The sequence below is a fragment of the Eurypyga helias genome, unplaced genomic scaffold (genome assembly GCF_000690775.1).
Source record: "Eurypyga helias isolate BGI_N326 unplaced genomic scaffold, ASM69077v1 scaffold506, whole genome shotgun sequence".
Lineage (NCBI taxonomy): Eukaryota > Metazoa > Chordata > Aves > Eurypygiformes > Eurypygidae > Eurypyga > Eurypyga helias.
In genome coordinates, this window is record NW_010256973.1 from 1 (window position 1) to 72,089 (window position 72,089).

The following is a 72,089-nucleotide window of genomic DNA, read 5'->3' on the forward strand; positions in this document are numbered from 1 at the left end:
GGGCTCGTTGATCCTGATGGTGTTGACTGTTGAGTAATGGTGCCTATAGTAGACACTGTACTTTCCATTTCTGTTGTTCCAGTTGTTGGCTCTGGAGTCGGTGAAGGAATAAGTGTAGGATTTGTGTTTGTCGGTGTTTCTGATTCAGGTGTTGTGCCTTCTTTAATACAGGGACAAAACAGAATATTTTTCTTAAGTAGGAAAATCGCACTTATTAACTTCATTACATTTTTTAATACGCAAATAAAATTCAAGATTGGATAAATTTTTGTCTTATTTAGATATGAATAAAGCACAAACTCTTTTATTTATACTTTTGCATAAAAGAGGGATTATTGAAAAACTTTCCTACATCCTGTATGGTAGATGTTGATGTAAACACTTTATCAATGATCAGTTTTGCATGGAACAGCTTTCTAGGGTTAAAACTTTATGTCAGAGAGGAGTTCAGCAGTTTTAAATCCAGGGGAATTCATTGAGTTGATCAGTGAATTCTTTGGTCAACTCTGTATTGCTGCCATGCTATATTCTATCGATATACCACTGTTCCCTGTGTTTCCTCATGTGGCATGTTCATGCCAGCATTGATTTTACTCAGAGTCATTTGATGCTACTGAAACTGAACAGTCACTGGATCAATATGTGTTCCAATGTCTAAACTGGAATGGCTTTTAAGACTAATCACCCACATGATATTTTGACACTATCCCAGGGAGAAATCAGGCACCTCCCTGATGGGACTGGGAGGAACTGAGGGCTGGAACACCTCCCCTGTGAAGGAAGGCTGAGACAGTTGGCATTGTTCAGCCAGGAGAAGAGAAGGCTCCTGGGAGACCTTACAGCAGCCTTTCAACACAAATAGGGGCTTGTAAGAAAGACAGGGAGAGACTGTTTACCAAGGCCTGTAGTTACTGGACAAGGTGCAATGGCTTTAAACTGAAAGAGAGTAGAGTTAGTTTGGACATAAGGAAGAAATTCTTTATCATGAAGGTGGCAAGACGCTGAAACAGAGAAGTTGTGGCTGCTCAATCATCAGAAGCGTTCAAGCTCAGGTTGAATAGGGCCTTGAACAACTGGACGTAGTAGAAGATGTCTCTGCCCATAGCAGGGGGATTGGACCAAATGATCTTTACAAAGGTCCCTTCTAACCCGAACCATTCTATGATTTTTTAATTTTTTTTTTTAAATCTATGTCACCTCCACTCCACTCCCTCAAAGAATAAAAATTAAGACAGAGGTTAAGCTGGCAATAAACCTTAATTTCCCCCACAGCAAGGCAACAAATGACAACACAGACAGATAATTACTTATTTCTTCTGAAGTCGGAAGCAGCGGGTGTTTCGTGATTATTACTGGTGTTGGGAACGTACTTGCAGTAGCTGGGGTGGGCACTGGTGTGCCAGGAACAGTCGCTGTTGTCTCCAAAGTGCTGCTGGGGGGCACCGTGGTGGTGGCGGTGCTACTGGGAAGCTCTGATGGCGTTGGCACGGGAGTGGTTATCGATATGGGTGGAAGGGACACTGTGGTCGTTGTGGACGAAGGAGGGGCTGTCGTGGTGCTCGTGGTGGTAACTGTAGTACACCCTGGTATGTCAGGGACGCAGCAGACACTGATCTGGTAATTGAGGCAGACCGGCATCGGCATTATACCTCCTATGTGCTGATCTCTATTGTTACAGATGAGTCCTGTGGTAATACTGCATTCCACCTCCTGGCCTAAATTTTCAATGGGGATATCAGGGAATTTCTCTGCTCTGCATGAAATATTCTCAACTTTTGCACAGTCCCAGGAGGGGTCATTCTTCTGAATATTCTCAAAGGTTTCATAGTCACCACTGTTTCTGTCAGAACTGTCAGGGTAACTCACATCAATCCAGTCTGTCCAGATGCAGCTACAGTCTGAGGGAGAAAAACAAGATCAATTACAAACAGCTGGAATAGACACTGCAAGCCGGGGCACAAGCACATGAATGGGTGGTGCTCTGGGCGTCCACTACACACATCATGCCCCTCATGCACTGCTGCACCACTCAGCCAACCCTGGCCACAACAAAGCTCACTTGTGTGGGCAGGTCTCCCTTTCCTGACCCCTACCAAGCACAGTAAGGCCAAGTCAGGACACAGGTACTGCCAAGCCTCATGTGTCTCCCTCTCACAGCTAGGGCACATTGCTCTATTGGGCTTCTCATGTGCAAAAACCACCCATGTAAGGGCAACACAGAAGCTGGAACAAGACTAAGCAGGGACTCCCACCATTCTATCACCTTCTCATGCCACTCACACCACCTCACTATCCCAGGGAGAAATCAGGCACCAGGGAGGGTCATGACCACAGAAGAAGCAGGAACAGGAAACACTCAGCTGCCAAAACCTCAGCTTGCTTCCCAGCAGCACATGGAAAGCTGGAGAACAGCATTCATGAGAAAGCTGGAAGAACCCAACTGCCCAGGGCTTTGGTTTGTAGCAAGGGACAACCGATGGACTGAAACCTTTCTCCAAACCCCAATGGGATAAAGCTTCAAAGATTCCTACAGCCAGATCTGCAGGTGAGTGGCAGCAATGGCCATGGAGCCAACACAAGAGAGGAAAGGGAAGAAAATCTGCACAGTTGTGTCCAAACAGCACCAGAAACTACCAAGCCCCACTCCCACTGCACACCACGGGTCCCACAGAGCACATTCTCTCCGGCTGAAACACAAGTTCGAACAGCAGCAAAAGAAAGACTTTCTGTCAGTTCATTTTCTGTCTAAGCTGAGCAGAGGCACAAGGATGAAAAAACCCCTAATATTCCCAATAACCAAACGAATTGAACCAAGAATCAGAAACATGTTGTGCAACATGCACAATATGCACTCTGCTGAAGTTCCCTGTTAGCAAGCTGCCAGAAACCCATACTGGTCAGCCCAGTCTTACCACAGTAAATACTTTTATCACTAGGCCTTAATTTCTGACCCCCAACAGCAGACTGGTTCCAAGTCAGTGTCTTGACAGAGTCATTATAATCCTTTCCTTGCAAAGAGACTATGAATCATTCTGAAATGTGCTTCTCACTACATTAAAAATACCTACCAATAGGTAAGACATGAGGAGGAGTAAGGATCTGTGAGGCTTTCTACCTCTGCCTTATTACTTCAAACACCTCACCATCTCATGGAGTAAGAACTAAGAAGGAAGGCAGTGGTCTGGGAATGAGGTATGCACAGGATATGTTTCTGTCTGATTGTCATGTGATTTCCCTGTGGTGCAATGTCATTTGAAGAAAATGTTTACAGAGTATTAGTGGATCTCAGCAGCCAAAAAACACAGTTCACAGCAAGTAGCAGCCTGCAGAATGAAATATTTCCCAAAAGCCTTGCAGGGGAATCCTTCCTTCCTAGATCTATAACCAGAGGAAAACTTTAGCACTGACAGAGTGAAAGCAGGAGGAGAAAGGGAAGGAATTATGCACAGCCCCACCCAGACAATGCCTAAAATATATTACTCTAAATCAAGGCCTTGCCTAATTTCACACAATGGAACCTTCTGGGAATCTTCTTTCCAGCAGAAGTATAGAGCTCCAATACCAGTATGTAAGACCCTGCCAGATGATAGCCCTTTATTTCTCCTATGGCAAAGAAAGAGCAGAGAGTAGGTCTGCTAAATACCTGGAGGGGATATTGTGGTGGTGGTAGTTGGTGTGAATCCACTTGTGATTGTTGGGGTGGGTATGGGTGTGGTGGTAATTGTTGTTGGTTTCCTGGTTGGAGTGGTGCTGGATACTGTTGTGCTGGTGGTGATCAAAGTTGTAGTTGATGCTGGACTCGGTGTACTTGTAGTCTCACAAGGAATTTCATGCCACTGACAACAGCTTACACTGATTTCATAATTAAAGCAAAGTGGCCCCAGAGTTGGATCTTGCTCCTCATTTTTACAGATTAGTCCATATGTAACATTACATTCTACTTTCTGGCCAAGTTCCTCTAAGCTCACATCAGGATTATTTTTAGCCCTGCATTCAATATTTTCAGGAGCTTCACATATTTTGTCTCCATGTTCTTTTCTTATTGCCTCATAGGTTTCATAGTCACCACCATCTTCTTCAGGTTTACTCACATCAAACCACTCAGTCCAATTACAGATTAATCCAAAGCATGGTGCTGCAAGAAAAGACAGAAATTCAAGCATCTGAGCTTACAGAGAACAATATGAGAAGATTAATTTTGTGTTCTATTCTGCTAAGGACATTGCAACTCGTCATTTTTTGAAGAGAAAAGAGTTCTAAAACTGGTTCTGTATTATCAGGTTTTTCAACAAGAAGTTTCACATCAAAATAAAATCACCAAGCTGAAGCCTGTAAAAGGACTTCCTTCTCTCTATACTTCTCACATTTTTGCATTTTTTTAAAAAAATTTTTTTTTTGTTTAAATATAATATTCTGTAATGGCCATCTGTTAATGGCTATTAATCATTAATCTGTTTAATTTACTGTACTTTTACATGTTCCTTTGACATATTTTAACAATTTAGTTTTCTATTTCAAACTTACTTGTAGCTACTGAAGAGCTTGTAGTGATAACTGAAATAGAAAAAAAAAGAGATTACTCCATCATCTGCAAGCTTTAGGAAACAAATATAATCATAGTTTTAAATGTCCTAATTATACTTTTTTGCTGAGACTACTGAAACAATTTCTACTACCCTCAGCAGGATATTGAGATGCTAACATGTTTTTCAGAATGAGGAAGGCACCCTGTAGAATTTATAGTTAAAATTTCTTCCATGAAAATAAATCAACTCCAAGTACTAAAAATCTGTTTTAGTGTAGTGTGATAAAACTATTATTAAGTATCACTCTAGCTGTGTCAACTATAAGCCCATATACTTGTACATTCTATCTTTAAAGCATTTTCCTTAAATAAAATAATTTTTAAATGTGCATCCTTCTTGAAGGTTTACCTGTGGTGGTAAGAGTAACGACAGGAAAGGGGGTTGAAATGGTTGTAGGTGAAGTAGGTGTTGGACAAGGATATGTAGTTTCAGTAACTACAGATCCATTTTCTGCACAAATGTATGTTATACATATGCTGCCATCCTGTATTTGTCCTACAATTTCACCCACTTCATAACTCGTTCCATTGATAATACAAGGACACCCTGCAAGAAAAAGCATTTTTTCTACTACCAGTTAAGAGACAAAGGCAAAATCGTTATGGACAAATAAGCATTTACATGAGTCATGCATGCTCCTTTCAGAGCTATACCTAGAGCTTAGATCAAATACATTGCACTAATTTATCTTTACAGGAACATTAAAACATATTTAATAAAGTCCTTCATAAAACACTTGGAAGACCAGACTTACAAATCAGGTTTTAAAATGTTCGGAGAGAAATAACAACTGCAGTTTACTATCTGACACTTTTATATAATGCTACATGTTCTGGGAGCACAAAACCTTGCAGTGTAATCCGTTAGTTTGGATATGGGACATGGGGAGAAAGAATAAAGGCACATGAGAGAAAGGGTTGAATACAAAGTACTAACAGCAAGCTTCAACTAAAGTGCTGCCCAATTTTCTTTGGCCACAACTTTCACTTGCACTGGAAATGGTACTGGTTGCAAATCAGTACCAAGTCTTTTGTAGGGATAGACATAGTAGTTCTATGCATTTTTTTTTCTTTTTATTTGTAGAAAAACCCAAACATTTTTTACCTGGGATTGGTGTACACTGTATGGATCCTGAGGGGCCACAGACACTAAAAGAAAATTTTCAAAAATTAAAATCTTGCAGATGTTTTATGGCACCTTCTAGCAAAGCCAGGAACACAGAAACATAGACATTTGTCATTTGATCTTCATTCATACTACTGGATATTTTTCTGGGTTTAATATCTTCTGATATTGCCTATTAACATTTCATTCAAACTAAGTCATCACCTTCATATTCCAAGTACAATATCTTAAAACTGTACTGAACGGCTTTCTGTTGCAAGTTGCAATACTGCAATATTAACAACTGTTTTTCAAAGTGGTGAATTTATAGCTGGATCAGGGGTTTTTTTGTCTCCTATCATCATGTGGAGTCATAGATGTTACCACTATTAGTAAGATTTGAGGAATGAGCAGTTAGGACTCAATTATCTCTTTCAAGTTTAGTACAGATAAATCAGATTACAGTGATTTTTAGATCCCAGTTTTAAGTGAGAATTCAAGGCAGAGTTGCCCATCTCTTTCCAAAGAGCCATAAGAATGAAAAGGTTGTTCTAGAAACACTGCCAGCTTTCATGCCATTACATAATTTATGACACGTTGAAGAGCATATTTAATGAATTTGCTAATACACTTCTTGTAACAACACAATCAATCTGAAATGTGGATTTTTATGAGTTTGGGAAATTATGAATGGAAAGTTTAGAATCTATATATTTTGCAAGGACTGCATTTTTTGATTCTACATCTCAATTGGAATAAACGGCATTTTTCCTCTTATTTGTATACTTAAATGCTAGAATATACTGGTTCTTCAGTTGAAGTTGCATGTCTATTTTCCCAAGGCCCAGTAAAGTAAATGAGGTGCTCAGCATACATAAATTATTTCCTGAATTACTGCAAATGCTTTTGCATTTTTTATATACCATTTTGTACAGTTCTTATCTGTGGGTATTTCACTCCCAGGGGGAACATGAGTTCCATTAATGTAACACCAACATTGATCTTCAGGCACACATTCTTTTGTCTCTTCATTATAAATAGGTTTATCCTTAGGGCATCTGGGGTAGCAACCTGTTGATGACAAGTAGAACAGTATACAGGAAGAATAAAAATTATAAAGCATTAACTGAATGATAGGATACTTTCTGAAGGTAAATGATTCTCACTGAATCAAGCATAGTGAAAGAAATAAAAATTTTCCAATTCAAATTCATCGTTGGACCATTTGCCTTTCCAAAAGACTAATAATACTGGGGTGAGAAGGATTAAATTACTTTAGTCATGAGAACTAGGGAAGTTGCTTTTTCCTAGTTGAAGATCTTGGAGAAACCCCTAATTTATATTAATTTCTATGGGCAGCCAGTAATTTTAAGACAAAGAAACATCCCAATTTTTCCTACAGATATTGAAATGTGATCATAATATCAGTAATACTTTTGTGAAGAATATGGAAGTAGATTCATTAACTAACAGGTTTTTCACTACATTTATTGGAACACTAGACCTTGTTTATGTGGCTTTAATAGACCAGATATCTCCACCCCAAACAAATAAATTATCTGCATTTTTCTGTACCCTTGGCCAGTCACCCAAACTCCACCTGCAAGGGATTGTCTGTCAATCCTCACTGCATTTTTCATGTAAATACACTTTTTAAAAATTATTGTGTCCTGCTTCTAAATAAACTCTTATAAAATCCAATTCTTAAATACGTAAAGTCCTCTATCCTGTACTGGAGTTCTACATAGCCTACAAACTGAATGACCATGTAATTAACCAGTACTCAAAAGTCACTTCACACTGCCAGCCTGTAGTAAAGATGTATTAACAAAACAAAGTGTGCTTTATTTTTCCACTGAAGATAGAAACCAAAAATAATTTTGAAAGATAATTGGATATATAATAATCTGCCTTCTGACACTTTTAAAATCTTTCTAATAACCTAAGACAATCTATTTCAATACATAGGGTTAACGGAGCGTTTTGTTTGGTTGGGTTTTTAAAAATATTTTGGTTAGGTTTTGTGTGGCCATAAACATGGATGTTTTCTCCAACTTTATTATGTGGTAAAACAAGGTATTTGTAAAGACAGTCACATTCTTGGATCATTGCAGTCCCTTAACATGGAATTTATTTTCAGTTATCAAGCACAAGGACATTCACCTACTAATATCATGTCTCTACATACTTTGAGGGGTTCAATGGGATTTAAATGGCTTGTGCATCCTCTAAGTGCGATGAAATGCACAATAACCTGTTTTAGACGCACTTTTTAGTCTTAAAGCCTAAAAAAAAAAAAAAAACCAAAACCAAACACAAATGAAATATACTGAAAATGGAAGTAGCCCCCAGTAGCCCTCTGACAACACTTTCTGGGATCTGTTAAGAATCCAACATATAGCAGCACCAGTGTGTCTGATATCAAAGATATTTTTCCATTTTAAAAATAGGAGGCTACATAGTAATGCAATAAAACAAAGATGGACCTGATGCATAAAGAATAAGGTTAAAAATGCCCAAATATCAGTAACTTGCTGCTTTGCCATGTAAAAGTTTTTCTTTCTCTCAAAATGCTCTTAGGATGGGATGCAAATAACAATGGTGTAATAATCTTGCATGGTTCAGGGTATCATCCAAGCAGAAACCCAATTTTATGGCTGGGAGCAATGTAGTTATCACCCACTGATGTTAATAAAAAATAAATTACATAATAGGAAACCTTTGTGTAAGACTGAAGTAAAATTCAACATAACAGATTTAGGAACATCTTGTCTAGCTGACTGACTATTCTGTATTCATTAAATGATACCTGCGCAAAGTTATATGAAATAAAATACAAAAATGGCAAGGATTTTATTACCTTCCAGGTACGGCACTGAAAAGTTGGTGCTGACATTATTAATCATCCTGCACGTTGTGATATTACTGCCACAAGGCTCATAGTGCCATTCACACTCATTACGAGGGTTGTAGTAGTCACAAAATATCGCTGATGAGAAAAAAAGAAAAGTTGATTAAAAAAATGGTTGCCAGAATGCAGCTCTGATCAGGTTTTTAAAGGAACATTGCTAAAAGAATCTTCGTGTTAAGCCAGCAAAATTTCACTTGAGGTATAGGATCTGGACTTACTACTACACTTAAACATAGGGTACATCAAAATTTGGGGTCAAAACTCTGGGGCCCAAGATTTTCATATTAAACACTCAAGCCCCAGGATGAAAATGTTTGATTCAAAACACAAAATAATTTTAAAAATTAGTGTAGATTTTAATGTAAAAGTAAGGGTAGATTTCCAAGAGCCTTTTTCTTCCCCAGCTACTACCAAACTCCTCCTAAAAACTCTTGCAGTATATTAAAAATCGTTCTATTTTGCTGTATCACATGGGCTGAGAGACATTCCCAGCAGGACAAGAGCTGGATGTGAGACACTATGGATGCAACTTAAAACAGAATTCAGCTTAGATGACTATGGGCAGAGGAAGGAGCTTTTATAAAATTATATATCAAAGCTGACTGAAACTTATGACTTCTGTTTCACTAATTCTCACGCTTAAAAACTACAACTATCCTTAATCCTGAATTAGAATGAATTTTTCACTTAAAAAACCAATTCTGCCACTTAGAATCTCAGAAATTTTTTGTAGTACTTTTTGGGGAAATATTAATTTCAATATTATTTTATGATTTACTGGTATGAGCCTTAGCACCGTTAATGGACACTGCTTAATATAGTCAGTACTGATTCAGTTCACCTACACAGAAATACTTCTATATACGTTTGTTAAAATCAAATTTTCAATAATTTGAAAATATGAGAGAAGAGAAAGATAACAGGAGTTGAAGTTTACTAATTATCAAGCAAAATGAAAGGATGACTTTAAACATAATGGGAAGGGGGAAAGAGACAGAAAAGCCAGGCTGAATAAAAGAGTTGAAATACACAAATTCACTATTTCTGTTTGTTCCCAGATGCGCTGCAAAAATAAATTGCATTGCATAGCCAGCATGACCTTGCAGAGATAGTATTAATGATTTATTTGATAGGCTTTCTGACAGCAGCCAGAAAAAGACAATCTCGTTTAACTGTTACTCACGGCATATATCAGGAGTTCTCCAGAAAACACAGGCCTCAGCCTTGGTACATTCGTGAGCATATGCAGCAACTGCAGAGCAGAAGCACTCACAATCTCCACCACTGTCACAAGAGCAGGCGTCATGAACACAGGCTTCATAGAAAGGCATCGGGTCCACCTATTGAGGAAAAAAAATGATGTCCTGGTTCACGTCCAAATTAGTTTTAAAATTAGTAAGCTTGAGAGATCTTTTGAGATATGGGAATTGAGCTGGGCAAGAATGAGGCTGTTTCTAAGAATTACCAAATTACAAACAAACATCATAAGCTTGAAGAAGCTTAATGTAATTTGGATAATAATAGATTTAAGTAGCATAGTCCCTTCATAATTTGCTATGATTGAAAAAAATACCAGTCCTTGGCAGTGCCCACATTTTTCAGGTTCCATTTACTGCTCTCAAAACCAAGGTGGACTGAGGCTAATGAAGCCTTATCTTCCCACAAGCTTTGTCAACCAAGTGGTGATATCAGAAAGGCTGCACTTCACAGCAAATATGAAGCAGAGAATTCTGTGCTTGCCAGTTTTTGGAGTTTATCCAATGACACATTAGCAAAACATCTCCACTTTTTTGCTTGGGACTGCAAGAGGAGAAGCTTAGGCTGGATTTTATAGGCTGAAGGAATCAACATAGACACACATATTAAGTTAATTAAATTGGTAGTTCTTTGTGACATTTCCACTGTGAGTTAAGAACAGACTTGTTGATATTAGCACACTTCAGGAAAGAGACAAGAAACAGGGAGGAGTGCTCTATGTGCACTGGGCTCTGGAAGCTCTGGGGCTGACACAGTGCATGCTATGACAATTTAGAGGCACGGTACTAGCAGCTAAGCCTGTCTGAACTGCACGATGTCAGTGGTTTCCAAGAAGATCCCTTCTGTGGGTTGAATATTACAAGGAGCAGTGGTCTCTTCAACAGCCACAGTATGCATTTTGGTTAGGAGAATCTGGTGATCACAAGGCCTTTCAGAACTTACAGTATCAACAGTCTCTCAACCGACCCATTCAGGCTAGATTCTGAAACTAGCTTGCACAGCAGTAGGAGTGAAAATGTGATGAAACTTGAACAGCAGGGGCTGGCACCACTACTGACACAGTCCCATTACCACAAATAAACTATGTTGACTAAGGCCAGCTGACATATGTTGACACCTATAGCTGTACTGAAGTTCAATTGAAGATCACTATTTACCCATCTCTTCATTCATTTCCAATGATCTCTCTGCTTCTGCAGTTACAGAAATGGTCTGTGCTGTCCCATCACCTACTGCTCTCTACAAACCTTGGAGTGACAAATTCCAAAGACATCGCTCCGGATGATGTAGCATTCTTTCTCTGCCCAGGATTTCCGATGTGGTTTCATATCACAGGGCTTAATTTCTTCTGTGACATCTGGGCATGTGGAAGACTGTTTCCAGGAATTCCCAAACTTCAGAGCATTAGTCTCCTGCAACCCACTCCTTGTTGTAAAGTCATTGTTAGACTTGTCATCAAAATTGCCACACAGACCACACACTTTGCCCTGGAAAAGAAAATTAGCATATCCACAGCTTTTAAATATACTATGGAAGTGAGAAACAGAGTCTAGTACAGTAAGAGCAAAACATTGGTATTAAGAAGGACAACTGACTTTCTGTGTAAATGACATATTTTCATCTTTATTTCCAAATCCTTTTTACAGAAACTAAACCTTTATTCATCTGTGTACCCAGCAAACTACTCAGATGCCATGTCTTCCCTCCTTGAAACCAATTATATCTAGTGTATTTCTATGCCTCTGTGGTGGCCCTTCATCCAACTTATAACACTAAACAATGCCTAAACCTCTTTCAGCTGAAAAGAATTTATTTATTTTCTATTCTTTATCATCACGGCTATTAATATAAGCCTGATGGAATTTCATTTTGCTCAAAATTGTTTTTCTTAAAATCTTCTAACATAATAAGTGCCACTTCTTCATCCATGGAAAAAAGAATGACATGTACTCATTTTTCTTAAAAGAACAAATTTAGCAACTTACCCACAATAGTGAACTTTTGGTAGTGTTATTTAAGGTACATCGGCCCCCTCAGGGAACAGTATGTCCCTGTTTATACAACCTCATACTTCCTCATTCAACCCAATGTATTCAGCATGCTGATTTTCAGAAATCAGAACAATCTCCATATATTGCAAAGAGAATTTGATTGTAACTCAAAGCTGAGATTCCATGCAGGTTTCCAAGTTTGCATCCCCTAAACTACTTTGGATGCTTGGCTATTAATATTCAAAATTTAGAATTTCTTAGACATTTAGCTTTATTACAGCCATATGCTATGCATCCTCTGCAATATAATCTGTAAGGAACTTCAGTAGCGCCTCTACAAGCTGTGATAGTAATAATGCAAACTAATCATCAGTGTGCAGAATATATAGGAGTTAAACACAGACAGAATATAAGAAGATTTATGCTTCCTTATCTCATTTATCTATTCATACTACTACTTCAGAAAAAGACAGACAGGTCCTAACTTTGTAATCAGCGGTCAGCTTGATGAAAACAGTAGTCTTCTTATCCCAGATAAGCATCACTCCATTGCTAGCCTCAATAACAAGGTAGAGGCCTACTGTCCTATTCCAATAATGCACATCATCACCAATATCTCTCTGAAGTTCTTTATATTCTTTGTCCTCCAATTTCAGTTCAGTTTTCTGAAAGATAAGAAGAGAAATTTTATAAAACTTACTTTTATGATGAGATAAAATATTAGACACCTGTAACATTACAACTCATTCTGAAACCAATAGCTCAAAGCCTGGGATGACTTTCCAAGATGACAGAAAGTGGAGTTGCACCTTTGCTTGAGAGAGGTTTCAGTACCTGAGCATCTACACCTTTACAGATATATTTGATTGAATCCCTAAACTTTAATTGTTATAGCTGCTTTAGGGACGTGGCTTGGGAGCATTACTTTTTTTGAAATACTTGAATACTGACATATAATGAGTATCACTACTCACCCCTAGAAAAATTTTAATAGCCTTTGAGCAGGTGACTCCAGTAGTTCCACAAGGGACATTCTCTGTGATGACACTGAACGAGCCGCTGGAATTTTTGTCACCACAAAAATCCTATTGAAAAAGGAAAATATGAGCATAAGAAAATGAGGTAGAATATTTATTTTTTAGTTCAATCTCCTAATAATTACAATAATTTAAATCTCCACAATGCATAAATCATTATTGCCGCTTCATGTGTGAAATCCTACATACATATACTTTTTACAGACACACAAATACATACACATACATCTCTGCATACATATAAACGGTTAACACAGTCTCCATGTGTGGCAAAACCTGGGAAACAAGTGGGTCAATAACACAAAATGAGGAATATATATCTTTAAATATAAATATCTCTGTTTTCTAAACTTAGAATTTAGATTTAATTCACAACTGATAATGAGCTGTTAACTCTCACTGTAAGATAGTCCTGTTATGACCACTGTATCAGAAAAAACACCCCACATTTACACAGCTTGCCTGCACTGAAAATACAGAATTTATCTTGGCAGAACCTGCAAACACCTCAGGAACAGTGATGGCAGGAAATGAGGAATCACAAAACCAAAGAGGAAAGTAGATCTTCAGGGCAACCGGATGCCATTTCAGCCCTCCTGATGAACATTACCTGAGTAGCCACATATTCACACCTCCCATCAAAGTCATAGAATTTATCATCAAAGGTGATATAATGGCCACTTCCATATATCGTGCAAGTCCCATAGCAAACATATTCAGTGCAGCTCCAGACCCCTTTTTGGCAGGTACTGCAAGAGAACAGAAAAGTTGAATTTTCAGATCTCACCAAGAGTGTGATGTTTGGAAAACTGCAGAACAAACCAAGCAGCTACCTGATACAAGATAATGTGCACAATACCCATTTCAGTGTTACGGAGTGCCTCAAGTCTCAACTTCAGTAGTTTAGCCTGGTTTTAATCCTACAACATGATTTTTAAACCTGTAACATGATTTTTAACTTTGGCCAGCTACATTTTTTAGATCTGGCAGCATTTATATTTTAAAAATGAGTGCACTTTCCAATAAGAGATGCCTACTAACAATAGATGTAGCTACTATCCTAATATTTTCAGAACAATCCGTATTTCCTCAGATAGCAAAAAGTATCTCTGAAAATAAAGTTTTATACTTGCAGCTGTCATAGCCACTGTAGTACATAAGCCTAGACATGTCTAGAATATATTCTATGCAGTAAATTAATAGAGTACAAAATGATAACTTACCAGGTGTTGCAGTCCACTGTTATCTTCTGTCCAGGAGAATACCACTGGTTGTTATGAGTGCATGGGCAGTCCTTCTTCTCAACGCAGCCCCCTTTCCCATCATCAAATAGACCTTCAGGACACACACAGCCTGAGACACACTCTGCCTGGTACTAAAGAATATAAGGAGAAATTGTTACTTCATGAAAAAGCACTGTATTTTTCCTCAACTTCTTCATAAGCACTCGAGTAAAAATTGCATTTACAACCAAACAGCCTAATACTGATTAGTTTTATAAGGTCTTTCTTTCTATGTTTCTAATGTTTTTCTTCTCTTTTGGATTATCTAAGAACAAAATCATATTTCACTTGGGAGATATGACTCTGCTGAAGACACAGTAAAAAGAAAAAGGGGGAGGAAAATCGTAAGGGGAATCATCATTAAATTAGCAACACAGTAATATCATTGGGAGAAAAGAAAGGAAGCTAAAACAGAGAGAAATAAACTGTTATTATAACTGCATTTTCTGTGTTGCACAGTGTCATTTAAAACATGGAATAAAGGAAACATGACATGGAGAAAAATTGAATGCATACATAATCAGTTTGAGGACTATGACAGCTGAGTTGTACAGGCGTTTGCGAAGTCCAGTCTGGGGATGCATTGCAGTCAAAGTATGTCTTGTTAGAAGAACATTCTGTTACACCTGAAAGGTACATTATTGGCTTAGATGAATCAAGAGAAGGCAAAATAAATGTGTGCGAAAGGTGGAAGTTACTAAGGCAGAAATTTCAGTGTATGTCTATCCTTATAAAAAAAGAAAAAGGCTTTGTGAAGACAGAAGAAAGTGAAAATGCATAAAGGTTTCACAAAAATAAAAAACAAATAAGTGGAGAATTCAACTGAAAACTGTAGGTATGAGTTTGGAGGTTGGGTTATGGTTTTTATTTTCTTTTACTTAATAGAATGCCACTTACTTTTCATTCTTATTGTCACTGAAGTACACTGGACCTTTGCATTTCGGCAAACACTAGAAAAGAAGTGAAGTAAGTAGAATTTTTTTAAAAAGTAAGTTCAGTGTCTTCAATTTAAACCTAAGGAGTTGTTTATATAAATTTGAGAACATTTACTAGAGACGTCCTGCACAATTTCTATTGATATTTCACAGCGAACTCTGTTGAAGTGTTGAAGAATTTTCACTTGGAGAACAAATGTAGCAAGATTTTAGGTATAATGCACAAAAAGGTTATGTTTTAAGGAATGACGGTTTTTCTATTAATCTTTAATAATATGCTGTTCGATGGCTCAGGACACAGATAATAATGATAATATAAATCAAGGCCTTCATTTGGAGTCACAGGATATTTTCGTGCCTATTCAACTCTTAAGCTGCGAATTTGTCAGTCTTTATGCTCCATCTGCCAGATGAGAGAAGCAAGCAATTCACCGTTTGCACTGATGATTCATGCAGCAAACAGCTGTCAGTTCATGATAAAAGAAACCAAAATCATGAAAGTTGCTTTCAAAAGCCTATGCTAGAGTAAATACATATCAAATGGATCCTCCTCCGGTGGAACACAAGGAAATCTGTCTCTGACAGGAAAGGAAACACCAGCGTAACATTATAGCTGGCCGTTTATCTTCCTTCTAGCCCTATGCTCAACAAGGCCTTATGAACAACACAGCTTCAGACTAACATTTATCTGTGAATACTCACATGTCCAAGCAAAGCTGCATCTCTCAATTATTAATAAATTACATTGCGACGGGATGATGCTTCCCTCAGCATGAGGATAGTGATAAACATATTACAAACGTTCACTAAAGCACCCAAAAAAGCTAAGCAGCTTACACCTAATAAGAAAAAAAGGATTTCACCCCCAAGAACAAGAAGCCACAATAAAACATACCAACGTTCTCCATCTTTTGTGACATATTCCCCTGGTTCCAGGTATGATCCCTTGTAATAACACTGGCACTTGGAGATGGGCACACAGGCATCCTGGTTATCCAAGTACGTATTATATGGGCAGCCACAGCCATCCATAGGAGCAAAGTCTTGCAAGCAATGCTTTTCACCATCAGTAAGGGATCGACAGGTTTGCTGGCACGTTGTAAGATTGTAAAGGAAGATTTGATTTCCTGGGCAGGCAGACACTTCACTAGCTAAAGGGAAAATAAACAAACTGATAAATAAGGGATGCAGGATGGACAATTTAACCTTGACATTTCCATTTTGGTTTCTTTGTCTATGCAGCATGTAATAGTAAAAATACTCCTAGATTTTATTAAAGTACAAAAATATCATAAGTTACAAGTAATGCTAGCCTAACTTTGTTTACCAGTTGAAGACTTCTTTTTAACTGCTACTGATAGTCTTTACTTTCATACCCATATTTGTTATGGGTATGATATCACCATACTGATCATCAGAGAGAGAGCACAATATAATAAACTCCTAGTCTTAACAACACTGTACTGTTGATGGAAAACAAACATAGTGATAAACAGGGACACTGATAAGCAAAGACAATGTAAAAGCCATGATAGCTAGGATTCCATTAGTCAAAGATAGAAACAGAATTATTTTTTAAACTGGAGAAAAAGGTGAAAGTGAAAAATACTGCTTTCTACTTTTAAATATGTCATGAACAAATGATGGCTAAAGACCAGAACATGAATAAGTAAACATTATCAGCATTGTCTCTTTTAAGTCAATTAGACATTTCTAAGATACTTCAAATACTTTAACACTGAGATCACTGATAACCAAATTTAGAGAAAACCTGCTTATTTCTGGTGGCCAATTAATTCCACGGGGATCACAGTTCCACTACTTACTGCAGACACTTTTTCTCCAGCCTCCCAGTATGATCCCTTTGAAAGCACAGGCTCTTGAGTAAGAGGACAAGGCAGCACACAAGCATTCTTCATTGTCTTCGCAGAGGCAGGTGTCATATTTACATTTCTGAAAAAAGAATGAAAAGGTCAGTTAGCCCACAGGAAACCAATAGGCAATTGCAATTCAGTTGCTATGAAATATCCTGTGTCCTTTTTCTGATGCTTTTATTAATTGCTACAACCAGGTAACAATAAAAGGAATGGACAATTACCAGAGATTGAAAGTACAGCTTCATTTCATACACAGTTAAAATGTTCAGATCCTTATCCTAACCTAAGACAAGCCTCTTGAACTTTTTTAAAGTAGCCAGCCTCCTAACAACACCTTTCTTAAGGGATTTTGATATCATTCTTTCTCAATTACAACTTAGCATAGCATATATCCCTAGAAATTAAAAATCATGAAGATAAAATATTAGCCAGATCTATGAAGATCTTCACAAAATTTGAGTTCAGACAGAGTTCCAGGTATGAGCAAAGACTTCAACCTTTTTTTATTCAGGTAAGCCCCCATTACTGCTCAACAGTGATGAGCACAGAGGAAAAAGAAACCATGGAGATTCTGGCATGAAAATTATTTGATGTTACATTCCAACAAGTACAGAAAACTTAATAGATGTTTACCTTTTTATTTTTCCTGACTTATTAGCAACTGATGTGTAAGGGTAGAGTTAAACTTCCTGTGAACACCTGCATCTCTTGAATCTTCTTTCCAGTTCAAATATCCAATCCAATAAAAATGTACATTAAATACAAAACATCAGAAACCAGAACAAATTTACCTTTTTCTTCAGCAGCACTCCACAAGAATCTCATCACAGGAGATACTTCGGACGTATATTATGCTGCCTTAGTTAATCACTGCTAACAGTTCACCAGCTCTTACGGGCAAGCTACTTTGTAATATCTCAAATGTTTCAACAATAATAAATTTCTACTGTCATCTGTCTGAAACAAAGCAGTACTAAAGATTGCAAGATTAGAATACCTTATAGTATTCTGAAGGATCAATGGTGGAGTGACATCTTGCAAAAGGACCCTTTGAGTTTGTCAAGAGAGAACACCAATGCTCAGCATAATTCGCTGCAAAAGAGGAGAAAAATGAAATTATATCATTATATTAATTGCATTCACTTATCTTCCTTGTGCCATGTCTAGTTGTGTTGTATGAATAAAGGCAATGCAACAATATATATGAGAGAAACGTGTGCACTTTGGGGAGTGGAGAAACTACATGCAACCACTGTACATATATTTCCATTCTCTGATTCGCTTTTTTAGTAGTAGACACAATCATAAAATCAAAAATCATATCTGACTGTTGCAACTCATCCACATGAAATTGTGACAGCCTTTTCCATTTGGGGACCATAAAAATAAGTTAAGCACAGGGATAGATAATATCAGGAAATACAAGATGCCTTTACAGATAATATAAATTAATATCCTTGCTTGCCTATCTTCCAGCTCAGGATTCCTCTACAAGCACCCCCTGATCCGTCACTTCAGTTTGATGGGAAGTCAGTGCTTGTGTGCATACATATTTGCAGAAATTAATTATTAATTTGACATTCTTCTAAAAAAACTTTAATACCACACTACAACTCTGAAACACCCGTTGCAGTAATATACAGCAAATGCTGTTCATTCTGGCAGAAGTCAACCATCTGACTTATTAGTGTGCTTACCACTTTCAATGCTGAGACTGCAGGGGTCTTCCAGCTTTTCTACCTGGTCTGGACAGGTGGACTGAGCTTTCCATGTGTTAGCAAAGGCAGATCCTGTAGCTTCTACCAGCCCACTGGTTGTTCTAAAGTCATCACCTTCCATTCCATTAAAATTTCCACAAAGACCTATTGAAAAAAGAACGTAAAATGAAGGTAAACATTTTACCTAATTATTACTCATTCTCATTCTAAAATATCACAGGGAAAGGGATAACTGATCACAAACATTAGAAACAGAAGCTCATACAGCTGATTATTCTACCCCAATATGAATGCATACTGTAAATCCTGAAGATTTTGGAGCCCTGTTTAAAAAATGTAACTTCTTGAGAAGAAGAGTCTTCATGAAGGTATCTCTGCCTCAGGAGATCACCACCTTAACCTGTATTTTTTGTGCTTTCTGATTATATTAAAACTGCAAAATGCACCAAAAGCCTGGGGGTGTGTGGATAGTTTAAAATTGAACTGAATGCAAATAAGGAATATTCTAAGAAACATTCATGTATTGGCACTGGAATTGTAACATCACCTTAATATGAAAAATAAAAATGCATTTCTAGTTTTCTTGAGTCAATTCTCTTCCAATGTTTTGGTTTCTGCTTTCAATTTCCTCCTCTTCAATCAGTAAGTAGCACAAATTATCATTCACATAAAGAATACATGACTTCATCTGTAGTAGGAAAAACATCACTTTGCTTCCCATTTAAACAGACACTTGCCTTGAAGTTTTCCTTGAACAGATTGATCCACTATCATAAAAAGCTGCATGACTGGAAGCAACTGGATCTGCAGATGGAGCCCAAAAGAAGTTTGTACAACAAGGTAGTAGGAAGATGGCTTGAATACTGAGAAGCTGGCTGAAAAACAAAACATGAAAAACAAATCTGTAAACACACACATGGTTTGCCAAAACAAACACTTCTTATTAGATTCAAAGGTATCACCTGCCATGAAAACTCTGAGATCAGGATCAAAATAAGCTTTTTTTTACTCTAAAAATCACTGGCTAGCTAGATACAATGCTGGTCCCCACTAATTTGACTACCTATAATGACTCATCCCTGGGATCAGAACCAAATTCAGATTTTCTGTATTACAGCTTCAGTGCTAACTCATTAATACTGAGCAACCCAAAGACCAAGAGGTTTTCTGAGAAAGCATTATCCCAGCACTGTTGCATACAATATGTAATAGTCATATCTCTACAAGCCCATACGTAGCTAAATACTTCTAACAGTAAAGTATTAGATGCTTATATGTAAGTTAATCAAGCCATTACAGAAAAATAAATAAAACTGACATACAGAGTCAGCGTAGTGGAGGAACCAGACTTCCTAATTAGAAACATAGACTTATAGAATATAATGAGTTGGAAAGGACCTGTAAAGATCATTGTATTCAACTCCCTGCTCCTCAGGACTACCTGAAATTAAACCATATGATTAACACCAACATCCAGACACTCCTTGAATTCTGACAGGCTTGGTGCCATGACCACTTCCCTTGGGAGACTGTTCAGGTTTCTGACCACCCTTTCTGTGAAGAACTTTTTTCTAATGTTCAGTTTGAACTTCCCCTGATGCAGCTTCATACCGTTTTCCCCTTTCCTATCGCTGATAATCAGAAAGAGGAGATCAGCACCTCCCCCTCTGCTGCCCACCTGAGAAGTGAGGTGTGTAACACATCACACACAAGGCTACGTCCCTTACCTGACACATGAGGCACATTCACTGTCATCTCATTCAGTAACACACTGCCATCTGATCTGAAAACCACCACCTGTATAATAGCAAAGAGAAACAATGAGGTTCCAGGTACTGAGAGGAAAAGGAACTAATTAAAAAAAAAAAAAAAAAGAGAGAGAGATTTTGTATATTTAGTGTTTGACTAGAATTTTAAATCTTTGAAAGGAAGAATCATTCTGAAAATTGAATGTGGCAGCAGACCTGTAAGATACAAGTACGGTTTCATTTTGCTGTTCAATGTTTCACTTACACCTGCTTACAAAAATTTATAGTAGTAACAAAATGCAAAGCTCGTTCGTACTGAGCGCCTTGGTTTCAGCAAGTAAAAGAAAATATTGGGCCTTCAGGTTCTCTAGCAAGTTCCTATTCCCTATAATAGCATGTGCCACACTTTCAGCACAATAGTTTAGTATGATTCTGGCATGGTAAAAAAGCTGTTTGTTAAACTTCCTCATACAATGCTACTCTGTACAAGCAGAAACATAAATTGATGTGTTTCTGATTTGGTTTGGTTTTGTTCTAGTTATGCTGGCAAGGACATTGAAGACCAGAAACACAGGAGCAAAATTATGTGTACAAGTATGGAAAATTATGTATAAATATAGTCTAGATATCCCCATAACCAAACAGAATACTAAAGTGAATAAAAATATAAATATTTAATAAGGTTGGATTATATAAACATTAAAAGATGGAATCCCTTCTGAAAAAAAAATAATTAAACCTATAAAATTATATCTGAATAAAGCAAAATATTGTGAGGGGAGGAATAATGGTACTCTTAATTTCACCCAGCCTGGAATACAGTGAGAATAATCATATAGCACAGAGGAGAAAAGGTAAGAGTGAAAATGTCAGCTTATTTGAATCTTTCACTCAGTTTAGGTCCACTTTGAGTTCTTGAGGCAGAAGCCTGAGCTGTTTTTAAGACTGTCTGAGGTGCCTTATTTATTCACAGTAGCGACTCCAGAAGAATTAGTTATTGCTCCAAAGTAGAGGAAATATGCTAATTTTCAATATATCTAGCAGAACCCACAGAACACTTACATTTTTTTTGTGATCTACTAACAGCACAACAGTCTTCAAACAGGTCTGCCTGTCTGTGGAGCCACAGGGAGCCAGCTCTGCCAGGAGAGCATGACTGTCATTTACAGTACCCTACAATCACAAGGAAATAGATGTCCATTAGTCAAATCAAAAATCTCGCAAGATGATTTCCAAAAGAAAACCTCAAGTCATCCATTACAACAATTTCTACAGAACTTAGCTATTAAGAACACCACTTCAGCACTGGCTCCAGAAGCTGAACTGTCTTTCAAACAAATTCAGTGATATAGTTTCTAACTCAAGAAGATCTTTGTCATTATCTAGAAGAACACACACCAGATATTTTAGGGACAAATGAATGAAATAGCTGCCTAACTCCTTTCCCTAGATGACTTTGACACTCAGACACAAAAAAAGCTCTTACAGATCTGGCTGAGAGTTTCTAATCCTGAGAACTGCCAATTTTTGCAGTCTACCTATCCAGGCAGCGGGAGTGATCTTTTGATTTCTTACGCATGAAGGACTCCATTGGATGACAGCACACATAGTTACTATCTGACTAAGTTAACCACCCATTGTAGTAGGTGCCCATCTCCCCCCTAGGGCTATTACAGCCCATCCTGAATTTTCCAGTACAATTTTTAGCATTTCTCTTTCCCAGAATAAATCAACAATTCATAGCTGCTGCATATCAGCGCATAGCCACCTGTATTTAGACTGCAAGAGAAAAGCCCTACAGTACACAGTACCTTGGCCAACACATAGTAACAGTTCCCATGGAAGGTGTATTTCTTCCCATCAAAGGTGGTAATATGGGAACCTCCTACCACTGAACATCTGCCTGGACAGGGTAAATCTTTGCACGTCCATCTGCCTGAACTACAGGTGCTATAAACAGAAAAATAATTAAAACAATGGTTGCAGATATTACAGGAGCTGAGAGCACTGAAAGCATCTGTACACCTAGCAAACAGCACCATATCCCCAGATGTTTTAAAACTGTATTTTTGATCATTTCCTTTAGATTTCCCCTCTTCCACATACCACAGACATGAGAAACTTTTCAGATAATTGGTTGTGTAGATGTGCAACATAAATGTTAAGTTCAGAACGTTTTCAGGAATTCTCCATGACAAAGTGGAAGATTGAAAAATGCAGATCTATTTACAATCATTCAAAGAAAGGTGTATAACAACCATGAACATTACCATTCTTCACATTCATTGGTGATGCTTTCCCCAGGTGAATACTTCTTTCCATGGAGTTTGCAGTGGCACTGGCTAGCAGGTATGCAGCCTTTTTCCATAATGTCATCATACACAGTTCCTGTAAAGCACAACAGTAAACTATTCCAGCTCTTTCTGAAATAAGCAATTTTCACAAAGGAGAAACTCAGAGGAGGCATGCTCTCAACTAGACACAGAAAGCAGAGGCAGATTATCAAAACTGTGAAGAATACGTTTTGCAATATAAGATGCACGGAAAACATTTTTATCCAGCTTTGAAAACCCAAGTATCCATGAATATATATATTATACAGTGATGAAAAGTTTAATGTAAGTATTCAAGAAAAATCTCAGAATTTTATATGTTGAGATTTTTCAATCCTTCTGGCATACTCTGTAGATTATCATTGTAGACTTTTTTCCAAAGCTTGACAGTACATCTGAGAGTTGCACTCACTGCCCATTATTATCACTCTCTGGACAAATGATGTGATTGTCTCACAATTATTAAACAAAGCCCCATGATTTTCTATATATTAGCAGAAGTCCATTTGTTGAGATTTATTACCTGTCATTGTGTTAATATGATTGAAATATAAAACCATTGATTACCTAGTCAGTTATGACCTCCTCCTTTAAAAACCTTAGAATTATTTTCCCCAGAGGGCAAATAATGAGTACCAGTACTAATTTTTAAGAGCTAAAATATTACATGTAGTCAAATTATATATGACCTCCTTTGCCAGAACTCCTGGTTTTGTTCCATATACAATAGCTAGAATAACACTTGCCTTCAGGGCAGAAACAACCATCCATGTAGTGTTCCTCACAAAGGCTGCTGGTCTCCAATTGTGAGCAAGTATCCATGCAGGGTGAGCTGCTTTCTCTATAGACCATGGTATCAGGACAGGTCTTGGCTGAAAGAATCAGAAAGACACCACCAGTCTAGAAACCACAGATCATATCTCCTACTCTCCTCAAGTCAGAGGTGTCCAAGCCAGCCTCCATCTGGCAAAGCATGTTTGTCTGTTTCTGAACTGCTTTCTCTGTTTTTATATTTTCTTCTTTTGATCTCAAACAGACCAAATTATTGCAGTCATCTGCACCATCAGACCCCACTTTTTTAATGGGAACAGGCTTTCTACTTGCTGAAAAAATATTTCTTAATAACAAAAGTAATAGAAGAAAAAAACCAGGAAGAACATAGTGCATAGATTATTGCACTACTGGTATGAAATTTATAACAGATACCTATAGTTCTGTAAAGAAGGAATGAATTTAAATGTTTCACAGTGCTACATCCATTAGATGTTTGTTGCTTTGTAGAATTTAAATAGCTGCTTACGGCAAAAGTACTGCGTCCTCCATTCACCCGGCCGGCCACCCGCATGTGAACACTGTCGAGAATACTCAGAGATGGTGCTACAGAGGCAGAAGGAATCTTCATTTCCATCACATGCACACTTGTCCTGCATGCAGGCTTGGATGTACATTTCCAGATTAAGACGTAACCAACAATCAGCAAATGCAAAGGAAGTCAGCAACCTCTCACACTCATCACGCTAAGGGAGAGTAATAATATTAAAGAGATTTGTAAGCAACTGAGCTTCTAGAAACTTCCTAACTTGTCCAAAACTGTTGTCTTCTGAACAGCAAGTTATTTAAGAAGGGAAGAAGAAACCATTTTCCCTGGAAGGGACAAAGTCTTCCCAGCTCCTCACACACTAACTCTTCATAACACAAGGATGTCTCCATGTGAAGTTCACCACCAGGAATACTCACATGCCTATTACAGCTTGGAATAGCCTGAGTTTCATCAGGATCTTCACATTTGGCATTGGGTTTGTTGATCTTCTGTAAATTCCCATACGTAATTGAATTGTAGCTTGTATCTATGAGGAAAAATTACAAAGAGGACTTGCTGAGCCCAAAAATTGACAACAAGGAATATCCGATTCATGTGACTCCACTGATTAAGAAAAATAGTTACCATGGTGTCAAATACACCTGTCAGACAGAGGTCACTGCTTTGAAATATGTCTACAATGTCTAAATGTGCTTCAAAATGTAAAATGGTAACCAGAAAAGAAAGCCAGTAGAGAAAAGAACAAGGTGAAAACAAGGTGAAACTGGAATAAAATAACTTTAGAACAGGAATGCAACACTAGAACATGATGTTTATTCTTGGGCAGTCACAGAATTCTCTCAGGTGAAATGTGCTCTCCTGTGATGCTCCTGTGCATAGTGTTTATCAACCTATCTTCAGTGATAACTGTCAATATAGTAGGATGACTAACCTCCATTGATAAACTCATTGTAGATTGGAATTCCATTGTAATCCCCACAGAGACCACATGTATGGTTATTAAATTTGCTGTCCAGCTCCACCTAAGTAATGAAAAGAAGAAGAAAAAAAAAAAAAACCACACCAAAACAATTATCTAGAGCATGAAGACATTCCAAAGAAAACATGTTTAAATCAAAAGAGAAGTTGCTAAATGACAGAAATGACGGTGAACCCAAAACTCCCAGAGAAGTAGCTTTTGAAAATTAATTTTTAATACAGGTAATAAATGTACAGTTAGATGCAAAAAAGTAACACAGAAAACAAAGTGACTGAAGCTCCAGTATTTCAATAACGGCAGTAACCACCATGGTGATAAAGATGAAGAGGAAAGCATTTCTAAAATCACAGGACTTCTTCTCTCCCTTTTGCCCCTTGTGGGATAAAACTTAAGTCTTGCTATAAATCAGGAAATTCAATTATGTCCTTTAAAAGAAAAATGAAGGAAAATGCAGATTAGATTGTGGGGATGTTATAGCAAAAACATTAGCTATTTCTCAGAAAGCTCCTTCTCTTTTTCTTGCAACTAGTAAGATCATCCTCATGCCATACTGCTACCTCTGTCACACTGCAGAGAAAGGAGTTTTATGTTATTAAAATTAAGGTACGAGTGTCAGATGGATGTCACCCTAATAACCTAGCTCTGTTCAGTTTGTGAGATTCGACTTATGTTCAGTATACAGTAGTCTGTCTGAGTCAAGAAATACCAATTAAAAAAAGACTTGCATCATACATACCATCAGTGCATCTTCCTGATTCCATATCAGAATGAGGCCTAATTTGGCATAAACCTTGGTGTAAATGTCATTGATCTCAATGAGCATTCCAGAGCTGTAGTAAGGCGTCCTCACACTAGGAAGAAAATTGGAGACTTTGCATTAGTACGGAAACATAAGCAGTGTCATGAATGCCTGTAATAAGCCAAATACCCTAAGGAATAGAGAAAGCAGTCTTGGTGTACCTGAACCTAGTTGCACAGGATGCCTTTTTTTAATGAGATGTAAAATCCTCTCTAACACTTCATGCAATAACTCATTGCCTTTAAAAGGCAAAGCAATTTCAGAGGGAAATCTCCCTTGAGAGTACAGGTTCTTTAAGAAAAAAAGGCAAAATGTCAGATGTCCTCAACATAATAAAGGAAAATCCATTATCATTGTGTTATTAACGGAAGATATTCAAACACTTGCTAATAATTTACTTAAATGAAGTAAGTAACATCATAAATGGAAGATTTTCTTTACCAAAAGATCTGACAACCATTTCTGAGAGTATGAATGTTCCTTTGCAATTATCTTCTTCCTCAAGAGGGAATTCAAAAAGCACAAGCAGGTGGTGACAGCATTCTTTATTCTGACTTTTTATGCTGGATTTCCATGGGCTTTGTTTCAGTCGAGGAAAGGCTTGTAGCAGTTACCTTAATGGTATACAGACTGCTGTGTAAAGAATCAATCCCGGTTTTTCATTCCCAGCATATTTCTCTGAAATACTATTATATTAAAGGAACTTACACCCGCCCATCCACCACAGCCAGTTTTGGTCTAAGATACACAGCCAAGTCCTTGATTGTTATCAGAATGTACTGGATCTTAGGATGGTTATTGCTGTCCAGAGCACGCTGAATGTGGACAGAGAACTCCTTGTAAGACTCCCGGCAGTCTGAAGCAAAATTATACTCGCAAACGCCAGGGAATTGATAGATGTCTCCATCAAAAGTTTTGAAATGGTTGTTTCCCCAAGTGCTGCAGACATAGTGGCCATGGTTTCTTGTCCTTCCTGTTAAGTGATGAAAAAGAAATAGGCATTAAATAATTAAACGAATAAGCTAGCACCAAGAAAAGCTACGTGTTGCATTTTACAGTTGAAACCACTTGCACTTATGTGCAGAGTGATTCCACAGATCTCAAGCCTGGTCAAGTATCTGCCTATTAAGCAGAAGACATGTGAATCTCCAGTGGAAAATAAGACATGAACAAATATTGCTGAGACCTGGGTATATCTTCTAATCCTCACAGAGGTGAAGTAACTTGTCTGTGTGAGGTGGGAAAACTTAACCTGACCACTAACAAGTTGGTGCATCATTGCAGTGGAGCTGTTTTGCCAAAGATACGAATTTATTCTGAATCACAGTATTATTTTCAGCAATAATAAATATTTCTAAGAGCTATTTTCTTCCCTGATGTAACATGTGCTAGAAAGGAAACAGAGTTAGGAAACCAAGGAACTACCACTCCCACTTCAGAAAGCAAATAGGTTAAATGTTATGAAGGGACTTGTGCACAACAGGAGTTTTAAAAGAATTTCTTCTTTTCCTAACAGAACAAGTCCCTTGATTCACAGAATCATATGATTCTATAATTCTAACAGAAGTAGTGATTTCTGTTACTACAGAATACAAATGTTTCAGAAGATAGGTCAGAAAATAACCAGGGGGGGGAAAAAACAAAACAAAAAAAACCCAACAGGCCAAGACCAATACCCCAAACCTGACCACTGCACAAAATTATCACCCATTCCTCCAAAAATATGGATTTTCACTATGAGAGCTCCATTTCAACATTTCAAACAAAGTTGCTAACAAATAGAGAAAATTAGAGCTTTTAAAGAAGAATTATTAATGTCCTGAAAGACATTAATGTCCTGGAAAGAATAGTGACACTGAAAATATTTTCCAAGCGCACCAAACTAGAGATTAATGCAGTAAATATAGGTACTAATTTCTCCAAAGAAAGCAGTATCTACCTATGTTGGCTGAGCCATGTAGTCAGTATTTAAAAGACAGACAGACATTGAAGGCACCTTTAAATTCCGATGCATTATTTAAATGCACTGCTTGCTTCTATTTCTGCAATGGTATTTTAATTCTCTCCCTCTTTTCCAGAAAGCAATCTGCTACCATTTAATTTCTAGAGCTTACCTTTTCTTATTTCATATGCATAGGAGAGAGCCAGCCAGAGCATTAAAAGGCTGGCAACTCTTAGCCCCATGGTGACTAAGGTGGGTGAACTGGGAACTCCAGTATAAATTTTCTTTATATAATGTCCACTTATGCAATTGATTCTATCACAGGGGAGGAGATACAAAGGGAGGAGGAAAGAGGAGGGGTAAAAAATTGGCATGATATTTACAGAAGATAAGAAGTAAACAGATATTTTTCACCATAAATGAAGGAATTCAGTATACAGGAAATGGTATAATATTGATTCAGTAGTCATGCAATGTTTTATTGCTCTATTTCATCTACAGGATGCTATGCTTTTAAATCCTTCAAATGCTCACGCCAAGTTTAACCTTCAGTAACTCCCATAACAAATAGTGAATTTTGGAATGACTGAATAAATAAATCCCTTGAAGGAAGTTTAGGATAAGGTACCTTCAAACAATGGCTTCAAAGCCAAAGGATTTTTCATTTTTGACCATCACACAGAATGATTTCTGTAAAAATTAACAATGGTTGTGAAGGTCATTGTACATAACAGTAACCCTTAAAAAAAATACACCATGAACTGTAAAATTATTTTGCAGGCAATTGCTGGATTCCTTTAATTTGTAAAGCTCTGGGGAACATCTAAAACAAGGCATAGCCCATACTGCATGTTATGCCCAAAATGCCCAAAAGATAATTGAGATGGGATAACTAGGTAAATTTAAGTAATTCATGGCCAAAGAGATGCTCTATCAAACACTGTTATGGTGCAACACAAAGTCTATCAAAAAGGTTGTAGAGGCTTTTCACAACATATTGAACTTTTGGGATAAGGAAAAAAAAAAAAAAAGAAAAAGAGGAAAACATTACTGTCCAGATTTAACAACAATTGTTGTCAGACAGAATCCCCCTAAACAGCTCGTTGTTACTTACCTTCTACATGAATGTTAATTTTGTAGTCTACTACTCTTAAATAGTAGTAGACTATGGTCTAGTGCAAAGTGTCCCTGCCCATGGCAGGGGGGTTGGAACCAGATGATCTTTAAGGTCCCTTCCAACCCTAACCATTCTATGATTCTATGATAAATGTTCAGTGTTCCTTACTTCCATTGCTTAAATTACAAGTAGAACTTTCATATTTTATAAAACGCCAAGGAAACTACAGTTAGCCCTTGTGGCTGTTATAGCCAACTAGAAATCCCCTTTTGTCATAAAGGCATGGTCTTTAGCTCATTTTTTCTTTGATTTGCTATTTTAATCTCAAGTACAGCCTAGCCTCAACCCAAACATCTTCCTGTTTTCCCTCAATACATCTCAAAAGGCTTTTCCTATTTGAGCATACAAATTTGCCCTTTCCCTTACATAGGGTAAGGCTGGTGTTTTTCTCCTATACAGGTGAGAGATGTCCCTTTCTTTAGGTGATACGCATAGGTCTAACTGCTTGAATAGCTACTCAGCCAAGGACCACTAAGTTTTAGTGACTGATTTTCTCTGCTCAAGCTCTGGATTTCCTCTACAAGGAACATGATTCCTTCTTGCCTATAAAGTTAAAACAGAACTATTTTTTTTGTCCAGTCTTTTCTTCTCAGAGTGACTAACAACTTCTCATTGTCCCTTTTTTGTATATACAGGAAGCTGTGGCTCACTGTGCCATCCTAAACTGGAGAATAATGGAAAGCAACATGCCTTTGAGCATTGTGACCAGTCTTACTGCATTTGCACTCATGTTTGTATAGCTGTGCTGATCTGAGGAGAATCGAGTACAGATCCTTATCTTCACAATTCATAAGTATTTGTACCTTTGCTAGCATTAGAAAGAGTCCTAAACTGTACCATCTCTGTTTCCTTATTGCCAGAAGGGTAATAATCCTGTCTACCAGCTGCTTTATATGCCTTTATGAACTAATCAGACTTTCAGGTAGACATCATAGCCTGTTATATCTCATGCTCGACTGCCTTACAGTTTATTGAATTACGCATTTTAATCCAGAAGAATCTTATTGTTAATGCGCAGATAACGGCATCCATATGTACACATTAATTTATTTACTACAAATTGTTTAACAGTCTGAAATGATCAATCCATTTTGGAACAAAGATGAATCTGTTCTAGCATAAGCACATTTTCTTTAAGCTTACATCAACGTTTTACATCTGAACTGGCCTGTCTGTCATGTCATTCTTTGCTTCTGGTCAGCTTCATGAAAAGTCATCTTCCTCGTTCCGATGCCAGTTGTTCAGTTGCATTTAATACCAATGATACTTATAATTCTGCATGCACTTAATCGTCTCCCAGTAGAGACACTACCACTAAAAACATATGGAATCCTAACTAACAGCTTTTGCTTCCACTGTGCAAGAACAAGCAATGAGGAGTGTTTTTATATTTGGGTCCCAAGCTGAGACTCAACAGAGACAGTTTTTTAAAAGTTCCAGAAGTCCATGAGTAGAAATACAAGTTCCCATAATTTTTCACCATATGGCTGACTACACCAGGCAATGCTAAAATTCAAAGTTTAAAACCAAAGCTGATTGCATGGCCAGTGTTTTTGTTATAGCGGCAGATGCAGAAGGAGAGATAAAAAACGTGTTTTGAGTCATAGCTGTGTAAATCATTGAGTATTTCCCTACCCTTAAACTTTTATGAGACTATTTGTAATCATTCCATCAGCATAGCTAACTTTTAAAGTTCATATTAATTACAGTGTAAATTTATTTTCCAGTATACTTTCTGTTAAAAAGAGAACCTACAAAGAAGATTATTTTCATTCTGACTCACACTGCAGAAGAAAATGGCCTATATGGAAAATTTATATCACTTTAAGATGAAATTAAGCAGAAACCTGGCTAGGCTTATTGTTTTAGGATGAATCAATTTTTTTTTCCCCCAAGGATCTGGAGTCTGTTTCTATTTATTAATGTACCAAGAGGAAATCCCACTGCAGTCTTGTCATAGCAATCTGAGGATAACTACTGTACAAAGACCTCAGAAAGTAGATGATGAATAAAATTCTTTCCATATCTTCTTTTGTATTCCTGACTTGCTGCTGATCAGAGGCTGTCAGACAAAGAAGCAATGTTCTATCGGTGACAATGGTCTGCAGAAGTAGCCACAGTATTTTGTTCTGCCACTCTTCTACCTGCAAGCATTTCACCAGAGCACACAAAGCCTCCTTCCACATGACCATCCAACTGCACTACATACACTTTATGTCAAGCACAGAGATGGGTTGTTTGAACTCCCTGGTAGCCATTCTGGCAAAGTATAGGCAGATTATGAATTAAGAGATGTCTGAGATGCAATCACGGCATGTCTTTGACCAAGACGCCAGCAAGAACTCTATAGCACATACTGACGAAAACTTAAGAAAGCACAGAGACAAGCAGCAGAAGGCCTAGCAGTGCATGAAAGAGGGTGTTAAAATGATGACATAGAAGTAATGAGGATGCATTTCTTTTTGGTGTGTATGCTGTCATCAGGTTAACCTAAAACTTTCAACAAAAAAGGAGACAATATTTATATGGATGTACAACTGGTATAAAATAACTGCAATTATTAATTTATGGGGTTTATGTTATTAAAGAATTAGAACCAAGTGGCAAAAACTGTGACTATAACCAATTTATTGCTCTCTCAGACTTTCCAATGGGGAGTCAGTAGTGAAGTATTTTTACAAAAAGAACTTTAGTGCACAGAATGTCCATGTAAATGTACTCAACAGTCAAGTTTTTATTTAAGGAAGTGTTACAAAAACCTGTACTTTTTTGATTGATCCTAGGTCCCTTCTGGAAACAGGCTAATATCGTGTTATTAATTATCCTATCATTTTACCCAAAGGCATTCAATTTCTAATTAGACTAATCTCAGCTCTACCACTAATATTATTGCTGTGACATTGGGTTATTGGCATTCTTTCTTATCCAAAAAAAAAATACAATAATCTAAGTTATCTGCTGATGCTAGCTGGAGTATAACATTCTCACATATGCTTCCTTAAATGGTTTGATGCAGAAATTTTAAGATTAGCATCCATTCTCCACTCCTAATACTGTCTTCTTTTTGTCAGTAGCTCACACACTTGAGACTAAGATTGCAAAAACTTTTCTTTCTCTTCCAGTTGGGTGCAAATAGGGATAATTATGTGACACACCATTACCGGAGATTAGGAACAGATGTAGTAATAACTTAACTAGCAAACTTTCCTACTAATAAAAAGGTATTTTTCCTACTTCTATAAAAGGTATGTCTGTGAAAAGCCTCAGCGTGACAACTTCTATATTAATACACATGGAAAAATACTGTATGATTTAAAGAAGATCCATGCTCAAGCATTTATTGGAATTACTACAAGGAAATGGACAGAACAAAGAACAGATGAGACAGAAAATGCATCAAGGGAATTACACTCCACACTCCTTTCTCCCTAGCAAGTTTACACCAGTGGAGTGGGATTTTCCAATTTCTTTTTTTCTCTCTAGAAAATACTGGAAAGAAAAATACTGGCAAAATGTGCATTTTTTTCCTCTGTCTTCTGAAGAGGAGGGTTTTTTTCTGAAAATACAGCACACTAAAAAGCTGGGAAGCATTCTGAACAAAGCTTGTGCACTTAAACCTGTGTTCTCTCAAAGGAGTTCACATATCAAGGAGATGTTAGAGAGAGTTTGAACAAGAAACAAAGTGAGCATAGTTGCTTTAACTGCAATTTTCCTCCACTAATATTTTCTACCATGTCCTTGTCTCAAAATTCCTATTGTCACTGATGGTGGAACTGAAGTAAATTCTTAATATTTTCAGGTGTCATATGGGAAATCAGACTCACCTTACTGCCACAGACAAAACTAGAAAGCAAACCCTTCACTCTTCCTTTACTTTTGAAGCCATATATGGATATGGCATCCAAGTCAATATTTGCTGTGAGTTATTTTTTAGCTTTCAAAACCAGAATATTTGAATGACCCTCCAAAGAATACACTGAATACCTTCTTATTACATGTATATTCTCCTATTTTACAAAATGTCCAGCCTAGTCACGTGGCTGATAGATTAAACTTTTCCCATTTTGCTCAGCTTTGGATGGAATGGCTTTTTTAATAGCATGTAGTCAACACCTCTACTGAACCGACAGAATTTCATACATTTAAGATTTAATATCAAATAGCTGATTTCAACAATATTCTGAGCCATGGTATAACTATGATGATGGTTTCACAGGACATTCATTACAGGACCTTGAGTTCACTTGCCCCAACATTTAGCTAAGAATTTTCAGTACTCCACCTCCTACCACCAAATATGACACTGATGCTGGTACAATTTACTACACTTGCCATAGCCGCGGTAAACTTTAACTTTTGTCTGTTATGTAAATAAGCAGTTACGTAATTAATAGTGCCTTCTGTTGCGTGTGAGAGGAGAAAACTACGTCAAATGCAAGAATACAACTGACTCATTCAAGTCTTCCAGCTGCTATGCACATTTTCTAACAACATTACTTCACAAATAACTTTTGAATCATCAAAAAGACAACATTGTCAATACAGAGCATCGGATAACAGCAACATTGTGAACATAACAGTGTATAATGAAGAACACTTTGAGAACTACTAACTCCCCTTGCTACAGGAAAGGAGAGGGAAGAATTAATTAGACAACCTGAGAAATATTTCCCTTCATACACTTCCATGATATTTTCCACTCTTCATGTATATTTTCTGTGCATTTTCAAAATTTGCATCTGATCACTCATTAAGGTTCCTTTTGAAAGGGGAAAAAATAGAAAACCAGGAGGAAAACCAAAAACAAATTCTGAGCATTTCTTAGTGTTCCTCCTATTCGCTCACTGCTTTTTTAATGTCAGTTCTGAGAAGCAGATCATCTGCAGTTTATGCAAAGAGAAAGATTTTTAAAAAGTTAAGTTCTTATCTTGACCTGGACAGTAAGACTTAGTTGAACATACATCAGCACAATGTTGTTGATGTGTAAGAGCATGCAGAACATGGGTAACTGTAAAATCCACTTTCTCTGCCCAGTCTGAAGAACAGTTATTTTTCCGGCAATGCTTCCGTATGTTAAAAACATTATAGAGAAGAAGTATTTCGTAACAACTCTGTAAGAGATGTTTGCTGTAAGCAAATAGCTTAATACAAAGGCTAAATCAAAAGCAGATCAAGGAGATAAGTGATAATATCTTCTCTGTACTTTCCCAAGACAAAGACAAGGGTAAAGTTTCCAGTTCTGAACAGTACTTCATCAATACTGCATTAAGTATTGCTCCACTCAGGCAAACCTGTAATTAGATAAAATGATTCTTCGTTTTGCCTGCTGTAGTGGGTTAACGTTCGCTGGCGGTGAACACTCATCCAGCAGCTCTCTCACTCCCCCCTCCTCAGCAGAACATTTCTTACTCTCTCTCACTGCTACACAGCATTTTACCCTTTCTTAAATATATTTGCAGAGGCACCACCAGCTTGGCTGATGGACTCAGCTGTGCACTGTGGTGTGTCTGCTGGAGCCAGCTGGCAGCATGTTGGGCACACGGCAGTCCCAGTTTGTTCCTACACAGAGTCCCCCCCAGCAGCTCCCCTGCTTCCAAAATATTGCCTGTAAACCAAACACACCTCTACATAAATTATTAGAGAACCATCTCTTTACTATCTCAGAGAGACACAAGTTCCAAAAACGATCTTCTTCTATTATTTTAGACCAGACTGAAGATGCTTGTCTATAAACTAACAATGCAATTAGACATTTACTCTACAGATACTGAGTCCAAGGGCTAGCACTGTCTGACAATAGGGGAGTGTTTTTCTGTAAATCATCTGTCATTCAAACAGGTGTTTAAAGCAACAACAAAAACAAAAACGGTAAAAAATTGTAAGACTTGAATGCAGATTTATTACAAAGTGCTCAAGGTAACTTAGGATATTATGGAAAAGGAAATACCAAGACAGGCATATGAGGTTTTGAAGACTATTATAATAAAACAAAATATAAATCTTACTTATAGCCATCACCTGAAAAAATATTGTTTTCTGTTAATATTAAAAGCATTTGGGGGTAAACCTTTCTCTTTCTTTGTAAGAAATTTATGAGAATACAGATATGTCAAAGAAAAACTTATTTTTCAACTCTTTCATCTCGTCCTAAACTCTTTGTTTTCATTTTGTCATCACAAAAATCTTTTCAGATTGTGTCATTCAAATCAAAGTAAAAAATTCCTCTGAATTGACTTAGGATGTATGAAATTTTAATTTGCTACTAACTATGCAAATTCTAACTATTCATTATACACAGAACTGTATCAAACACATAGAATATGAACTGATTAAACATACAGATTACAAAACATGGATTATCTGGTTTTCAATAGGAGCTAGTTGGTAGCTGTTGTAGGAAAAACTTCCTCTTTTGATCAAACTGCCATTTTCATGTTGTGACCCCATACTTGCAAGATCTCTCTCATGCAAGTAGGTATGTGGGATATAGTCAAAATAAACTGAACAGAAAAAATCATTTTTAACTGAGGGAAATTCAGTGAACTTGGAAAGAGCAATTCACATCATCCTAAACTGGGATGCAGAGATGAGATCTGCATGATGGGTGCAGACAGCAATTTTGAACTAAAAGAATTATGTTTTATGAAGCTAAACAGTATTTGTATAATCCTGTATGTTATCTTAATTCCTGTTGTATAACTAATGTTAAAATAAGCCAGTAAACAAAGCACACCTGAATGAACTTGGAAGTGATTGATGCCTAACTTATATAAGGTCTCTAATTGACCAAGAAGGTGTATCCTCTTTGTGTGATTTGTGAGGAACTACTATACAACCTAGCAACTCCTATCTCACAAAGTAAACTTAAGAAAAATAAAAGGAGTCTGATGTGAACAGAAGATTAGTGGATACTAGTGAGTCACTGAGTGTAAGTTAGGCAAGTGTATATATGCAGTCTACATGACTCTTAGGAAAAGGATTTCTTACTTGATTAGCTAGAAGAGAACAGAAGAGACAAGGATACATAATGAAAATGAAAATAAAATAAGATTCCGGTTTCTAACATTCAGCAAAATCCATGCACAGATATTTGCATTCAATCCAAGACAGGTATGTCAGAATAACAATTGGCTAAATATTGTCATTTGGACAGAAAAACACATTGGATTTTAGTTCCTTCATATCTTTCATTGCCACCATCATCTTCTCATTTCCTATTATCCCATGTAGTTATCAAAGGCTTCTCACAAAAGCTACTTCATGTCTGGAACTGCTTCAATGCAAAAATCACAAAATAAATATGAGTCAGAAGTTGTGAAGAACAATGAAAAAACAAGAGCTATATCTGTTGTTGTTTAACCCCAGCCAGCAAGTAAGCACCACAGAGCCATTTGCTCACTCCCCCTCAGCGGAATGCAGGGAGAAAATTCGAAGAGTAAAAGTGACAAAGCTCATGGGTTGAGATAAAGACAGTTTAATAGGTTCATTTAGAAGCCATGCACACAAGCAAAGCAAAATAAATAATTCATTCACTGCTTCCGATTGGCAAGCAGGTGTTCAGACATGTCCAGGAAAGCAGGGCTCTATCACATGTAATAGTTACTTGGAAAGACAAAACACTATCACTCCACATGTGTGTGTGTCCCCTTCCATCTCCTTCTTCCACCTTTATATTTCTGAGCATGGCATCATATAGCATGGCATAGGTCTTCAGTCTGTTGGGGTCAGCTGACCTAGCTGTGTCCTTTCCCAACTTACTGTGCGTCCCCAGCCTCCTCACTGGTGGGGTGTTATGAGAAACAGAAAAGGCTGTGACTCTGCAAGAACTGCTTAGCAGTAATGAAAATATCCCTATATTATCAACACTGTTTTTCATGCACATAATTCCACACCTATAGGATTAATAAATTAATCTGCTATTAATGGCTTTAACTTTAAAAATAGGAAATGGCCATGAAAAAGTGAAACGCTCAAAGTAAGGAGTGACCTGGTAGCTGAAAACACCATATTAGAGGCTCAGAATAAATTAATACCAACAATAAAAACAGACTTAAAAGGTTCTCTTGGACTGAATATGGACAGCTATGGACATGGACAACTATGGCTGCCAGTTTTCTACACCACTTTTCCATTGCTAATTTATAGTAATATATGTTATGTATTAAGTACCATTGAGTGTGGGTTACACCATTAAAAGGCAATGATTTCCAGACTTAGGTAATGGTGAGATCCACTGATGTTCTGGTAGCCTTTTCTAAAATCACAGTGTTTTTCTTAAATAAATCTGAAATTGAGTACATTCACTTTAATGTAGGACACAACAGGCTAGTGGGAAGAGGCACAATATTGCTTGTCATGCATCTGAAACAAAATTACTTTTTCATTGACTAATGCCACCAGGACAAGAAATGCATCCTAAACAGCATATTTTAAATGGGAAAGTGAGAAGCATTAAGCTTTGAAAAATCTCAGGCACTTGGCTTTCTTACCATGAAACAGAGTATCTCTTGTTGAGTACTTCCAAGATACTTAAATGATGTTTCTATCCTGAAGGGTGTCATAAAATCAATAGCAAATTCCTCAGACTTGCTCTTGCGTTTGTGACACTGTATTTCTTCACATAGTTTTTCTGCTTCTGTTGGCCATGAACAGCCAACATTAACAACAGTGTATGTGACACAGGTGAATCCTACAGCCTGACCAAAAATAAAAAAAGTCCATTCAGTTATGATTCTGCAGAAAAACTGTTCAAGATGAATATCCAGTTCAGCCATTAAAACATTTTCAAAATTAATAACACATTTGGGGCTGGCACGGATGTGAACATAATATGAACAGACATGTGTATGTGTTTAAGCACTGGAAGAAGCAGCAGAACAAGGATTGAAAGAACAGCATACAATTACAATGAAGAACACAGTTCCCAAGACACTGCTTCCAGGGATAAACTGGAAGAGTGTTGGTTACACCCAGAAAAAAAAGCCCACACTTGGCTAAGACCACAGCATATATGGCTTGACAGTGGAAGTCCCCGATATCAGGACCACAGCAATGAAGTAGCAGCATGTTACATACAGCATTCCTTTTCCCATTAGTTCACCAAGAAAACAGACTAAAAACATAATTCAAATGGAGAAAAACAGTCAATAAGCAGTAATCAAATCTAAGGTTTAAGCAAGCTGAAATAAGTCATATTCTCTGGCAAAGGGCCACAACTTAACAGCCAGTGACTACAAAAGAATATACAGATCTATCCAAAGTAGTTGGTCACCACCAATCAAGAAGAAATACAAACTGCAATGAGGACATGACAGAAGTGTCTCCTGTCCTCTACTTTGCACACCAACTATCCTGGCCAAAACTGGCAAAACTTGGTATCCCAAGTTCAGTGCTTGTAACTATGTGGGTATGGAAGAGCAAATGAGTGACATTCAGGAGAGAAGGAATGTAAGATGATAAAATAAACTCATTTGGAGATTTTGTAAATGTGTAATGCTCTCCTTTCCCATAAAATCCCACATTTCATTTTACTACATAAGCTTTCTTACAGAGTGATATGCCACTGATTACAAAAAGATTGGGGATGGGGAGACACAAGAAGACCCCTTTTACATTTGTGATTCAGAGACAGAAAGAGAAGCACAATCATGCACATACTTTGAATTCTATTTTTACTCCCTAAAGATAAACTATACATTCAGATTCAGTTTTGAGTTCCTTATGCTTACTGTGTTTTTCTCATACTTGAAATGTTTCCTAGAATAAACATTTGAACTAATGACTTGTGGTGCTAAGAAAGAAACCAAATAAGACACCACTGAAGAGGATATGAGTGTAGTTCCTTTTGGGCCTCCCTTAAAATCTGGTGGGGGGTGGGGGTGGGGAAATCAATCAGTAACATCTTTCACTTATAATTAAGAGATTATAAATAAGGCTGCAATTTACCTTACTTGCTGGTGGCTCTGATTTACAGTAGAAACAAACATACTGTTAATGGATGACTATCAGGAGGAGGAAATCAAGCAGTTTCATGCCTGGCAAATCTAGTTGACCATATGCTACTGAACATCCACTGAAAGTACAGCCTTTAACATATACATAGTAAAATTATTTTTTATCACAAATGATTTATACATTCTTGACTCTCCTACCTACTCCCTACCTTGTGCCCTGGCCATGGTGCTGAAAACAGAAGCTAGCTGGTTTGTTCATGTTTTATTAGATTCTTTACTGCAAGAGTGGAGCGTAACTTCCTCATGTCTGGAGGTGTGGGGCCAACACATCAACTGAAGTAAACCAGTAAATGATTTTTTTTTTTGCCTCAGTCTTCACTGGAAAGTGCACAAGCCGTACCACCTGAGTCACAGAAGACAGGGGCAGGGACTGAGAGAATGGAAAACCACCCATGGTTAGGGAGGATCAAGTTTGAGACCACCTAAGGAACCTAAAGGTGCCCAAGTCCATGAGACCTGATGAAATACATCCATGGGTGCTGAGGAAACTGGTCGATGAAGTTGCTAAACATCTATCCATCATATTCAAGATGTCACGTCAGTCTGGTGAAATTCCCACCAATTGGAAAAGGGGAAACATAACCCCCATCTTTTAAAAGGGAAAAAGGGGGAACTACAGACCATTCAGTATCACCTCTGTGCCTGGCAAGATCATGGAGGAGATCCTCCTGGAAATGATGCTAAGTCACATAGAAAATGAGGAGCTGATTGGTGACAGCCAACAGGGCTTCACCAAGGGCAGATCATGCCTGACAATTTTAGTGGCCTTCTATGATGGGGTTACAGCGTTGGTAGATAAGGGAAGAGCAACCAATATCATCCACCTGGACTATTGCAAAGCTTTTGACACTGCCCCACACAACATCCTTGTCTCTAAATTGGAGAGGAATGGATTTTACAGATGGACCAGTCAGCGGATAAGGAATTGTCTGGATGGTCACACCCAAAGAGTTGTGGTCAACAGCTTGATGTCCAAGTGGAGACCAGTGATGAGCAGCGTTCCTCAGGGGTCAGTATTAGGACCAGCGTTGTTCAATATCTTTGCCAGCAACATAGACAGTGGGATCAAGTGCAACCTCAGCAAGTTTGCTGATGACACCAAGCTGTGTGGTGTGGTCAACATTCTGGAAGGAAGTGATGCCATCCTTAGGGACCTTGACAGGCTGGAGAGGTGGGCCTGTGACAACCACATGAAGTTCAACAAGGCTAAGTGTAAGGTCCTGCACAAGGGTGAGGGCAATCCCAGCACAACTACAGACTGGGCAGAGAATGGCTTGGGAGCAGTCCTGAGGAGAAGAACTTGGGGGTATTGATGGATGTAAAGCTGGACATGAACTTGCAGTCCAGAAAGCCAACCATATCCTGGGCTGTATCAAAAGAAGCATGGCCAGCAGGTCAAGAGAGGGGATTCTCCTCCTCTACTCAGGTTTCATGAGACCGCACTTGGAGGGGGAGGACCAGCACTAGAATTCTCAACTTAAGAAGGACATTTACCAGTTGGAGTGAGTGCAGAGGAGAGCCACAAAGATGATCAGAGGGTTGGATCACCTCTCCTACAAAAACAGGCTGAGAGAGTTGGAGTTGTTCAGCCTGGAGAAGAGAAGGCTCCTGGGAGACCTTATAGCACTTTCCAGTACCTGGAGGGGCCTAGAAGAATGCTGGAGGGTGTCTTTTTACAAGGGCATGTAGTGACAGGACAAGGGGTAATGGCTTTAAACTGAAAGAGGGGAAATTCAGATGAGATATAAGGAAGAAATTCTTCACTGTTAGGGTGGTGGGCAACCTGTTCCAGTGCCTCACAAAAGTGGAGTAGAGTTTACCTGCTGGTCATGCTTCTTTTGATGCCTCCCAGGATATGCTTTTCTTTCTGGCCTGTAAGCACACATTGCTGGGTCATGTTGAGCTTCTCATAAACCAGCACCACTAAGTCCTTCTCCTCAGGGCTCTGCCCAACCTGTATTTGTCTTTGGGATTGTCTCAACCGATAATAAATAAGAGCATGTCATTACAGCTTATTGTTTTCCTTTTATATGTCATCCTAAAGTCACAGTAAAGTCACTGCACACCCAGTTTCAAAAGAAACCATCATAAGTATGGCAACTTTTCTAGTGATCACATATAAAAGTAAGCATGATTGGAAAAAAATGTTTAATGATAAAATACCAATAAATGTTGCACACAAGAAGCAAAAACATGAAGCCTGAAACAGGTATCATGGTTTGCATAGTACTGTACACTGTAGGCCATTAATCTGCTTAATAATTGATAATGGGATTTAGAACCTCTTTATGTCTTGGCCAGAAATTGAAAACCAACCTAGATAATAGCACTGAGGTTAAATCACTATAGCTTTAGTAGTACACATATCAATGTGCTGCTTTCTTTCTAGCCTCTGTAGGCAGGCATTCATCTGACTCAATTATACTCAAATGCAGCAATAATTCATATATTTTTCACTTCTGCCAGTTGTCACACTGCATCAGCAAGATACTGTAGAATTCTCAATTTAAAAATAGATAATTCACATCCTGTTTCAGTGCACACATTCATTTTGAGAACAGTGAAAAATAGAAAATAATTACAAGAGCTGTGCGCTGAGTGTTCTTCCAAACCCATAAATACAGCCCACTGCTTGTACAAATATCTTACCAAATGCTGTAACTCCATCCTCTGCAAAGAATTTCTGCCTTCCAGAGTTTTATTGTAATAAGCTGCACTAACATGCAGTTCAACAGATGAATGATACGTCTTCTGTCACAACAGATATGCACTTTCAATTTATTGGACATAACACACTTATTTTTCATTAACTGAATTCTGGATCAAAAGATAAAGCTATTAATAGCCAGTATGGAGGAAAGCATCTCTGAAATTGGATCACTTTGATACAGTGAAAACTCAGACCATCTCTGAGGAAGAACACTGAAGAGAAGCTCATGGTTCTGAAGTAGTTTTAAATTCTCAAAATACTGTAGTAATACTGAGATGCTGAAAACGCAAACTCATTTTACAATAGAGAAAGAACAGCACTTTGTGCAACAGGACAAGTAGCTGCTTGGTCCAAGATAAACACCCAGACATGACAGTCATTATTTAATCTCTGCCCAGTTTCCAAAGGGAACAAAGAATAAACATTCTGGGAGGAGCTGAAGAATTAACAACAGCTGCTTGCCAGAGCTGATAAAAAAAATAAAAATTATGAGATTACATAAATATGGAGTTTGCACCCATCTTCACGTTTGTGACTTATGACAAGTTCCTGGTGCAAGGAAAGGGAGTTCCGGTTTTGTAAACAAATACTCTTCTTACAGCTGTATCAGTGTAGGAGTCTACTAAGCATTTCCTAAGAAAATTAGCCTTTTCCTGTAACATAAAAATAGGCAGTTCTCATGTGTGATAACATAACGACGTTATGTCATGTTTCTATGCAACAGAGCAGGTCAACGAGTTGTGACTATGACTGTAGGTTAAAATGCCCCATATTCTGTTGTTCAGTGTATTTCATTATAATCACCATACTGAAATGAAGTGACTGCTAATGTATCTGGATTGAAATCAGGGCTACAAACAGAACTTTTAAATGTGAATTATAATTATAATTTCAATTCAAAGAATGCCTGCAAATGATGCAAAGGCTGAGATCCGAGAGCTCTAAAGATCTGGACACACTGGCATCAGCATAAGCCTACACTGAAGAGGGTCCTTTGCAAATTCTTATCATGTTTCCTTCCTCCCCCTTCCTTGAACTTAAGCAGAGTTTACTACAACTTAGCCAAAACTTCTCTCTAGACACCTGTGATACTCTCATTCACCATCCTATCAGACAACCTCATAATACAAATTAGATTATTTCTATCGTAGGAAAAACAACAGCTTCATCTACTCTACAGAATTTGGTATTGAATAACAAATAAATCACTTCTTCATAGCCTTAGCATGAGACATAGCATTTCTTTACACAGATGTGAAATTTATAACAATCCATTTCCACCCAAAATGCACCTTGCTTCATCCTGCAGTTGGTGAAGATGATCAACATCAGACATACTGCTCTTTTTCAGAGAGAATGGTGTAACATCGCACAACCCTCAGAGCCCCTCTGTGGTTATTCATGAAAAAGCATTCATAGCCTTCAAAACGCCTGGGCTTTCAACCACCAGCATCCTTTGACCTACACAAAATCTGTACATTTAAGCAAGGTCAAAACAGGAAACTTCATCCATCTGTCTCCTCAGGATCGGCAGTTTTCTTAAAAGAGGAAGAACAGTATCATTTACTTTGTGTTTAGAAGGCAGAAAGCCAAGAAGCCAAATGGGACATTAACAAAATAAAAAATATTTCAGATAAGGAGAAAAGGCTGTTTATAGATCTGAATCTAGTGAATCTTTTTCTTTTTAATATAGTTTTTATGCATTTACATTTCAATGTTTCCCAGCTTCAGCTGGTCATCTGTGAGTAGAGCACTATGATCAGAATTTCAGATATCCTCAGGTGACCTAGTACTCTGGTGCATTCACAGGGGTTTGGGTTGGGTTTTTTCTGGGTTTTGTTTTTTTTTTTTTTTCTGCAATTCCAGTCAATATCTGGAGAAACAAGCAGAATGGAATTATAAAATGGATCCAAATTTATGATGAAGAAATTACTTAAAGCCAAAATCATTTTGCAAAGGGCCAGTGACTTGGGAGAAAAGATTCAAAATCTGACAGCCTCTATGAACTCAGTGAAGTCAGTCTTGAGAAGCGTCACTCAAAATGAGAAGAGGAATGTGAACTGTTCTTCCAAGCTAAACTAAAAGAAACCCTAGGACTAATATGCTAGATATGACATCTGACTATTAAAAGTGTCAGAGAGACAGTAACATTTTTTTTTTTCGGTGTCTAGACAATGCCACTGGTAAGGCACATCTAAAGCCTACATTTTTCAGAAGCAAAAAAGAAAGTGACAACTGCCACTGAATCAGCATCTTGTTCTAGTGTTTCCATCCTTGTGAAGCAGCACCACAGTCACACCTCCCTGGAGAGTATGTTATCACATTCATTCATAAACCAGGCATTAAAAGAAAGACCAGCAGAGTCTGAGGGACCTGTTGTCTTTTCCTGTTGTTTCTACTGAGAGAGTTTAGAAGTGTCTGGAAATTCAGTCTACTATCCAGGGGGTCACGAAAAAGACCTTCTGGCTTTACAGCAAAGACATAAATTTATTTATTTTTATTATTTATTTATTCTGTTTCATGGAAAAAAAATTATTAACCCTGTTTCACTGATTAATTAAACTATTATGAGAATAATATTATTAATATTTGTTAAACTCATTCATTAAAACAAGGCCAACGGGTACTTGGAAGTTTCTGTGCGTATAGTTTACTGATTCAAGTCTTCATAACTCATGGACCTCACACAGAAATAACTGCCTCGGTGTGGTATTTATGACCACGATCAATGAATTCAGCATGGGGAAGAAAAAATTATTTGTAACTCAGCAAGGAAAGACACAAAATTTACCAAGATGGTACCAGATACCAGAAGCGGTCTGCTTCTGCCAGTAGATGGCATCATTACTTCACTGTAGGAAAGGGATCAAGGGTAAACACCTGTGTTCTCAGCAAAAACCATGGCCAATATCTAGGTATTTTTGCTCTTCTATTTTAACTTAAAGTAGAATCCTTTGCCTTAGGTGCTGGTTCTGGATTCCAGTGGATAGCGACAGACAAAAATAAGACCATACACAACCTGACCACACCAGGAGGCTGAGAGACACAGAAAGTACTGAATCTCACTGTAATGGCAGACTAAAGATCTGGTACATTGTGCCTGTGAAAAAGGTGCATAGAGAGAATTTACAGAGACCTTCTGCATCTAATTCAAAACCCATACAGATTTCTAGATACCAAATAATTAGTTATGAGGTTTTGACATAGAAATTTTGTATGTTATTTTTGTATGTTATTATTTTGTACACATTTTTCTTTTAATTATCCTGTACAGACATACTCAGGCCCTGAATCACAATAATTTTAAACAACTATTTCTACAAATAGGTGTTAAGTGATGCAATAATTCATTAATAATCCTATTAAACAGGTCTACAGCCCCTACATAATACATAATGGTAGGAAGTTGCATCAAGGGAAGTTCAGACTGGACATTAGGAATACGTTCTTCACTGAGAGGGTGATCAGTCACTGGAGCAGGCTCCCAAGGAAAGCGGCCATGGCACCAAGTCTGTCACAGTCAAAAACCCAGCTATCATGCTAGCCAAAGTCTTAACGACCCCTCCAGGCCACTTCCCGCCCAAGAACTGTGCATATGCCCTGAGCCTGACCACTGAGCCTGTGGTACCCTGGAATGAAACACTCTCTCGGCCACTCTGGGCCAGCCAACCCCACTGTGAAGAAAAGCAGCTCTTTCCTACCCAAAACCAGCACAGAAATATACTTGATATGGGAGAGGTAATAATCCTAAATTATCCTTGTAATCAGTACTTAGTAAAAACCAAACTATCTGCAAGTTATCATCCCACATTTTTGGCTCATACCTCCACAAATTTTCCATCTCAATTTCAAAATCCAGTGTCTCAACCACCTTACTTATTTTCAGCAACTACCACATCTACAGATCATCAGCTGACTTTTTTTCCTGAGGTCTTTGGAGTTCCAATGTTTCAACCCATATCTCAGTAATGGCAACAGAGGATGACTCAGCCAAACACTGGGAATAACTGGTGTCTTCTAGGGACATAGCCTCATAGTATTCCTGCAATAATCAGGAGCTGTTCCATAGCACTGCTTAAATTGCTGCTTCTTAGTCCCTTCCATTTCCAAGAACAGAACACAGCTGAGATCAGCACGCCTTTTACTACCTTATATTTAATTTTCTTATATTAGAGAAACTACTGGAACTGAACCTGTGGAAACACACAAGGCCATCCTAAAATGACTGTTTGACAATACGGTGATGAATCTGTTCAAACACTTGCCTAAGAGGTGTAAAGACCTGGGCCTGCCAGATTCCCTGAAAGATAGAATAAAAATGAACTAGTAAGCCAGCCTCGAGAAAAAGGATGTGGGAGAACTATGCTTTTACATCCCACTCTACAGAAAAACATTTTATATTAATGTTTTCATCTAATTTGATCTGATACAAACTACCAGCAAGGTTTCTGTTTTTTTCAACACTGAAATAATTTCTGAAGTGTACTAAACAGAAAAAGAAAGCGTATACGTATGCAGCTTAAGAAATGTATTTGCAAAGCAGGATGCACACAGCTGCAATGAACCTTTTTGCTTGCTATGCCTCAAAATTGGGTGAGGTCAATGCACTAAGCTAATACAAAGGAAATCATAAATCTGTTTTTAGATTAGGTCCTACATTACTTTTTTGTTTTGCTTTACAAGTGTGTATAGATATACACTCAACACATATTCCTGCAGAGATGTTCAGTAAAATCCATTTATACACTATCTTTTATCCAAATATCTGGAATTTCTCCAGTAGTATTACAACCACTAGTTTTGCTTAGAAATATGAGGATAACTATCAAGAAGGAAGATAAAAAACATTTTAAAAGGTATACTGTGTGCCAGGAGTAATTCCTGTATTCCAAAATTATTATTTACCCACCACTGAAACAGCTAGAGCCGCTATGAAGCGTACAAGCTATTTAAGCCTAAGGAGCAATAAGACAAAACAGTTCTGGTAGTTATGAAATATGAAAACATATTCATCTGCAGGATTAGTTCACCAGGATAACATAATGCTCCAGAAGTCAGAACACTATCAGGACTATTTTTGACTACACTGGGACAATAATTCACAGAGAGAAAACATGTTATTTGTCATGTTTAAAGATCATTCCAGGCCAAAGGTGCATGAGCGATCAGCTCCATCTGTCTCCGCATACCAGAACGGGAGTATCTGCAGCTCCTCCCCAGACTTCCTGGCTCCAGCGCCCAGCCACTTAAAGGAACGGTTCTCAAACCCACAGCCTCCTGCAGCTACCTTGGTTTCTCTGCAAATTGGGAGGACCCACTGCGCAGGCGGAGGCAAGAGCAGGGGCTCCCAGTTCTGCTGAGTAAGAACTCCACGTCCCTCAACAACAGCGGCTGAGTGATTCACTGTGGTTAGCTGTGCTCAGTTCCGTGTGAACACGGTGTGTTTGCTGCAGCAGCCGCTTTCAGCTTCTCACTGCGACAGTGTTCGCTCCATAGGCAGCTTTTCAGTCACCACTTCTCTATTATGCTCTTCCATCTCTCCCCCATACCACCGGCAGACAAAGTACAGATGCTAGGTGACAGGATAAATTGAATTAGTGGAGCTACAGTAACCAACTGATGGAAAGGGCAGGTAAAACACAATAATTTATACAGTGCTTACTACGATTCACAGAGTAGTTTAAGCTAACCTGTTTTACCTTGCATTTCCTCAAACTAGGAACACGATTTTCAACACTCCACTGATGTGGGCAAATACACTGAATTGCTGAAATTTTAACCCTATTTCTAAACTGCAAAATTAGGAAGAGGAAGTTCTTCCCACCTTGGCACACAATCTCGAAGAACCCAGGTCAAGCAGCAATGTCACCTGATGCACTCCAGCACCCCCATATAGCAGCCACCTACTCTACAGTGCACATGTATCATCTTGATAGATATGAAGAAAGTGAGTATGTGGAGCGAGGGAAGATGGACAAAAGGTTGACTGGAAGAAGACCAAAAGCATCACTGTAGACAGAAACCCCAGTTTCAGCAGAGGATTGGCTGTGTCAGCAATCTGGGCACGGAGTTGCTAAGTGAGAAGAGCTTGTATTCTAAGTGACTCCAATGAGAACATCACCACTTTCCTAATGAAAAAGTAAATTCCTTTCCTATAGGTACCATTTTCAGAGACAGTTTTGTACAGAGCTCTCTCTTTAGCAATAATGCCTATAAGCTTTGAAATCTTGGATGAGTCACTTCTCCATTTCTTACAGCAAAACTAACACCACTTGCCTCCCTATCCCTGTGAGAAAGTGCCAGCAGCAGATAGCCTTTATATTGTGCTCCACAGCTGAAACTATCAGAATAAACATCAGGCAGTAGTATCATGTCAGAATTCCCTGGCAACATATGATGGGGGTGAAAAAAATAGAGACATTGCACAGGAAATAGAAAATAATAAGGACCTTCCCCTGGTAGGAATTCATTGACCACAGAGAGGGGGAAAGGGCAGGAGGTCTGTGAGCAGTTGTATCAGTCTCTCTCCATCATGATGTTTGTTCCTTGTATTCCTGGGCAAGTCCAAAGAATACAGACCTAAGTTTGTTCCCATAGGAGGGTGACATTTGCCACTCTCATGCCCTGTGTGACCTCTAATTAGCTCCTCTCTCAGCCAATTGTGCTGCCCAAATACCAGAATCCAGGGGGGGGGGGGAAGCAGTCTGTGACCTCCGAGAGTCTGCTGTTTACTTTTCTGCTGTAATGTACATGAGCTGCTGGTTTCCTATTGGGGTTTCACTGCATATATTCCAACATACTTCAAAGTGGGCACTCGAAACAAGACACCACGAACTACTGCATTGTAAAGCACGAACCATGATCCAGGTCACTCACAATAAACTAACCTGAGGGCACTGTAACTTATTAACCAACTTTCTCTCCTGGCATTGTTCACAGTTCTAGGGCCACAGAACCGCTGTGAGTCTGTTGCAATCACCAAGCAAACAGCCTGTCTCAGGAAGTTCCTCTGGGGTACTACCAGCAGGAAAAGCTGTTTTACACAGATTTCTTTGAAGTAGTAACAGGGTGGCTTCAAATACATAAGGATCCAGAATTAAGCTTTGCAGACACTTCCCCATGTAATGATTCATCTTTCAGATTCAGTGCCATGAGACTCCTAAGTAGCGTTCATTGAGAATTTGTGATCTCATTTGGAGTGTTTTCTTTAAATTCTAGTATTTAAGTTAATCTGGTACATTTTTGCCCCAGATACATGAAAGAATAATGATGACTGGAAGGTTATAAATGTCTCTTTCGACCTGATATAGTGGACAGAAATACAGGATAGCTGTTTCCCAGGAGAGGAAAAGATTTCTCAGGGGAACAAAAAGTAGCCATCAAACTGTAAAAGTAAATAATGCTGGTTGTGAAAATCATACAATGCTACTGTACTAGTTAAAGGTGAGACTGTATTTGCTCTAAAATAGGAAAGAACTGCTACTCCCAGAGGGAAACAAGCATGGGGTTTACTTTCTGGATACATGCCTGGAGCAGCAACACAAAGGCAATTAGAAAAGAGTAGGAACTCTACTGCCACCCAGTGAAGTTATAATTAAAAACCATGAGAAAATTAGGAGCAATGTGAGCATGTTGAAGTAGCTGAGAGAGTGAGCTGCAGAAGGCAAGACACAACTGATCTTGAATGAAAATGGAAAGAAAATTACAGGAAGACAACTTTCTACCACAGTTTTGCATGTGCTGCTTGCTCTGGCATGTTACAGAAAGAACTCACACCACAGCAGTACTATTTAAATAACACAGAACAAGATAGTGTATTACACATGACTATCAGGAATAAGTTTTCCCTTTATTTTTGTCAGTCAGTAAAACCTGCCCTGACAGAAAAGCCACCAAGATAACTGCACTGATTTAATTATACAACTCATTTCTTACAACGTAGCCCTCAAAAATCTGAAGTTACAATTTCCTGAGGTAAGGATTTGTGGACAACAGATACGCATATAGAAGTAACTACTGCCTCCATTCAGAATTGTCCACAATGGAAAAGATGTCTGCAAATAAGTTACTGGTTAGAAGTTACTGGTTTCAGGTTTTAAGCATTGAGATCTGTAAGCATTCAGTACTTCTCGCAAACAACTGCAAGGAACAGGAATATGGCCATGAACCTTGCTGATGAACATCTCTAGTCTGGTGTTATGCGAAGCCCACTAGGACATAGAATTTAATCCTTTTTAAACTGCATCCAAGAATGTATAAATTTCTAATAATGCTGATGACAGTGTAACACAGGTACAAATTCCAGAATTATTCCTGGGTTTAAGTGACAGCGTAATATATAATTACTGAACTAGAATTTTGCAGGGCCAAATATATAGATCTTTCTACCTCCCAGATGAGTGCCCTATCCCAGGAAGCTACATGACTCTGCTCCTTTTCATTTGCTTTATTTCTGTTTCCATTAATCTTGCTGCACAGTGTGACAGCATCAATAAGGCAGGAAAAAGGAGTATTGCTTCATAGACTAGGAGGCAATCTAACAGTGATCAGTGCACTCTGGTGAAATGTGAGAGATGTGGATTTGTATTCCCAGAGACTGAGGAAGGAACCAAACTCTCTCTGATTAACTTACAGAAGACAGGACTTCCTCAGATTTGCTTTCAGCCACATTCATTTAGTAGGCAGAAGAATATTCAAGAAGCTCACTGAGAATACAGCTAATGCCAACATATGTACAGTCTGGCAATATGAAATGACAAATGTTCCCACCAGTGAAAAACAAAGAGTTATTCCATGTCCCAGAACAGATTGCTTGGCATTGCTTGACACGGTGAATAGTCATTCTGCTCATCTATTTGGGATAATTGTAGTAAAAAGAGATAAAATCATCTTTTCTGGTTTTTCCTGCATTCTTTTCATTATTCCCAAACTGCCGTCACATAGAAAATAAGATACTGGTATGGATTACTGGCCCTATTAAACCAGAAACAGGAGTAGCAGAACATTGTTATTATTGTAAATAGAATTTCTAAATTAAAGTCCTGTTCAGCTGAGCTGAAGTTAACATCCAAATGGTTTCCAGTCAATAGATAATATCACAGTTCTTACTAGCTGACAGAAATCTACAGTCTGCATTTTTCAGAAGCTGGAAACTGCCTTTTTTTTTTAAATGCTAAGGAAGAATGCAGAGCATCTCCATGCATACTGAGAAAAGTGTTAGCATGCATCTGTGACCTGCCTGTCTAGGTGAGGTAAAACTGTTCATTGCCCTGTGTTTGGGATTTTCTTGTTTTAAATTCCTTCACCTGAATTTCCAGCTCTGATAAATGAGCAGGGTGTTTGTTGATTTGCTGTACTACTTGGCAGGGGAGAGCCCATTCCCATTTTCCACGGAAGCTTGCCACATAGTGTGTGCACATAGCACGAGCTATTCACAAAACTTTATCACTATGAAAACAAGTGCAGTTCTTTTTTTTTTTCTTTTTCTTTTTTTTTTTTCCTGTATGTTAAATCAGACCTTGCAGGATATATGGCCAGGCTGGACAGGGAAAAAATCAAACAATCTTATCATGTTGGACTCCAAGATTAGAGAATGGTTGCTATCTGCTAAAGCAATAGGAATAAATGCATGGGGAAGAGGTTAAACCCCTGTCTGAATATCAGCTCCAGATACCTAGCATTGGTCTTAAGCTCTTGAAATTACAAAAAGAAATGACTCACCCATGAGACTACTCGCATATGTTTTTTTAAAACCCAAGCCATATTTCTAGTTGACATGCTTAATGAAGTCTACATCTTGAAATAAAAGCCTTAATTTCTTAACACAAAGATACATAAGACCAGATATTAAAAATTTAAGAGCAGGTGTATGGAATCTAGCCAGGTATCATAAAAGACCTGTTCAAACTGTGAAAAATCCTAACAGAAACTTCCTATATCCTGTATGGTGGTGTGTACACCATATTATAGACAGACAGTTCTTCATTACTCAGTACTACCCAATTGTCTAGAGCATACTTCATTCTATCTAGATAGCATTCCCTTTGATTTTTAGTCAAGAGTCTCAACAAATTCACTGCGATAGCCCTATAGTTCAGTTTGTGAGAGGTCAGAAGGAAAACGTAATAGTCATTTGGGCTTTCTTCTTAAAGTATACAACAACTACTATGGTGTCTCAATAACAGGTTTTAGTTGTGATCACTAACAATAATTTTGGTGATCCCTAACAGAAAGTTTCTAGGCACTGAAAAACTAGACATGAAACTCAGTTTGTGAATATGATTTCCTTAAGTAACATCATTGTGTCTGCAATTCAAGGAGTATTTTTTTTCTATCTGACTAATGTGGATGATCTACTAGAAGTATGTACCATCTTCTCACGGCACTCTCTGACCCCATACTAAATGAGATAACCTCTGTATTCTACAATTACTCATACATACATCCTTCCTGAAAAATGATGCTTCCTTAGAAACAGAAATTGCATAGGTATTTCCAGAATTTAGCTGCCACTATCTGGATGACTGTGATTTCCTATCCCATCCCAAACAGGATTAACAGTCACCCTATAAAACCCATGCTATTTTAATTCACTAGTAAATATAAAGTAAATAAATGGAAATTATTTACATAACAATGTAAATTAATAATAATTAAAATTGTTAAACTAATGCAATTAGTTACATAAATGAAATTATTTGTAAATAATTTGTAAATAATGAAATTATTTACATAACAATGTAAATTAATAATAATTAAAATTGTTAAACTAATGCAAACCTCCCTAAATGAAAAATTAGTTCAGCAGATGGAGACCTCTGTCCCCTGCAGTAGGGACTATCTAACCATGATCACTTGCCACTTCTAGTGATCCTGAGTGGCTCAGGGTCAGCCACTGGAGATGCTCCATTTGATGGCATCCCCAGCTCCTCATCAGCTGTGAAAGCAGTGAACCAATTCTGTAAGTGCAAGTCATGAGGTAGGGCTAGAGACTTCCTCCCAGTGTGAGAAGTCACCAGCTTCCAGCCTTTGCCATGATGGGAATTTTCACCTTACAAATTCACATGCACAGGCTCTTCCCCATCTCTCTGCTACAGTTGAAGGCTGAGGTTTGTGATGCTGCAAGGTCACACGAAGTGCACTTGATCACTTTCTCATCCTTTCAGATTCTGCACAGTTTGCTGAATTCCTCCTGTACCTCTTTCACTTGGAGGCACAGCTCCTCAATAACTTCACAGCTCTTGGCAGGCCTGAAGACCATGTGCCCCAACCCCAGCCATTCTGTGCTGCCTCAGACATGAGAAGCTGCATTCTCCTTTCTAAGTTCTGTCTGGGTCCAAGAGTCCAAAAGTGAAGGGACAGTGACTCCAAAAGTTGAATTTGGACATAAAACAGGTTTTGATCCATCACTTTTGAGTTTTCTTTTTAAAATGGCAGATAAAGAAACATCAGAATATTAAGAAGACATTTGCTAAAATCATAATTAATTACAAAAAAATTTAAAATCTTAAAAAAAACCCAGGAACAGATAACTTTCACTCAAATTATGTATTTGCTTTTCTTAAAAATAATTAAAGCAAAATGAAAGAAATATTTTTTTCCCAGCTATTTATTTCCTTTTTTTTAACCTGATTAATAATGGATAAATTTCAATTAAATAAGGTAAATTCACTGTGGGCAAATTCAATGATTTGGTGATGAGAGTTCTACAAATAACTGCCTCACTAATGTACAAGCAGGAATTCAAAAAAACCCAAGCACCTCTCGCTGGGCACACCTGCTCTTCAACTGCCAATAACGTACACAGTAACCTCTTGCATTCTACTCATCAGGGATTTATTAGTCATGTTTGCGCAGTTCTTACATCAACAAATACATCAATATGCATAAATATATATTTACAAGTAGATAAATGTTGGTGTGTTACACCTGTGTAAATCCAGAGAATGACTTCTATGAAGCAGTAGAGCTTGTCTATGTCAGGTCCAATTTTTTCCTGTTATATGTAAAGCTGAAAGTGAAAACTTGTGAACATTATTTTCTAAACAATTAATTTGTATGTGGATTACAGAAGAATTTTTTTTTCGCTTTCAAAGTCAGAAATGCCCAAATTACTTTGCACAATTGCATATAAAATATGGGTAGTGTTGTTACTGTGCTGTCAAATGTGACAGCCATTCTGTACTCAGCAGTATTTCAAACACCATCCAAATGCAACCATACAAATGTCACCTCTGCCTATGGAACTTTATAAATGAAGCCATATTAATGAATTAAGGGACAGTGGAGTGCATGTAGAAGCAGCCAACTCTACCTGAGGATCACAATAGGGAGTTCTGGGTGGGCAATCAAGTTTAAACTGCAGAACTGCCAAGGCACACGGATTCTTTCTACGATAAAACGGATTTCCGGTCCCACACTGAGGAAAAACAAGAAACTTTTGCCTATAGCCGGATAAGAGAAAATTTTGCTATTACATCATTTATCTATTATATGCTATTATTTCACTTAGCAAACCATTTTGACTTCTGCTCCCAGAAATCAATGCTTAGGTGTGTGGGAGGTCATCTACATATTTCCACTCCAAATTTCTGAAGACAGCTTTTTCATATGAATTACCATGACACAGAAAGATACTCCTTTCCTAGGCTGCTTGGTAAGGGAAAATCATGTCCAAGCCTTTCAAGCAGGAACGAAGACCCCCAAACACATGTGCTAAAGTGAGTCTTAAGGGTCAATAAGTACAATGTTAATTACCTTTTTATCTTCTACTCCATAGACGAGAACAGTAAAAACGTATCTTGCCCCTTTGCGTTGTATGTACTTGCTATGCTTAATGAAAGGATTTCTTTTCCAAATTAACTCTGTTTTGCATGTCAGATCTCCTACTCCTGCAGTTTTAAGGGTTTCCTTTCACAGAGAGGAAACAGCTATACGCTATTACATACTCTTCTGAGGGGGTGCTTTTCAAAGAGGGCAGTGCACACCAAATTAATTTCTTTCCATCCTAGCCTTCACACACTGTACAGGTTTATAAATTGTGCAGAGTTGATGTCGACCTTTTCCCCACGAAACACAGTAATAGGCCAACATTCATAAATGCTATTCAGAATGGCTGTCATCCTCGTTATCTTTAATGGGGCCAAACATCAAAATGGTCAACATTTCCTTAAAGCTGTTACCACATATGAAGATGTGGGAATTATTTTCTAGCAGCATAAAGTTGTTCTCAGGAGAAATGGCTGCAGCTCTGTGGTGCCTACTCAGCCTACACAAAAGCCTACACAGCAGAGAAAATGCAAAGTTACACAGAGTAGGCGATAGAAGCAGAACACTGGAAGAAGGTGGCTGCTTGATCAGGGTTTGCTTTTGGCACTGGTAAAGCAGCCAGTCACTCAGAGTGACAGATTTTAAGGGGAATAGAACAACTATAGACCCATATCTAGTTATCTATAGTACAGGCTGATGCAGAGGAAGTAGTTGGTTTATGCTGGTGAATAGTTTTTAGGGGTACCACGAGACAAAGGTCCTGCCATAAACTCTTGTCAGTCAATGAACGGGATGAGGAGAGGAGAGAGCTAAGGGACAATTACTGGGAACTTGGCCAGAAGTCCTGTCCTCAGACATCAGGAAGGAAAGATCACTAGAATGAAAAGCAATTAGTTTTAGCTATTTGAACAACTAATGGTTACTAACTAATAGTTACGATTTTCTTCAAGGAGCTACTTTTGCTATCTTACTGAAGAATACAGAGACAATTGATAGAAGACATGAAAAGAAATCAGAGCAGCTTTATATAATTCCTGAAATGTTTGAATAGAGGAGATGCTAGTATTTTAAGCAATACTTAAGGAATCAAAATACAGTTACTCCACTAAATCACAGAGATTTTTAGGGGTTAGGGGTTAGGCTTTCCCAGTAGCAAACTGAAGGCTAGCAAAATTTGTTTGAAGGTAACTGTTTTAAACTCATTGGAACACTTGATATACAAGGTGAGATCTTGGTACTCCCTCTAAGGGAGGCTCCCAGGAGACTAGAGGCCAGTCAGCCTCAGCCCAGTACCTGGGAAGGTGATGCAGCAACTAATCCTGGAAGCCATTTCCAGGCACATGAAGGACGAGGAAGGTCTTCAGTTCTTATTTTGGATAAGCAACACTTTACTCTGAGAGATCTCCTATAAATTCAGTAATTGCCCCAAAGAAACACTGCCAAAAGATGTCAAGCAGCCATTTCCACCACATTTGCTCTACTTCATAGGATTCAATTTGGTCCTTTGAACAAAATTTATGCAAATATCCTGAAAATTTCTTTAGATACCATAGGTACAAGAAGAGAAACTTTGCTGTTAGACCAGCAGTCTAAAAAACCAAACAGTATGGAACTTGCAGAGATACTACAATCTGGTATTATCAACATCATCACTGAATGCAAATACTAAATAGTGACTCACTGACTGCGAGCAATATGTAAACATACTCTATCTATTGATTGCGTAGTTAAAGTCCTGGAAACTCAGTGAAGAGTAAACACTTTAAATTTTATTGGATTCCTTGATATGAAAGTGATGCTGCAGATCATTAACCTACTCAGAATCCTAGGTTCTAGAGATAGAGAAGAGCCTGTTGACCCCCTAAGATTTAAAACAATAATACAGCCAGCAAAAATTAAAAAAAACCCAACAACCCACAAGACAAACACAAAGAACCCCACAGCTTCCAAAATGCCACAAAATTATTACTGAACTGCAAAAAAAAACCCCAACCTAAAACCCCAATTTAATTTCTGACTCTTGGCTTAGAACATAAGAACTGAACATATCTTCTTAGCATGCTAGATTTCAATTACATCAAAAAGATGCTGGGTTTTGACATCTCACTGGTAATTGGATTTTAAACTTTTGAGTAGGTTCCAGCAAAGAATTTTAGGAAAATTAGGACTAACATTTGAATAATCAAAACAAATCAGACAATCCCATAGCTAAACTCAGTTTGATACACCGTCTCTACATAAATGAACTTTGTGTTAAGTGAGTTTTTCAGTTATTGTGATGTACTACAACAGAGAGTTTCAAAGTTGCATGCTACAAATGAAGAAGATTTAGGTTCAAATTAAACTGGGGAAACAGGGCTGGGGGAGGTTTTCACTCACATGCAAGGACGTTGAGTCCTTCAAAGTATGAACAGCTGTAAAGACAACACAATGTTTGATAGCTGCTATAATTTGTTCTCTACCAGCAGGTATTCAATTTTTACCAAGTTAGGTTTTTTGGAGATTTTTTTTTTCCTCAATATTCTTATTATTCACAACAGATCTAAAAACCACAGTAATAAAATTTGGTGCTGAAAATCAGTCAGGTTGCCATACTCATAAAGGACACAAATGGAAATGATGCAGACAGGGGGAAACTACAGAAAACAGACCCAGTCCTGAAAAAAACTCCATCAAGTTCACACAGGCCAGCATCACTGACATTTATACTCTGGTATAAAAAAGCTTTGGTATTGCCCAAGGCTCATCGGCCATTCCCACTTGGCTGCATATGACAACCAGCCAGCCAGGGTGCACCCAGTCCCACCACACACTCCTCAAATCACTTGCAGCAAGGGGAGCTCCGACAGCCTGACCAGCATTAGGGATCACAGGGTAATCACTGACTCAGAAAGAGGCATCTGAGGGATGGGTACACCAGAGAGCTGTGGCTGGAGGGAAGTTTTAGAGCATTGCTGCCTTGGGCTGCTGACAGGGGAGAGGCCCGCTTACCCCTCAGTGGTCAGAAACTTCCCACATTGACAGGTGAAGCTCATGTTCAGGCAACTATCTTGTGACAAAACATAAATTCTCCTGACGTATAGGCACAGGAGGTAGATTTTAACACGAAGAGTACCTCAGCTCATTTCCCCACAGAACCCGCCAGCCAGGCCCTCTCTGGTATTCGCACAAGTGACACGTCTCAAAGCATAGTACCTGGCGAGCCACGTCAGTCCATCTCCTCACTCAATTTTTTTTCAAAGTTCAAGGAACAGTACACATTTTGTCCACTGGGTTTCAATTGATTGTGTATTTTATCGTATTTTGCCTTAAGCACGAACAGGTGAGCGGTAGAGGAAGCTGCTCCTTCCTTTCTCACTGCAGCTGCCTCTTGCCCGAGGTGCCGCCCTAAGCAGGGGGCGGGGCTTTCTCTGAGGCGCGCGGGCATGTGAGGGGCGGGTGTCGCCGCCGAGTTGAAAGTGCTGTGAGGAGTGTAACCCGTATGGTGCCGATGGGAAAGGTAAGGAGTAGGTAAACCTTCCCGGAGATGAGTCCAGAGAACTCATGGCAGGCTGTGCACATGGCGGCTGAGGCCATGGAAGTTTGCTGAGGGGAAAACGCGCCCCAGGTTAAACGGCTGTGCTGTGAGGATTCTGTGGGTGGAGAGCTGTGTTTAGTCTTCTCCTGGTTTTTTCCCCATTACCTTTTTTTTTTTTTTTTTTTGTAATCAGAAGCATTCAGAGACTTACTGTTTAAAACCAAAATTGTTTATTCTGGTTTTCAGGAAACCTCATTTTTATTGATACAGCCACAATAAGGTGTCCACATACGCCCAGTCTGTTTACCACAGGTCAGTGTTGAAAGCTCAGGTGCAGCAGGTTTTAGTTGAACTCCTGAGGCCAAGAGGTGAAAGCACTCTAATTACCAAATACCATCCTCTGAGTCACAAACAAGTGCTGAAGGATGGGAAACGTTACAGCAGATGTTTGCAATGACACTAAATTGATTAGTCATTTCAATTAACAATACAATAGGAGGAAGTTGTTATACACCCCCCCACCCCCAAAGGAGCCTATGAGTAGTCTAGAATCTATAGAGATCTGAGATCCTGGGTTTTGGATCATTTCTCAGAAAAATACTGAAAAATTAATGTGACTCACTGTATCTTGAGAAGTAATGTTATTTATCGCATTCTGTGTGTTCGCAGTATTTCTGAGTTGTCTAACTTTTGTCTAAGAGTTTTAATTTGGTTTTGGGGTTTTTTTTATTCCCCTGATGAATGCTTCTGTATATTTTTGTTCAGTTAGCATCAATGTTACTGGACAGCAGGCTTTCAGTCCTTCTGGGCCATCGAAGTTGGGCAAGGCTTAGAACAACTCCAGTGTCTCGTGTCAAAATGTCACAGATAATCACCAAAAAGTCTTGGTTTTTCATATTAGAAAGGATAGAATCACATGTCAATCACTTCTGGTTTTGCATACTTATGCCTATTTTTGCATTGGTATCCATGCACCTCAGTGTCAGAGAGGTCAGGCAGAACTTGAGCATTTTTTTGTAATTTGAAGTAGAAACCTGGTAAAAATTAAGGAATCAAAAAAATGTAGAAACCTAATGTTTGGATTATGACTCTAGGGCATTATCAGTTGTATTTATCTGATCTACTCTCAGGTGGATGCTACATAGCTCCAAATTTCTTAAAGCTGCTCATAAGTTTCTCTCTCAGATGATCCCAAAGTAAGGTATCAACAAAGCATGATACCATATGGAATTTTGCAAGCCAGTTTCCATTAAGTACTGGAAAAAATTCCCATTTTAGCTGGGATTTTTTATTTGGAGGTGTCTGTCTCAGACTCGTGATTTCACGAGCATCTGCAGTGTCTTTACTGAGCATAACTTGTTGCCACATTTGGACACTTGATCCTGGCAAAAGCAACAAGTGGGCAAAACAGACTCTGGTTGGGGGAAAAAGAAGTCACTTTCATTTCTCATCAAACAAATCAGAGTAGGACAATGAGAAATAAAAAACAAATCTTAAAAACGCCTTTCTCCCACCCCTCCCTTCTTCCTGGGCTCAGCTTTGCTCCTGATTTCTCTACCTTTTCCCCTCAGTGGTTTGTGGTCAGTTCATCAAACATTCTTTTTGCTGCTTCTTCCTTTAAAGTACATGAGAGTTCTATCACAGACTTCAGCAACTGCCAGCATCCATAGGTGTATTAGTTTGTTTAATTAAAAATATGTAAACACAGGAGCAGTTCAACTTGCTAAATTTCCCACAGGCAATTTCAAGTTCCCATATACTGCATATTCTCAACAAGCAAGTACTCTGCTGATACTCTGTTGTGAAATTAAGATAAGTATACTGTATACAGCTCAGCAGTCACAGGCCTTAGAACAACTGTGACATTAACTCAAATGGAATTGCTGACATCATACCAGAATTACATCAGTGAAACAAATGCTTTGGGCCACATTAAGTGCTGTGATTGGTCAAAATTTTTCAGTTCTGTACAGAGTTGTCAACAAACCTGACAGCAGCACAATTCTCTGGTCTTGCCAGAAAAGGTCAAAACAACAGCGTGTGTGTGTGTATATATATATATATGTATGTGTGCATATATATGTATGCATGTTTATATACATAGAGTACGCACATATATATACATTAATATACCCAGTAAGTATTAGCAGGTGGAAAATATGTTGAGTCTTGTTATGATAGTTAAGACATCTTGCTTATTTGGTTAAGATCTTAGATGCATTTAGCAACATATAGTCTGACTTCTTCGGAAAATATCAGCGTATTGCACCTTAGATAGAAAATGTATTTGGTTATTATCTTGTATATTGTATTACAGATACATAACGTACATGCATGTTGTTTGCTGTGCCTTCCTCTGCTTGTTCTTAAACTGAGCAATAAGAAACTAGAGACTTCAAATGAATAATTAAAGTAGTGGAACATGTACCTGCAAGGAAAGAAAGTCTAGAATAAAAAAGGTGGAGAACAACTAATTGAGAGTGCCTACTACTAATTTAGCAATTACTTTGACAAAGAGCGCAGGGCAATAGTCTTACTCACAACTGTAAGTTGTGACTGTGACTAAAGTTTTAACTGTGACTAAAATTAAGTCTGGATCCTACCTAAGCTATGTGATATTGTTTATATTTGTTCTGTACATTTGCATATATGACACCCACCACCTGACCCAAGGGGAGAAAAAACAAGCTTGAGATCCTAAAGATTTAACTACGTGGCACAATGCAGCAATTCAGTGCTATATTATTCTCAGTTTAAAAATGGAAAATTGCAACTGCTGAATTGCAACTGCCAAATAAAGGTAATTTAATCTTTAGTTTTCATTTTCTAAATGATCAGCTGACAAAAAGAGACATGACAGAAACATAGTTGTCTGGACTGAGAGTCCAAGCAGCTGTAAATGATAGTTGCAAGTTGCTGATGCAGTTCCATCACATATCTGTACTAGTCAAAAGCAGAGATTGGCAAAAGTTGTTTGTTCTTGCTGCAAGACAATGTATGATTTCTGTGAATGCATTCTTATTATGATTGTCCATACACAGTGCTCTCTGGCCATGGGAAAAACAGCCATACTGTCCTTTGTTCTTGAAGTTGTACACATGGAAACTACTTTCGTCAATCCCTTCATGCTTTTTACACCCTTAACTTTGTTCTATTCTCCCAATAACTTCATTTCTTTAGAACTGGAAAGAGATTTCCAAATCTGAGAACAAAATGTAACTCGTGTTTTTAAAATCTTTCCTGTTATGATTCAGAAATCTAAGAGCTTTGCTGAAGTTTGGCAGAAAAGTTTGGGGTTTTTTTAATCCTAGTCAATCAAAATGTATGAAAAAGGATCAGAATGTATCAAGCAACAGGTAAATAAAAGTATATGCTTGATTGTATTATCTTACCAGATATGTTATATTAGCATGAATTGGACACTATCTCTTCTAAAATGCACACACATTAAAGGGCAAGTTAAACATGCACTTGCCACTGACTTGTTCCCAGCTCTTAATATTTGTGTAAATACAGGTTTTAGTTTACTTCCTTACCAGTAGAGGTCAAAGCTTGGACTTAATGGATTCCTGGTTCACACAATATATTTGCTTTTCATTCTATATCTGCTAATAAAATCTGATTATTAAATTCATAGAGCTGTGTTATTAACAACTGGCAAAAAACTTCCTTTTTTCTAAGTCCGGTTTGAACGTTAATTACAAACTACAGATTTAGCTCAGCTGCATGGCAATTATGGGTATAGCAATTAGGAGAATTTAGGCTGTTTCCTTAACGAACTGTGTTCTAAGTTAGAAACATTTGAACCACAGCTGCTTTCATGTGTAATGTTTTCCATTCTTTTGCTGAATTTTATGGAGTCAAAATGCATGCTGCCCAGGAGAACTGCTGATGTATAATTCAGGTTAATTCCTGAATTTCCCTTAGAAAAGGAATACCAGTTAATTGTTAAAACCTAAAAGCTGAAAAAATAAACTGACCTTCATTTTCCCAAATTTTTGCTCATAGGATAAATGTTCTCCATGCTAATACAACCTGGAGGAAAAATATGTAAAGAATTAAAAAAAAAAAATTACCAACATTTTCTGTTTGGGCAAAAAAGGAGCACACCAAGTTTGGATTTAGTTCAGGATGTAATCTGTCTCTAGACTTTGTATGAGGCCATCATGAACAGTCAGGAAATAACAAGAAGGAATACCTTTGCTCTCAGTACTAGAAGTGAATGAAAATGAGAAAATCAATGTCTTCCTCTACAGACTACTTAATCACTAGAAGATAATTTGGCCTTAAGATACTGCACAGATTTGGTTCACAATTATAGTGTTTGAGGGAAAGTTTAATTAAAAAGTCAGACACAACTATCAAGAGAGAAGGCAGACAAATAACAGAGACATTCCCTCTATGATTTCTCTTTCCACAGTTGTATCATTCTGTTCTCTTCTGTCAGCGCTGTAGCTAAAATGACCAGAATTTAGGATCAAGTGTTATAGAACAAACTGTGCAGCCCAGATGGCTCCAGAGATCAGAATGCAAACAGTCTGAGTCCAGCATCAACAACACAGAATCCAGGAGCAGGAAAAGAGAATGTGGGAGATGAGAGCAAACGGAATTTCCCTTCCCTGTGTTCCTGTGCACAGGAAGGATATCACAGATCATGTGAGAGTGCACTCTCACAGACGTAGGCCTTGTTTTCTTTTGTCCAATTCCCCCTCCCCCCCTCCCTGTCCATGTTTTACTCCAGAAACTCTTCAAACATTCTGTCCAAGTTTGTCTGCAAGGCAGCGGATATGCTTCAGAGGACTGTGGGAGTGGCAGGCTTTCTCAGCCTCTCACGTTGGCAGGATACAAAGAGTGAATGACACCAACCAAGGTCCCTACACCTATAGTATCTGAGATATTCATCAAAGTGAATGCCAGAGGCATAAAGCCAACACGAGGAGGTCTCAAGCCATTGTCCCCAACAAATTATAATTGAAAGTGAAGTACCAATTGATGAAGTCTTTACCACTTCGAGAGGCATGTGTTTTGAATTATTTTCTACATTTTTTTTTCTTAACAAGTATATGGGAAAAACTTGACTTTACAGTCATTTAAGTACAAAAGTACTTTTGGAACAGCTGTTATTTCTTAGTTTGTATTTACTTTTCATTTACAGCACTGTAAAATAAGAAATCTACCATATAGCCACTCTGTACGTTGCAACAAATCATTTATATTGTTAAATGAAATTTTGCATTTAAATATGTGCAGTCAGATACCCAAGGACAGTAGAGCTGTCTCCAAGTGAATGGCAGCCCTAACAATCTACTCAATAGCATTTTTTCTGGTCATGTGTGAGGGATCTCATCTATTTTTAAGACTGTATCTGATAAATTCTGGGATTATGGACCCTTTTCTAGGTACTAAGAGAAGTATCTTGATTTTGGTGACCCAAATGAAATCAGGAAGTGTGTATTTCTACTAAAACCAGGTGGATTATTTAGTACCTGATGGCACAATTACACTGACCTTCTTTTAGGTACCGTTGGGGGAGGGAGTTCAAGCATACAAAAAGGTACAAGAGAGGCAGGTAGAAAGGCACACAGAATGAACATAAATACCAGGGGATTCTAAAGGTGGGACATAGGCTAAGGGCATAGCTGTTTAGGATTTTTTTGTTGAATATTTCTCAGCCGAAAATTTCTTATTTACCAAATTGGAACATTCTGAGAATATTAATCGATGTTACTGTCAGTTTCTTTGGAAAGCATCTTGGCAGCAGGGACAACCAGCTGGCTATGTGGTGCCTGCTTGCCTTACTGCCTGCCAGCTACTGACAACTAGACAGGAGCCCCTGATGTGTGCAATAAGCTTAGCCTGGAGAAGCAGCAGTCTATGTGATCGTTTGCTCCCTGGCCAAATTACCTGAAAGGTAACAATAAGAAACAGGCAGACAAAATGGGAGCTAGTTTCCTGATGTTTAGCATAGTAACGCCAGTTATGTTGGTCTTCTAGTTTACTTTGAAATAGTGGAATGGTAATGAAATTACCTTATGCAAGGTGAAGAACTAATGCTTACCCATTTCATTCTGACTTGTCTAGTCATTGCATCCCTGTTTTCCTTCCTGCCATATGTTCTTTATCTTGGCCTTTATCTGAAGAGTTTTATGTAAAATACCTGATACCTACTACTTGCCTTTCTTTCCTTAATTTTTCACTTAAGCTGTTTTTGTGAAAAGACTAGGATAGTAACCAGTATATGTTACAGCATAGGAATATTTCCTTTTAACTCCTTCCCACTGTAGTGGAGAAATCAAAAAAACTCCACTTTCTTTCTGCAGTAGTACGATATGCATAATTTCTGGCTTAACATAAATTCCTTTGACATTTTAAAATCTTCCAGAAGTATACATAATTCTAGAAAGTAAATTACTCCTAAATTATGAGAAACTTTTACTGGATAATGTATATGGCTACAATAATCTCTGCTCACATGTACATTGCCACTTTCTGATGGTTAATGATGTTACTAAATCAGTTAGAATTTTGACATGGAAAAAACCATTAAACCCATTACAAACTGGATAGACAATTTTTTCATAAAGCTCTTCCAATGTAAAATACTTGTCCATGTACTTCAGACTTCGTCACTTTTCACAGTCCTGCAGCAAACGCTTTTATCTTGGTCTGGAGTGCTGACTAAAATGTGGTTGTAGATGTCTGCTTTTGATTAATTGTATTTATATAATCATTGGATGTCCTCATAAAATAACAAATTACTTGGTGAATCATAAATATTTAGGCTGATTCAGTGAAATTCATTTCAGGATATCTGAAGGTAAAACCTTAATCCTGACTCTCAGAATAAGTGTCAGCTAAAACCAACAATATTTTGGATAAGTATTTATAATAACTTTTGCCAGTACTTACATTTAATGAGTTATTCTTAAGATTCATGTAATAAAGACATAGAAGTTTTTGGTAAACATAAAGGCTTATGTTTCATTAGTGTAAGAGGAAAATCAGCTGTTAGGTGTTATATAAAGGCTTTGGTACATTCTGACACATTACCAGTGATCTTAGTTCCATGGGGTGGCAGAGCAAAAATGTTGCTCTCAAGTGCTGAGCTCTGGAAATGAGCAAGTCATGGAATGCTCATTGATATTAAGTCTTTTAATTTATTACTGGTTGACAGAAAGATTATGTACATACGTAACAAATGAAAATTAATACCTATTTGATAAAAGTGATTTTTTTTTTCATCTTTTCTGTCAGAGGAAGGTAATTTCTGTATGACACTATCAGTCATCAAGTGTGAGTTGTTGGGGAGTGCTGTAGTTCCTGAACTTCACAGAGCAGTTACTTCCTAAAACTGTGAAGAATGAAACTACAGTTTTTAAGCAAAGGAATGATACCAGGGAAGGACGAACAATAGAAATCCAGGAAAGTAATGAATTACATAAAATAATTATTGCATAGGTGAAACAGAAAAGGCTGAAGAGATTCATACTGGACACGTAATCCATACCTTTTATATTTTATGGGGAAAGCTGTCTTCTAATTAGACTCTTTTTTTCTTTAAGTAATTACTGTGCTAGTGCAAAATAACAGGATCAAGAAAGTAAAGTTCTTGTCTTTTGTCAGTTCAGGGGTGGCAGTGATACAATGAACACATCCAGTGCATTCAACATTTCACCTCTGATGTGGAGAGATCCAAGTGTTGTAACAGAACTGGAATTGATCTTTTGGGATGTTGGTGGGAAAGTGGAGATTAATTTCTCAGAGTTGTCAGAGTACCACAGTGCAATAGCCTTTCCCATTTGGTAAAATAGATTGCCCTCTGCACCTGGCATTGCTAAGGTGGTAGGCAAGACCTTATTTAGCTCCTCTGCAAATTCAGGAAAGCAGCTGCATATTCCTGTGCTTGTACCACGGACAGCCCTTTTTACTGGGGCGAAGTTTATCACTTTGCTTAAAAAGTCACAGAGGGGAGAGATGAACACAATCACTTGGTAGAGCGAATAAAAGTTAATAAAAAAAATCTGAGATCTGTATCTGTTCATTCATGCCTTACCATCTTTTATCCACACATTCTTTCCAGCAGTTCCAAAACTCCTGCACTTCATTCTTCCACTTTGTGTACTGGTCCAGTATTATTCCTCTCCTTATCAGATAGTGACCATAATTTGTGTATTTTATTTGTCTTTTTGCATGTTGCTTTTGGGTATAATACCAAATTTGTTCAGTAAATGAAGCTAAATGTGTTTGAGCTGTTACAAATAGAAGCCATTATAAAAACCTTGCAAGAATGATAATGAACTGGAGGAGGTTTGTGTTTTCTTTTTTCTTTTCTTTCTAAATGGCATTTAGGTGTGTTGAGCTTGATAAAGAGGAGATCCTGTTTGGCGGGTGCTCTGCTGTTGCAATTTCTGAAAGCCATGGGAATGAGGGAGGGCATTGCAATTCTGTATATAAAGCATCCAAGCTTGAAAAGGTAAGCCTAGGAAGTGGCAGCAGTGGCACTGCCATTTGAAACGGAGGAGTGTACTGAAAGAACTCTCCAGTTAGGGCATGCATCATGTTGCCAACAGTAATACTGCTCATCTTCTGCAGTTTTCTGCAATCTGCTGGTAAGTCTAAGATGCCTGTGTTACTCTTGGTATATGATTTGAAGGAAAATATGCATGTATTGAAACAAAGTGGGTGACTTCACTGTAATATTAAAACGGAATGAGGTTCAGGTCTCACTCTCCTTTTCCCCAACCATCAGAATTAAGTTTACACATTTTCTTCTCCCTTGCTACATCTTAAAACACAACTGCATATTTAATAAGTACATGACTGAAATAGAACTGTTTGTTCTTAACCTTTTTTAGAAATGTGCTTACTGATTTGTTGGATCATTTCCTAAAACTGGTTCCCTAGATACAGGGAGTATTTTTTTAATGTTGTCTTTCCAAGCTGCCAAGTGCCTTCATCTTTAAGATGTTCATGATGCAGTGTTCTAGTGATGTCATTGTGGAAGCTGTATATATCTTCTATGTAGAATGATGATCAAAACCTTTTTTCTTTTTATGCCAACTGCAAAAAATATTAAGTGTGAGGTATGGGATGGCATTACTTTTTTGAAGAATGATGTGATAGCAAGAATCCTGTGCTGGAAAAGAGGCAAAGGATTCCAGGCTTAAAAAATTTACATGACTCTTAAAAGTATTCCTGCATATATTTTTCAATGTAATTCTTTAGTCTTTTAAAGGGCTCTGCCTTACCTTTTTGATACGACCCATCTGAATATCAGATGACTCTGTAATAATGTTTTAAAAAGACTTGACAACTAAGTTCATTGACTCTTTATCTACTCTGCCTTCTTACTCATTCCTCCTTCTGTAGTATTTTCAATAGGTTCTTTGAGAGTGGGCTTTTTTTGCCATGGTTTGGCATTGCTTGTGATAATTGTTTATTTTTATCACTTCTGTACATTCTGTGTAATCATGAATTGTTACAGTTCTGATTTCAAAAATAGTCGCAAGCTGCTATAAAGCATACTTTACTTGCTTTAGTTTCAGCAAAGTTAAATTTATTTCTTCTGTACTGTGTTTACTACATTTAATGAACCATATAGTTCAAATTACATGAGGACATGTATTGCTCTTAAATCACTGACTTAAACTGTAGAACAAAAAAAAAAAAAAAGCAACTCAACCCTTTTGTAGACACTTGGAGCCAATTTCTAATCTTAGCTATATTGTTATAAATCAAGTATAACTCCATTCACTGCATTAGCACCATTGTAACCAAGATCAAATAAAGTACCAGAACATGGGTCCTAACCCCAAACACAGATGCCTGCAAGTTGTTAATCTACATGGTTTCATATGTTAGATGAGTAGATGTATTATTATAAATATTAATACTCTCAATCAAATGGAAAATTACTGTTAAGCCCTATTTGGACACAAGCTTTATGTATAAACTTGGAAATTACAAATAGGGCCTCATCTATAAAGGACTTGATTGTCTATGATGAAGCTTCAGTTGAATTTAAACATAAAAACCTAAAGTTAGGATCTAGAAAATTCTTATAGAGCAGTCTTCTCACTGTGGGATGTATCAGCATTTTGGGGCCTTGAAATACCATGTGAGGTTGGAGACTGTGAAAACAAATAGAGATTTCATTCTGTCAAGTAAGATTTCAGACAATCAGACAATTTTTGGAGTCATATCTGAACCATAAGAGATTGATCTGTATGTTCTAAAACTGGCCAGCATGCAAGATGCTCATTGTTTTGAAATCCAGACCCAAGTCTTGTCTCTTTAGAATGAGTTAAATCAAAGCAAGGATTGAAAGGATTGAATTCTCCTCATCGTGGTTCTGCATCTAAATTCCATACCTTAAGTCTTGGCTCTAACTAGAACTGTAAATATTCATTGTAAGAACATGTATTTGATGTGAAGTCTGATGGAAACTGGAAGACCGACTTCCTCTTTCAATTGATAACTAAAAAAAAGCAGCAAACATGCATGAACAAGACAGACTGACCACACAGAAACTGCTCTGTGACAGATATGATTCTCAAGGAAGTCAGGCCAACCAGAGTAGAGTAGGAACTGAAAGTAAAACTTCCTTTATATTAGAAAAATTAAAGTCTGTTTAAAGTCTATTGAACGAATTCAAAATTAAGTATTTCATGTCAACTCAAAATCATCCTGTTTCTCAAAGATAAACAGAATACAGTTACAGTGTTGCAGAATAGTAAAATGTAAATAAGGAAGATTTCAGTAGTTTAGAAATCTCATTTACCACTAGGAAAGCCTTTTCAGTGGAAAATTCCTAAATGGTTGCTAGGTACAACTTCTACATGGGGCCATAGCACTTCCTGCATCTATGCAATCTACAATTTCATGTCGTTGTGAATGGTTAATAAAATTGCCAGGATGATTTTACTAATCTCTTAGGAGTTAAGTGTGAGAAAAACAATGAAAATGCTGAGAATAATTACCATACTGTAATTAGTTTAATAGTTTGATTTGACAGGATATAGACTTATTGGCAGATAGTCAGCAAATAGCTCTGGGTTTTGGTTTTGGTTTGGTTTTTTTTTTAACTAGCCATTCTTCAAGCAAAATGTTAAAGTGGATTTCATATCCTTCATTATTTTCAGTATAACTCTTACATAACTCCACATAATCCAGGATGATTATTACATTCAATGTTTGAATCTAAATATCAAACCTGGAGTCTTTGTAACATTTGGTAACTGTTTGGCATGCTTAGACTTGTGAATTTTGAGTCTGAAGAGTTCACAAAAAAGCTTTGTAAGCCAAACAGTCTGTACTGATCTAAAATATTTGTCCATGAAGTATTAGAGTTCTTGTTTTACAATAAGCTCTCTAGTTAGATCTCACTGGAAATAATGCTTTAGGTATATCTTCAGTTCCTGCAAATCAAATATCCTCTGAAGGCAGCTGGTACAAACTCTTAAATCCCATTGATGTAGAGTTTGTAGTTCGGGGTTAAACTGTAGTGATTGCAAAACTGTTAAACCAATAATAATAGATTATTGAACAAAATCAAAGGGTTGAAAAAAGTCATGAGCAACTCTAGGTGTAAAGAGTGTTAGCTCAATAGCCATACAAACTGACTCTATTGATTTTTGTGCTGTACTTACTGTGATGCACAGCTCATTAGGAACGTGGAAGGACAGAGGGAGCAGTGTGCTGTACTCTGGAGATGCCTGCAGAGTTGCAGGCCAACCATGGAGGTTGTACTGAAACACTAGCCAAACTTCACTTTTCCTTTATTTTCCCAGTTTTGGCTGTTCTCTCCACCACTTCTACCCAGATGGTGGAACAAGAATTAAAAAAGCATGAAGAAAGATCCCCCTTTTTTTTTTTTTTTTAAACGAGGAACATAGGATTTGAGGATGAAATACATGAAATCCCACATCGCATAGGGTTTCTGGCAGCTTTTTGTAACATTGTACCAGTCACAGAAGAATTTTTTTATTAAGAGATTAATTAGGTGTCTATCCACTATAATTTCCATTGTTTTTGTGGCAGGACACAATGCACATGTGCTGACAGTACTTTGAATAGTACCCTGTTTAAAAATTATTAAATATACAAATATTCAGCTTCCTTGTGCTCAGAATATAAATTCTTCCTGTTGTGTTTTTTCTTCCACAGCCTTTGAAGGAAATTATTGGCCCCACTTTTTTCTCCAAAAACAGAAAGAATCTCTACAAAGAAGTAAGTGACTGACCTGGTATTTAATGTTGACATTTCAACTATGAGTAACAACTCCAATCAGCATCAATTTCCTAATGAAAAAGACACTGTACAAAACACATAATAAAAATAAGTCCTTGCCTCAAGGAGCATACATTTTAAATCATTACTTTTAGAAATGCCAAATGAAGATTTTGCTATGAAAAGACAAATATGTAAAAATATGTTGCCTCGCTCTGGTAAGTTTTACACTAATTCCAAAGTGCTTTAATGTGCCATGCTGAGGTTTTGATGCCTAAGGATAGAAACTGTGAGCAGTTTAGTAGCCTTCCGCATTTAGAAATTTGCTACTGGGGTCATTTGTGTGATCAGTTTGATTTTCATTCCTGTAGATTGCTGCCTAATATTATCTAAGAATTTGGAAATGGATTCTTTTGATACTGCAAAATGCAGGAAATGAAACAAAGCTGATTGTCCATTTAGGTTGGTCCATGAGAGTATTTTAAAGGTTGCAGGTTAAAACAAATTTATGTGCAAATGGAAGATCAGAATATGGAATAGTTCTTCCTCACCTTTATAGCCAGAAACCAGTGGGGGGAGTCATGGTATGGGCAGATCTCCTCTTCAACATCCAACTGTCAATTATATTCTTAATCTGGTTTGGGGGAAAATGCAGAGGTGTAGAACAAACAGAATGATACAGAATGCAAATGTATTATAATGAGAAGTGTTTCTTTAGGCAGAAGCAGCAGACAGCAACTTGAATTAGGTGAATTCTCATTCAACATAAGCCAAAAAAAAAAAAAATCAACTCATCATCTCTATCTCCTCTCTGGTTTTACAACAAGAGGAATGATAGGGCATGGATATGCACAAATTAAAAGACAGTCCCTAGGTATCACTTAATAAAAACTGAACTCGAGACAAATATATAATCTAGTTTTAAACTTTCTTGAGTTATTAGCATTCCCATTTGCTACTTTTCTCTGATAACCTTCAAATAAAAGCAAATACTCTGAAGGCACTCCTATATTTATAGGAAGCGACACCTATTGCACTCTGACAATTGTGCAACCCCAGATAATCATTCCCTGGCTCACTCTAAAAAAGCTGGGGTTTGCTGCTCAGTGTCACTTAAGTACAATACATTAAACTAGCTGGTATTGGACACGAAGCATCAGTGATGACAATTAGCTAATTCCTCTTTTCCAGTCAGACGTTCTGGACAGCACAGAAGTGTGGAAGAGGAGTACTTTTTGCCAACAGGTATCAGCTCATTGGGAACCAATATTTTCTACATGACCTCAACAAAATCAGTATCATTCTGTATCATTTGATCATTTAGGAGTAAAAAAATGATTTTGCTTTAAAGCAGTGAATATAGATTTCAGGTAGACTCTTCTAAACTTACCTGATACTTCCTGCCTCTAAGATACCTGAGTTTCATATAACTCCATAAGCAAAAAATAATGAAAAAATGAAAAATAATGATCTGAGTCCAGAAATATATAACCAAGGACATGATTTTACTTATTTCAGGAGTTCTGTCAACTTCACAGGGACAGTTCAAATGCTTTAAGCAGGTATAGAAATACTTAACATCAAGCGCTGGAATTGTATCCCTTTTTAATATGAATCATCTCAATGTCCTAAAATCTGTCCATTCAGATGAAAAGTGATTACTTTTTAAAAATGAAAACTGATTAAAACATTCCATATATTTACAGAGCTGGCTGGAACTTTGTCACACAATCACTGAGCCAAAAAAATGGGGACTTATAAGTTGGGCTTTGAAGACAGTATTTAGATAGCTAATGCTCTGACTGTGCAAGGAATCATAATACAGTATTGCCATAGATAGCTTCAGAAATGTTGT

The 72,089-nt window shown here is 37.8% G+C and overlaps 2 protein-coding genes across 2 annotated transcripts in view; one reads left to right on the forward strand and one right to left on the reverse strand.

Annotated features, from left to right (window-relative positions):
* Positions 1-1,370: 1,370 nt before the first annotated feature.
* Positions 1,371-28,063, reverse strand: LOC104505494 (mucin-2-like; the record flags this gene model as incomplete). The annotated part of the gene is made up of 31 exons (XM_010153820.1): positions 27,994-28,063; positions 26,588-26,852; positions 25,817-25,931; positions 25,033-25,123; positions 24,518-24,627; positions 24,081-24,297; positions 23,527-23,652; positions 22,718-22,835; positions 22,259-22,397; positions 21,510-21,620; positions 20,427-20,496; positions 19,437-19,574; positions 18,679-18,843; positions 17,979-18,073; positions 16,927-17,057; positions 16,000-16,251; positions 15,067-15,119; positions 14,686-14,795; positions 14,110-14,261; positions 13,497-13,635; positions 12,824-12,934; positions 12,335-12,514; positions 11,106-11,345; positions 9,785-9,941; positions 8,551-8,679; positions 6,614-6,761; positions 5,691-5,734; positions 4,935-5,132; positions 4,525-4,554; positions 3,644-4,135; positions 1,371-1,898 (listed from the first exon to the last, which is right to left on the reverse strand). Coding segments are annotated over exons 1-31 (4,924 nt in total), but the record flags the coding sequence as incomplete, so codon positions are not given.
* Positions 28,064-70,391: 42,328 nt separating this feature from the next.
* MUC6 (mucin 6, oligomeric mucus/gel-forming) overlaps positions 70,392-72,089 on the forward strand; it is a gene marked incomplete at its 3' end in the record, with an annotated part of 30,500 nt that continues 28,802 nt past the window's right edge. The window contains exon 1 of the mRNA XM_010153821.1: positions 70,392-70,452. Coding sequence (XP_010152123.1) covers positions 70,392-70,452 — 61 coding nt within the window. The remainder of the gene's footprint in view (positions 70,453-72,089) is intronic.